At 44.3% G+C, this 71,251-nt stretch overlaps 2 protein-coding genes, 2 long non-coding RNA genes and 2 pseudogenes across 4 annotated transcripts; 2 read left to right on the top strand and 4 right to left on the bottom strand.

Moving 5' to 3' along the window:
• Window positions 1-824: 824 nt before the first annotated feature.
• On the bottom strand, window positions 825-4,187 carry LOC150040046 (uncharacterized). The gene is made up of 3 exons (XR_016534106.1): window positions 4,132-4,187; window positions 2,089-2,142; window positions 825-870 (listed from the first exon to the last, which is right to left on the bottom strand). It is a non-coding gene; the product is annotated as an uncharacterized LOC150040046 (long non-coding RNA).
• Window positions 4,188-18,221: 14,034 nt separating this feature from the next.
• LOC150040045 (ral guanine nucleotide dissociation stimulator-like) lies at window positions 18,222-23,804 on the bottom strand. The gene is made up of 6 exons (XM_090327432.1): window positions 23,128-23,804; window positions 22,835-22,930; window positions 22,327-22,531; window positions 21,992-22,222; window positions 20,865-20,979; window positions 18,222-18,859 (listed from the first exon to the last, which is right to left on the bottom strand). The coding sequence occupies exons 1-6, from the start codon at window positions 23,307-23,309 to the stop codon at window positions 18,699-18,701; spliced, it is 990 nt and encodes a 329-aa protein (XP_090183558.1). The 5' UTR covers window positions 23,310-23,804; the 3' UTR covers window positions 18,222-18,698.
• Window positions 23,805-41,311: 17,507 nt separating this feature from the next.
• Window positions 41,312-41,920, bottom strand: LOC150040044 (AP-1 complex subunit sigma-3 pseudogene; annotated as a pseudogene).
• A 1,849-nt stretch (window positions 41,921-43,769) lies between these two features.
• On the top strand, window positions 43,770-53,033 carry LOC150040043 (proteasomal ubiquitin receptor ADRM1 pseudogene; annotated as a pseudogene).
• A 6,493-nt stretch (window positions 53,034-59,526) lies between these two features.
• Window positions 59,527-67,507, top strand: LOC150040042 (uncharacterized). The gene is made up of 4 exons (XR_016534110.1): window positions 59,527-59,554; window positions 64,865-64,958; window positions 66,422-66,504; window positions 67,369-67,507. It is a non-coding gene; the product is annotated as an uncharacterized LOC150040042 (long non-coding RNA).
• LOC150040041 (ral guanine nucleotide dissociation stimulator-like) lies at window positions 66,498-67,766 on the bottom strand. The gene is made up of 3 exons (XM_090327442.1): window positions 67,605-67,766; window positions 67,226-67,419; window positions 66,498-66,660 (listed from the first exon to the last, which is right to left on the bottom strand). The coding sequence occupies exons 1-3, from the start codon at window positions 67,728-67,730 to the stop codon at window positions 66,597-66,599; spliced, it is 384 nt and encodes a 127-aa protein (XP_090183568.1). The 5' UTR covers window positions 67,731-67,766; the 3' UTR covers window positions 66,498-66,596.
• Between the last annotated feature and the right edge of the window lie 3,485 nt (window positions 67,767-71,251).

Here is a 71,251-nt window from a genome sequence, read left to right as displayed (position 1 = left end):
TTCTGGCAGAAGTCCATCTCCACTGAATGAGCAAAATGCATTGCATGTGTGAATGAGGAAGAAGAGATACAGTGATAAACAAGAAAGTAAAATATTCCTGGAGCCCTGACTTGAAGCCATAGTATCAGAGTATTGCCACTCTGCCACACACGTGTGGACATGATCGATCTATCTCTCTGTGTCTCCTACCTCTTTCATTGTAAACATAAATTTATTCACAAACCCTGTATTCACAGATGTGAGCAGTAAGGAGCTTGACATAATGCTGTGGAGCCATCTGTCTATCCAATCGAAATGGTGCCCATAAAGTACTCACACTGTCACAAACCTTACAACCACAGTTTTGAAAAGTTGGCATTAGTGCACAATGACAATAATATGTATAATTTAAGGTCTAGGCCTACAGAAAGTCTATAACCATCAAAGAACTGGACATAGCCAACAGAATATGGAAAGGACCGAACAAACATGTAGCCACTTCAATCTGACACTTGTATTTCTTCACCTGTGAAGAAATTGTTATGGCAGGAAATAAATGCATAGGATTCTGTGTCTGCCATCAGACCAAAGGAACACAACCAGTTGTAGTAGGATCTCATACACTGGCAATGTGGGGGGTTTTAGGCGTTTCCCTTCACTGCTCCCTACAATAGCAAAACACTTTTGTGCAACTCATTTCTCATTTACTCATCAAAATGGAAAAGGGGCAATCTGACAGACAGAAGGTACACTGACAATATTTGGAAACTACCCAGAAATGATCAATCTGTTTCATAACATTTATATTTATGTATGTTTATCTTCTTGTAGATATCTGACCTTTGCTTGAATTCTTCCGTCCCAAGATCTGGTGGGTCATTTTTATCCAAGCTAAAGAGAATTAAATTATAGATAATCAAATACCATGTGCAATCATAGTTTTACGTTTTCACTCAGTGTAGTAAGTTAATCTAAGACTAACAAATTTGTAGAAGTCAAAACTTTTACATATTTAGCTAAATGAACAAAGGAATTTAATTTGGTGTAGGGGAGTTGCATTTTATCATTTCAAAAGAAATCTTTTATGCATGGTCAAAGAATTTTTCTCTCTTAGTAAACCTAATACACTGCTCCCTACAATAGCAAAACACTTTTGTGCAACTCATTTCTCATTTATTCATCAAAATGAAAAAGGAATAATATGACAGACAGAAAATACACTGACAATACTTGGAAATTTCCCAGAAATGATCAATATGTTTCCTAACATATACTTATACACGTTGACCTATATGTCTATATCTGACCTTTGCTTGAATTCTTCTGTCCCAAATTCTGCTGGATCATTTTTATCCACGCTAAAGAGCATTAAATTATATACAGCCACTACCAAGTGCAATCATAGTTTTACTTTTTTACTTAAGGTAGTAAGTTAACCTAACACTAACAAATTTGTAGAAATGGAAACTTTTACATATTTATCACTTCAAAAGAAAGCTTTTATGCATGGTCAAAGAATTTTTCTCTCTTACTAAACCTAACACACTGATTATTGGTATCATGTAGTTTAATTGTACATGCAACTCACTTCAGAAGAACTCAATCCATTATACAATCTGATTTTCAGCTTTCTAAGTCTGCTCTTCTCTCTCCTTCCTGTCACTAACTTGGCTGATTTCTTAACTGCTTCTCACCAAAAGACAAGAAACTACAGCCTAAAAGCTGGACTCTCATCATACCTGAAAATGAGCCTGTCTACTAAGTACCAGATTTCTAGAGAAGGAAAGAGGCTCACCAACATTTTCACCTCACAAACACTGAGACCACCTCATTGTTCCTGACTGGGACTCTCTCCTCCATTGTCTCAGTACAAGTTGCATGTAGGAAATAGGTAAATAAGGTAGAGAATAAGTAAATAAGGATACGGTTACTATGTTTTACTTCACAGTATACCATGACCAAGTATCTGCTGCCTGACGCTATCATTTTCAATTTAGTTTCAATACAAGAGAAGGATACATGAGGACACTGATCAGCTGTCATACAGATTGGGTACTAACCTCACCCTAGAAGTGAATTTACACTCAGATGACAGAAAATTCAACTCACCAAATGTTAATGCTTGGGTCACAAACTGCAATGGCAGTTAATGCTGTGTCATCTCTAAAAAATAAAATAATATAAAATCAGCCACAGAAAATCAGTTGGAACATTTAGAAGAAACCAAACTGTTTCTCCAAGGCTGTGTACTAAAACCATAACTGTGTTCATCTGAGGAATATGCTCTGCCACTTGAGCTACATCGCCATCTCCAGCTCTTCTGTTCCCTCTAGCTATTTGCTCTGGTACTATGGTGTGAAGTAGGAGACCTGTACTTAAATGAAAAGCAGTATTTCCATTTTACAATAGAATGGTTTTGAATCTCTTCAGGAACTTAAACATGGAACTTAGAAAAGTAAAGTTTTCACACAAGATAGAAGAATTGTTCCCCCTACCACAGTACCTAATGCCATCTTGTATGACTTTCAATGCAATGCAATTCAAGGGAGCTCAACCCGGAGGTCACAGCCAATATTCTGCTTCCTCTGTTCCTTCTATTCCCTTCTTATTTTCAACAATCTTGGATGTTTTACTGACTTACTTGCAGAGAGTACCAATGGGTGGCAGGCCAGAAGCAGAGAACTCTCCACTGCTAACCAGGACAGAGAGAACTCCCTCTCCTCTGGAGTCTCAATCCTTCACCCAATTTGCAAAAAGAAAGAATGGCACAAAAAATTGCACTTCCCTGACCTTCCAAATGGTTCCCACAAACATGGTGCTTAGTCTCTGAACAGCTTTCTACACAAGTCTGTCGACATTTGGGTATCTGACCACTTAGGGCTGTCTTGTGTGCATCCATGTGCATCCGGCTAGTTATTATCAACATCAATAATTAAATTGCACACAGTCAAATACTGTGAGAATTCCAAAACCTACTTTTTCTCCCCAAATAGCTATAACTGCCTGAAAACTAACTCTACATATACTGTATATGCAAGGGGGTATTTCGTGTGCTTTCCTAAAAATATGGCCTCTCACGTCAATGAAATGTTCACCTGTGCTAAACAACCACTTATGCAAGACTGACAAATTCTTTTCCTAAACCACTGGTAGCACTGTTCTTATGGGTTTCCTTATCTTCCATTTCCCTTGCTATGGAATTAATCAAGCTGATCTACCACCTACATTTCTGCTTTCTCTCTTCCCTCCATGCTGGCACTATTGTTCTCTATCCATCCAGCCTCTCTGAGTGATAAAAAGGATTTGTATTTCATGAGTTATTCATATTAATATCCAGAATATATGTTGGAATGATAGCACAGACATGCTTTTACTATTTAGTATTATTTCACATTCACATAAAATTCTAACCCTCACTTGATGGTAAAAGCCTTCTCATCCCCTAAATAAATCACAAATGGTATGAGGGGGGTGTCTTCAGCTGTCACGTCTCCCATGAACATCTGATATCCTAGTCATTATATTTTAACCAGTCTCCTTCCCACAGCAATTGAAGGAGACACATCAGGGATGAATACGGCATGAAAAGATTCTCTGGTCTTTTCATCACCATCTCTTGAAATAGACATCCAGCACATAACTGTGTAAATTTTTGTTTAGGCCTGAACGTGAACTTAGATGTAAGGCATTTTTGGATAATACATATCAAATTAAAACCCAGTAATGACCAGCCTTTACTCATTCATTCTGGAGGAACGGAGGGAGGGAGAGAGGGAGGAAGTGAGAGAGGGAGAGAGAGATAACCATCCTCTAGCTAGAGAAAACAAATTCAATAGAAAGAAGTTTCTTAACCTGCTAAATCTTACAGCAAAACATTAAATTGTTTTTGGCCATTAAAATAGATTAGGAACAAGAAACATTCTTGATATTTCTTCTTAGAAATAGCTAACAATTTAGAAAGAAACTACTGATATTATGGCCAAAGTAAATTAGAAAAATATCAAAGACCTTCAATTGTCATCTACACTTACAGGTCCCTAATCTCAATTACTTTCTTTTCTGTGACTGTCCTTTCATGGATGACTGTACTTACATACATGTAAATATGCATCAATACACATGGGTGACATTGTATGTTTATTTGGACCTTACCCTTCATTGTTGGTTCCTTTGTCAAGTTCAGTTGAGGTATCAGATAAAATATCGCTAAAGAATGAAACCAAAATATATAGTCAGAGGCTCCAATGATTTTCTACATTTGATTACCTGTCCCTCCTTTCTTTCTTCCATAACCCATTAAACATTCAGATTTTTGTTCCATTTCTATGTATTTTAATTTTGTCTATTGTTTACTTCCATGTCTATTTCTAGTTGAATTCCACCATAGTATGATAGCACATGGTAATATTATCTTTTCTTATATGTCCTGTTAAGACTTCCTTTAGACTCTGCCAAGAAACCTCTTTGAAGAATTACTACGGAGGAGTATTAGAGAAAGGAAAAGGAAAAAAGAGAATAATGCTGCCTCTATGCTCTAAATATTATTTCCTTTGGGGAAAGCTTGGGGTTGCCTGGATGATACTTATTCTGGGACTGCTGGATGGAATATTCTGCAGATATGTGCTACCTTTGGCTCTGGGTCTTCAGTTAAATCTGGTTTCTTGCGGATTCTTTGGAAAGGATCTAACATGGTTGGGATCCATCAACTCAGTTATGTTCAGCGATGTCTGTTGTGTCAAATTGGGTGCATTGAGGATTAGTTGCCTTTTTGTTGTTAATATTTACAGTGTCTTTAGCAAAATGAAATGACTTTCATGTTGTAATACTTTCAAGTTTTCTTTGCCAGATAGGAGTACATTTACATTTGCTTCCTTTTGGGTGCCATATTGGAATATCTCTTTCCATCCATTCACATCAAGCATGTGACTGTCTCTGCTAGGGAGGTGGACTTCCTTCTTTCTCTTATTATGTTTCTCTGCAGGTACTATTGGGTTTCCTCTTAGGGCCTGGGTGTTCTACTATAGCTTTCTCTATTAAGATGAATACTCTACCACTTGAGCCATACTTCTGGCTTTCGGGAAGTAAACTGGATAAGAATCTCATAGGGTTTCCTGCCGATATTCCTGTTTAGAATGCCACTGCTTTGTTCCAGAAAGGATTCTATCCTTTGGTTGACTGCATTTGTAACATCTTGTGAAGTGTGGCTGACATAATGACTAGAAGAAATTCTCCTCATGACCTATTCCTCTCTTACCCTAGTTGTTATAAAGAAGGAAGAAACATGTGTATTTGTCTCTCAGTAGCTGGGCTGTCATGCCTGTGTCTTAGTTGCTTCCCATACTTCTTATTTCACATTTTGACATCTGTTGGTGTACGCACAAATATATTTCTTTCCTTCATGCTGCCTTTAGAAATATGTGTGGATACATATATGTATATGTATATACATATATATATATATATTCAGAGAGTCTTCCTAGATTTGAACTCACATTTCAATGCTAGATCCCACATAACATTCTACAGACACTTCTTCCAGGATAAGAAAGTCTCATCGTAATGCACATTTTCAGTCAAATAGCTACGTACTTTATACATGAAGTGATCAATTTTCTCTACTGCTATAGCGCTGATACTTCATACTTCAGTATACATATAAGTAATTAAAATCAGTAGATAAATGAAGCTAGGTCATCAGTTTGATTTGAATGAAAGTATGTTGTTAATGATTACTAATATTGGAACTGTCCCTCACTTAACAACAGTTTCTTAGTATTACCATATATGCACATGAAGGCACGTATCACTTGGAAAGTTAGAGTGTAAATTCTGCACCCACACAGATTTTACTGATTATTAAGGCTTTTAACCACATGCTTCCTCTTGCTCATTAAGTTAACTACTGCCAGTAGTAAAGAGTAAATTGATAGGCCAGATACACAAAGAAGAAGAGAATAAAACTTTCTCTACACTTTCTCCAAACAACAAAGGAGGAAAGAAACAAGGATACACTAAAGAAAAAGAAATGTGAGCAATATGTCCCTTATGATCAAGCAGAATTTGGGTGATATGGACTATTCTCTTTAATGAAAGATGCCAATGGTTTTAATGGTTTAAATATAATGAATTTAACCTTGACTCAATGATACACTGCCCACTAAACGCGCATTTCATGAGTGAGTATGGAATGGAGGAATTTATTTCTGGAAAACAATCAAATGTAAGCAATGACAGAAAATTCTTATTACACAGTTAAAAGAAAAGCGCAGTAAACAGTGGAAAAGTATCAAGACTGGCAGGAAATTTTGTGAACTATATCAAATAAACAACCATGGCAGCATAGATATCTCCTGATTTCTGCTTTTCTGAGCTGTTATTCCCAAAGAAGGAAATTAGTCATAAGTTCTTGTCTCTAGACTTTCTTTATGGAGAACTCAGGTTAAAATGTATAAAACTAACAAAAATAGAAACCCCATCTTGTTTTCCCCCTCCTCTTCTGTATTTCAAATAAGTGTATTAAAAGGGGGGGAAGGGAAGTTAGCCTACTGGTAGAGTGCTGGCCAAGCATGCAGGAAGACTCGGTTTCGATTCCTCTGTACCATGTACATAGAAAAAAGTCAGAAATGGTGTTATGGTTTAAGTGGAAGAGCTCTAGCCTTGAGAAAGTCCAAGCACATTGCCCAGGCCTTGAGTTCAAGCCCCAGGACCGTCAAAAAAACAACAACCATGAATAGTCATTGTAACAATATAGGTATATAGTGCAGGAAACTGCTCTTCTATAAAACCAACAGCATGAAATCTTCAAGGAGACATACACTTGAATGACATTAGATGCATTCTATCCATTGCTAGTAAGGAAAGATCAGTTAGACAAAAAATATCAATCAAAAAACATCAAAATTTACTACAGTGCAAATTTGTTTAGAAGACACTTGAAAACATTTCATCTTTTAGCTGAAGAATATATATTCTACCAGAAGATCAGATGCTGAGCTACTAACCAAGTCTGAAGAAATCGAAAAACAAAATTGAAATCAAAAGTGTATCTTACTTTTTTCAATTCATGTGGCTTCAACACTAGGCCTGGGCTCTTTCCGTGAGCTCTTCAGCTCAAGACTACTACTACCCCGTCCCTAGAGTCACAGCACCACTTATGGTTTTGCTAGTGGTTAATTGGAGGTAAGAGACTCACAGAGTCTCACAGGCCAGGGCTGGTTTTGAACTGTGATCCTCAGATCTCTGCCTGCTGAGTGGCCAGAATGACAGCAGCAGTGTATCTTATTTAAGGACATAGAGCTACAAAAATACTAAAGGTATTAGAGATTATATTATATATGAAAGTTAACTGATAAGTAATTGATCAATCAGAGGACTGATAAACCAAGAAAGAAAGTTTAACTTACTTAAAGGAAATGGGAAAAAATTGATACTATTGCAAAACACACTAACTTTGATATGGTAGTAAAGCTGATATTCCAGATGTGTAAGATGGAATAGTAGTCAGAGATAAGGCGTTGCCAGTGTGGGTAGAAGGATTGTGAAATGTCCCTTGCATTGTGCTGGTATTTTATCAGTGTCTTACCTCCTGGGAACTACAGACAAATGAGAGTACCTTTTTGTTTCAGAAAAGGATTCCCTGCGACCTTGGCTCATTGTGAGCAGCTGACAGGCACCTAGGGATTCTAGGTGCTAGTTCTTGACATCACAGCACTCCATGAACCACTCTCTTTTGATCTGCTCTTCATATCCTGCTTAGTTTCAAAACACATCTGGATTACATATGATATTCATAGGTAGTCCTCTGTATCCTGAAAAGTCACCACTGTCCAATTCTGATTTATCACTTGATGACAAAAAAATCAATTTACACTAAATGAAAGGAACTTTAAAAATGGAACCAAGAGCTTTATTTTGTGTGATTGTTGTTTTCAGGGTACTATGTTATTTCTCTTTTCCCTTTTCCTCTTTATGGTTAATTTCCTATTGGGACTGTATCTGACTTTATTATCTGGTATATTGTATATATTCTTATTTGGTTATTTGAAATAGGAAAGGAAATGAGGGAAGACAAGATGATTGGGAGGGGTGGGGAAAAGAAATGGGAAAAAATATGAAAAAGAGGAATCAGTTTGTGACAAGTAATCTTCCTATTACCTGACGAATGTAAGTGTAACCCCTCTATAACTTGTCACGACCAAAAAAAAAAAAATCAGCTCGCACACTACTTATGTCTTCATTTGAAGGAACAATAACAGTTGTTAAGTTACTGTCCTTGTTGTGGACATATCAAAACATAAAAAAATTAAGTGGGAAAATGTGGGAGGAAATGATACAATGTTCTAACACTACTTGGTTAGAAAACTGTGGCCTTGTTTTTCTACACAGGTGGTCTGTCAAATGTACTATGTGTCTAGGTCTTCTGTCTCTGTCAACCCTTCTTTTCCTGAGGTCAGAACTCAGAGCACTGTCCTTGCTACTCCCATGATCATGGCATGTTGATCCTTCATGCCTAGGCTTGCCTGATCAATGACCCTTCCCATTAGGCTTTCAACAGAATTTTACATAGATGTGCAGACCTTTGGTTTACAGATGGGAAAAATATGACAGGATAGCAATAGAAAGCCATCCAGGGTATTCCTTTCTGCAGAAGTACATCTCCACTGAATCAACAAACGGGTGCACTTCATGTGTGGATCAAGAAGCAGAGGCCCAATGATAAGCAAGAAAACAGATTAATCCTGGAAACCTGATTTGGAGCCCCTTTACCTAAAGCACACATGTGGACACACACTCTCTCTCTTAGTCTCCTAGCTCTTTCATTGCAAACATAAATTTATTCACAAACCCCGTATTCACAGGTGTGAGCAGTAAGGAGCTTGTCATAACGCCGTGGAGTCATCTGTCTATACAATATAGATGGTGTCCATAAAGTATTCACAGTGTCACCAACCTTAGAACCACAGTTTTGAAAAGTTGGCATGAAGTTCACAATGAAAAGAATAGATATAGAGAAAGAGTATACCCATCAAAGAACTTGACATAGCCAATACAATATGGAAAGGCCCGAACAAACTTGTAGTCACTTTGATCTGACACTTGTATTTCTTCACCTGTGAAGAAACTGTTATGGCACGAAATAAATGCAAAGGATTGTATGTCATTGCCACCAAACCAAAGGAACACAACCAGTTGTAGTAGGATCTTATACACTGGCAATGTGAGTGGGGGGTTTAGGAGTATTCCTTCACTGCTACCTAAAATAGCAAAACATTTTGTGCAACTCATTTCTCAATTACTCATCAAAATGAAAAGGAGTAATATGACAGACAGAAGGTACACTGACAATATTTGGAAACTACCCAGAAATGATCAGTCTGTTTCATAACATATATATTTATGTATGTTTTTCTATTTATAGATATCTGACCTTTGCTTGAATTCTTCTGTCCCAAATTCTGTTGGGTCATTCTTATCCAAGCTAAAGAGAATTCAATTATATACAGTCAAATACCATGTGCAATCATAGTTTTACTTTTTTACTCAAGGTAGTAAGTTAATCTAACACTGACAAATTTGTAGAAATTGAAACTTTTCATATTTAGCTAAAGGAACAAGGTATTTCCATTTTTTTCCCTAGAAAGGAAATTCGTTTTGCAGGAACTTATATTTTTACCTCTACAAAAGAAAGCTTTTATGCATGGTCAAATAATTTTTCTCTCTTAGTAAACCTAACACACTGTTTATTGGTATGCGTTACTTCATTTGTACATGTAACTCACTTCAGAAGAAATCAATCCACTATACAATCTGATTTTCAGCTTTCTAAGTCTGCTCTTCTCCCTCCTTCTTTTCACATACTTGGCTGTATTCTTAACTGCTTCTCACCAAAGGACAAGGAACAACAGCCTAGAAGCTGGACTCTCATCAAAACTCTCAGTGGGCCTGTCCAAGTATCAGATTTCTAGAGAATGAAAGAGGCCCACCAGCTCTTTCACCTCAGAAACACGGAGACCACCTCACTGTGCCTGACTGTGATTCTTACCTCCATTGGCTCAGTAAAAGTTGCATGTAGGCAGTAAGTAAATAAGGTAGAGAATAGGTAAAGAAAGATACGGTTGCTATGTTTGAATTCACAGTAGACCATGACCAAGTATCTGCTGCCAGATGCTGTCATTTTCTATTTAGTTTCAATACAGGAGGAGGAATAATGAAGACAACGATCAGCTGTCATATAGACTGTGTACTAAACTCACACCACAAATGAATTTACATTCAGATGACAGATAACTCACCAAATGTTAATGCTCGAGTCACAAACCGCAATGGCGGTTAAGGTTGTGTCATCCCTAAAATGTAAGTAAAAAAAAAGACACAGAAAATTGAGTTAGAAACTGTAGAGGAAATCAAACTTTTTCTGCAGGCTCAGTACTAAAACCATAACTGCATTCATCCTAGGAACAGGTTCTGCCACTTGAGCTACAGCTCCATCTCCAGCAACTCTGTTCCCTCTAGCCCTTTGCTCTGGTACTCCGGTGTGAACTAAGAGACCAGAACGAAATGAAAAGCAGTACTTTTATTTTACCACAGAAATACAGTTGAATCTGTTCAGAAAAATTTCACTTCCCTGACCTTCCAAAGGGTTCCCACAAACATGGTACTTAGTCTCTGTACAGCTTTCTACATTTGAGTATCTGACAACAAATGGCTCTCGTCTGTCAATGTATGTGTATTCTGCTCCTCATTATCAACATGAACCATTAAATTATGCACAGTCAAATACTATGGAAGTTCCTAAAGAGACTTTTTCTTCCCAAATTGCTATAATACCCAGAAAACGAACACTACATATACTATATATGTAAGGGGGTATTTCCTAGAAATGAGGCCTCTCCCTCCAATGAAATGATTACCTGTGCTAAATCAAAACTTATGTAAGATTCACAAGGAGTTCTTTTCCTATGACCCTAAAGCACTGTTTACACTGTTTTCGTGGGTTTCCTGATGTTCAGTTTCCCTTGCTATAAAGGAAATTGAGCTGATCATTCATCTACATTTCTGCTTCCTCTCTCCCTTCCTTGCTTCCTCTGTCTGTCCAGCCTCTCTGATTCATAATAGGATTGGTACTTCATGAGTTATTCACCTTAAACTACAGAATATATGTGGAAACTAACACACAGACATGCTTTGGCTATTTAGTAATATTTTCCTTTCACATAAAATTCCAACCCTGACTTGATGGTAAAAGACTTCTCATTCACTAAATAAATCACAAATGCTATGAGGGAGCTTTCTTCAGCTGTCACGTCTCCCATGAACATCTGAAAACCTAGGTAAGTCATTCTATTTTAGCCAGCCTCCTTCTCACAGCAATGAAATGAGACACATCAAGGATGAACATGGGCGTGAAGAGATTTGCTGGTCTTTTCATCATCATCATCATTGCTTGAGATAGACATCCAGCACATAATTAGGCAAATTTTTGATTGGGGCCAAAAACGCACCTTATCAGTAAAGCATTTTAGGAAAATACATAACAAATTAAAAAGCCCCTAATGATCAGCCTTTACTCATTCATTGAGAGAGAGAGAGAGAGAGAGAGAGAGAGAGAGAGAGAGAGAGAGAGAGAGAGAGACAGACAGACAGACAGACAGGCAGACAGACAGACAGACAGACAGACACAGACAGGCAGACAGACAGACAGACAGACAGACAGACAGACAGAAACAGAGACAGAGAGAGACAGTGTGGGAGAAAGAGAGAGAGAGGAGCGAGACAAGCAGACACACACACAGACAGACACACAGACAGACAAACAGACAGAGAGACCACCTTTAACTTGTCTTATCCTCTAACTAGAAACAACGGAGTCACCAGAATGTTTAACCTGCTGAATCTTACAACAAAACACTAAATTTCTTTTGGCCACCACACTAAATTAGGAAAAAAAGAATTCTTTTTTTTCATATATTTTATTGTAATTAATAGAAGGGTTACATTATATTCACCAGATAGAAGGTGTATTACTTCACATACATTGATACCCTTTCTCATGTCTTGGTCCCCATTTCCCTCCCCCTCCCCCCGCCTCTCATCTTGTTTTCCTCCCTTCCCTATCTGACTTCAAATAACCAAATATGCATATGTACAATATATCAGTTAACAATGTGAAATACTGTAATATGAGATAACCAAGGGACAGCAAAATAGATGAGAGATCACATAGTACATTAAGGACAACAATCACTCATTATATGGCTTTTGCTTCTATATCCTGGAGGTCCTTTCATTTAGCATCATTCTATATGGCCTTATGTATCTAGGTTTTGTTCTATTGTAAATCTCTGCTAGGAGAGCCCAAGGTTTCTACTGATTATGACAAATGAGGGAAACCATTGAGCCTATGTTCCTTTGAGTCTCACTTACTTCACTTAATATGATCTTTTCTAAGTCTTTCCATTTCCTAACAAATGGGATGATGTCATTCTTTCTGACAGCAGCATAGAATTCCATTGTGTATAAATATATTTTGGTTATTTTTGCAAAAACCTTTTTAATCTATATCCTTTCAATTCCTACATAAACTGTGAAATATGTTTGCTTATTTCTATGTAGAAGTATAGAAATTGCAACGTAAGTGTAGATAAACCTGATGAAAATTAACTGCTTGTCACGATTATATCATTGAACATTTGAACATGGGTTATTTCTCCTTATATTTCAGTTTCCCTTTAAGATTCTAAGGAATCTTTAACAGATTTTAACATGTGTATCATATTATATACTGCATATATTTTATTATTTATTCAACTACCATATTTCAGAATCTATAACTTGATTATTTCTTGTGAGTATAAAGAAGTAAATGTTATTTTTATTCTAATATTATATAATGAATCCCATGCAAATTCACTTAAATTTATTTGCTCTTCATAGACGTCTTAGATTGCTTTTAAAGACTGCTTATATCTTTAAAAACATATGTATACTTTGCCTCTTTCCTTATACTGTTGATGAGAATCTCCTGTACAAGACTGAATAGCTTAAGATTAGAAAATTGAGTGTTGCTAGATAATTATAGGTTGCTTTGTAATATTTTCTACTCTTTCATATGTAATTTATATATGCATATATAAATTTATTTAATTTAGAAATATTAATGTCTTAAGGATTTTGATGCATTTTGTCTTATTGTAAGAAAACACTGTGCTTTCAGGAGCTGATATTAAAAGTGTTGACTGAAATGTAAAGTAATGGAACCCTGATCCTCAGAACTCAGCCTCCTGTGTAGTTAGGATTACAGTTGTGAGGCACTCTGCCTAAATATTTTCTTTGTATGTGGTACCGAAAAATCGAACCCAGGTCTTTGTGCATGGTAGGCAAGCACTCTACCAGCAGGCCATACTCCTAGCCAGGATCTAATATTCTTTTCAGGCAATAATGCCTGGCATATAGTAAGTAAGGCCATAGTACAGTATTTAAATCAAAGCATACATTAATTACTAATGCCATGTGGAAGGACTTTGATATTTTGAGCCTATATTATTAAAGAAGATGAAACAAACAGTTCTAACAGGTGCACTTTATTTTCACCGATTTTCCAAGCTCAGGTGTGTCTTTGAGTTCTGCTCCTGTTGATCATGCTGCTGGATCACCAGGAACTTTAGCCTACCTGCAATCAAAATAATCATATGTCCTGCCCTGAACATTGTCTTGTATAAATTAGAAGAAAAAGCATTTTATCTCCATTACTTTTTAATACTCAGACTATGATTTTCACAGGCTATCTCAGTGTCTTTCTCTTTTTTTTAATTTTTTTATTGTAATTAGTAAAAGGGTTACATGATATTTGCCAGATAGAAGGTGCATTAATTCACATACATTGATACCCTTTCACATGTCTTGGTACCCATTTCCCTCCCCCCCACACCCCTCACGCGTCTTGGATTTCCCCCCTTCCCTATCAAATTTCAAATATCCAAATACAAATAAATTCAATATATCAGATGACAAAGTGAGATACTATACCAATATGAGATAACCAAGGGACAGCAAAGGAGATGAGAGACAACATAGTACATTAAGGACAACAATCATTCATTATATGGCTTTTGTTTCAATATCCTGGAGGTCCTTTCAATTAGCTTCACATTATAAGTCCTTATGTATCAAGATTTTGCTCTATTGCAAATCTCTGCTAGTAGAGCCCAAGGTTTCTACTGATTATGACGAATGAGGGAAACCATTGAGCCTAAGTTCCTTTGAGTCTGGCTTACTTCACTTAATATGATTTTTTCTAAGTCTTTCCATTTCCTAACAAATGGGGCGATGTCATTCTTTCTGACAGCAGCATAGAATTCCATTGTGTACAAATACCACAACTTGTTGATCCACTCATCAACTGAGGGACATCTAGGTTGGTTCCATATCTTTGCTATGGTGAATAGTGCTGCAATGAACATTGTTGTGCTAGTGGGTTTAGTATGTCCTTGTTTCTGGGTGGTTGGGTAAATGCCAAGTAGTGGAACTGCTGGGTCATAGGGGAGTTCTATGTTTAGCCTTTTGAGGCACTGCCACACTGCTTTCCATAGTGGTTGAACGAGTTTGCACTCCCACCAACAGTGTAGTAGTGATCTCTCCTGGCCACATCCCCTCCAGCATCTGTTGTCTTTCGTTTTCCTGATCCTGGCCATTCTAGCTGGAGTGAGGTGGAATCTTAGAGTTGTTTTGATTTGCATTTCTTTTATGACCAGAGATGTTGAGCATTTCTTCATGTGTCTATAGGCCATTTTTGTTTCTTCTTTAGAGAAGACTCTCTTTAAGTCTTTGGCCCATTTTTTAATGGGATGGTTGTTACTTTGGAGGTTAGTTTTGGAGTGATTCAATTTTTTGAGTTGTTGATATATTTTAGATATGAGGCCTTTGTCCGTTGTTTGGTTGGTGAAGATCTTCTCCCACTCTGTAGGCTTCCTGATTAGTTTACTAATCTGTAGGCTCACAGTTCAAAGCCAATTAGGGCAGAAAAGTCTATGCCACTCTTCTCTCCAATACAATATTCAAAAGAAGCCAGAAGTGGTGCTGTGGTTCAAATGGTAAAGTGTTAGCCTTCAGCAAAAGAAGCTCAGACACAGAGAGTGGGCCATGAGTTCAAGCCCCTGCACTAGCACAAAAACTAAAAAGTCTCATTTACTTGCTTGCAGAGACTAATTTCAAACTGCAATCCTCAGATCTCAGTTCAAGCCCCAGGCCTGGCAAAAAAAAAAAGAAAAAGTAAAAGAAAAAGTCTTCTAAATGATAGAAAAAAGAATTCAAGTCAGCTGCAGATTTTCAGGTTTCTAGTACAGTAGGCAATGTGACTAAGTTCAATTTCAGTACCATAAGCTTCAGTAAAAATCTACCAGAAAAGGCATACAGTTCAAGCAGAGTATTTGGCTCAAGGTTTAAGAAATTAAGGTTTTGGGTTCCCAAGTGAAAGCTTCATTTCACCAACCATCTATTTCTCATCATCCATGCTCCCACTTTGCTACTTGTCCAAATATGCCACCCAAATCATCCACAGACAGATGGCCCCCGCCACCTCAAGAAATGCCAGCACTATTACCTAGGGGTACCAGCACCTGGACTTGCATTCCTGTCACAATGCATCACAATCCAGCATGTAGAGAACAAGGAGCCTTTGCTGGATCTTAGCCCCACCTGCTTCATGCTTCCTGGTTAGCCCATCTGCAGTTTCTACATCCACACACCACAATATTTCTTCTCAACCAAAGATAGCAATCTAATGACGTGCAAAGACTCTTCAGTGACCTGGTAGAGGAAGATCTGTTTTGAAGAACAAAGTATCACTGGATAGCTTTAATGATTAGAACAGAAGTGTTGCATCTGTCTTTCTCCTCCCACCTCTCCAGACGAACAGAGCACAGTTAAGACAATTACTGAGCTTATACGACACCTAGTACCTTCCAAATGTGGTACAAGTATACAAGGAATTCGATTGGGGGGATTCAGGGAGGCTTTGAATCATTAAGGACAGGTCAGTGAGCCCTTCTCTGGGCAGAGCCCATGCTCCTTCAGCTGCATGTGCTATACAGTTTAGACCTCTATCTTACAGGAAGAGCCTCCCTCAACCTACCCTAGAAGCAAGTTTTTCTGTGTGCATGTGTGTGTGCATGCCTGCCTGCGTGTGTGTGTGTGTGTGTGTGTGTGTGTGTGTGTGTGTGTCTGTGTCTGTGTCTGTGTCTGTGTGTGTTTTGGGTCTCGTTGTTGGGCTTGAACTCAGGGTCTGGGCACTGTCCTGAGCTCTTTTGCTCAAGGCTTGTGCTCTATCACTTTGAACCACAGCTCTGATTCCAGTTTTCTGGTGGTAAATTGGAGATGAGTCTTATGGACTTTCTCATGTGGGTTGGCATTGAATCATGATCCTCAGATCTCAACCTCAGGAGAAATTGATGGCTGGTGACGCAATCCCTCAGGAAGGCTCTTCTCACATATACCGTGGCCTCACAGTAATGCCATCATATTCGAAAAATTAAAGAAGTGATCAGTCCATGGATTAGCCAAGTTCCTGGTGCTCTAATTGTCTTTGGAAACACTGTAGCAGACCTACCATGAGGTACTTTATTTGTGGATGTACCTGAAGCACCTGGAGTGATAAGGGGGGAAGGGGATACATACCTATCCAGCCAAATGTGCCAAATCAGACCTGCTGATCAAGGCAGTGACAGGTCACACTGAGGTTGCCCTCACATCCTTTCATGATTTATTTTTACACCAGTCTTCATCCAGAATCAATCCACCCAGTTAGGGTGGGGGCAGTGGCAATTCTAATTACTTGAGAGGTTGAGATAGAAGGATAGCAGTTTGAAGCTAGCCCAGGAAGGAAACTTCATGAGACCCTCATTTCCAATTAACCAGCAAAAATAGCCAGAAGTGAAGCTATGGCTCAAGAGGGAGAATAGTAACCTTGAGCCAAAAAGCTCACAGATATCTCCCAGGTCCTGAGTTCTAACCCCAGGATTAGGACAAAGAAGAGAAATCAGCGGGCCACAGGTTAATATGGAAAGAACTTCCCAAATTGGTGTTTGGTTCAATTACCTTCTATCTCATAGACTTCACTCTGTTGTACTTGAGGATACAGTTTGAAATTGATCTATTTTAATACTTTCTGCAGAAGGAGCTAATATAAAGATTAGCCTTCCAAGAAATGGAAATTCTTTCACTCCATGAAGCAGACAAGATGGTACTCATGACTTACTCTTAAACATCATTTCTGAGCTTAGGTCAAACATAAAAGTGAAATACAATTTTCCATTTGATCTATTTTAGAATCCCAACAGTGGGGACAACCTTGAATACTTTTGTTTTCTTTTAGAAAGTGGTCTGCAATGACAAATATTTGTGAAGATCAAAGTCACTTGCAATTCTGTGGGGAGTAATAGAGATACCCGGAGCTATTAGATTATAGCTCCTTGAATAGTTTATCTTTCTTTATTTGACCTTCTGTGAACTCTTTCTTAATGTCCACCAACTTTTCTCATCATCATCTTCCAATTAAAGCCATACAAAACCATACGATGGAGAGATAATGCTGAGGGAGAGAAAGGGAAAGACAAGAGAACACTCTCAAGGATAATGCCTGTTTTCCTTGTAAACACTCAGCCATGCAACTTCCCAGTCTGCTACTTTGACTTACAAATATTCTTTTCAAAGACAATCAGTTTTCAGAGTATATTCCACCATTTATGAGATCACCTGCAAACTCCAGTCCCACTAATTGGGAACCATGTTAAGGCAGCCCCCACTGTAGTGAAACAGAGTTGACCTCTTCCTTAGTGGAGGGGGTGGGGGGCAGGCCCTTCCCTTCACTCAAGTACTGAGGGTGGCAGCCTTCCCTATTCATATATAAAGTCATAGGCATCCTGTCAGATGGAAGACTGTCTCTGTAACATAGAGATAAAAGAAGAAAAGCACAAGGACCAGAGCAGAGAAAAACAAGAACTTTAATTAAATGTGAACATTCAAATCTAACTTATCTTTCTGAAAAACCCCTCCAGTCGCATTAGTATTTTACTTTCTGACATGTACACAAATATTCATTGTAAATAAATCATATACAGAGCAAGGGCCCATGCTTCCTGAAATTCCAATCTTCAGTGGTCTCCAATGTCTGTGGTACTGCTCTGTGAAATGGTGTTTGCATGACCTTGACGTGAATGATGGGCCAATGAGTCTGCATGTGTAGAATGAGTTCTGAGGCATTTTCCTCCACACCACAGCTCTGCAGTGTGTGGTTTCCATCCCTTGGTGAGTCTCAATCAAGCCTCATGGCAGAGGCTTGGATTTTGGTGTAGCCTAACAAAGATTAGAAAGGCTGAGGGTGGGGAATTGTCCTTTGGTGAATCTTTGAAGAACAGAACTACGATTTTGGGAGTGGAAGAGCCAAGTGCACAAGTGGTGGTGACCTGTAGTAGAGTCCAAAATGTCAGGTGATAGTGTGGTGGGTACAGTTGTCCTGTGATGGCACAGGGTGCCCTAGGCACTCAGGGAGTCCAAGGAGGGAAGGGGAGTTTGGCTAATGCAAGTAGCCTGGGCACAGCAGGGTGGTTTTGTAGGTGGAGTCTGGGTATCCTGGGCTGGAGTAAAAGAAGGTGCAGGGTGGCCAGGGCCACTCAAGTCATCATGGTCAGTAGGACCCAGGGAGGCATGTGCACGTGGAGCTCTCCTTAAGCCTTGCTTCCCCTCCTCTTCCTGTGGAAGAGGCTGAAGCTGGATCTCTGCTTGGCAGGTGTCCTCCAGGGGAAGGTGTACTTCCGCAGCACCACATGGTAGACGTCCATAGTCTTCAAGGCATAGAAAACGTTGGCATCATCAGGAATCCTCAGCTCTGGTGGAAGAGGGACACAAACCTTAGCTGTCCAACCTGGGGCTGAGACCACTGCCATTCCCATGCACTTAGAGATCAACTGTGGGTTAGGACCCCAAATGCCTCCAATCTCTGATTCCTGCATGGGAAAGAACTGCTGAAAACTCCTTTCTCAGAGGACAACTTTGGACTTCAGGTCCTGCCAGGTCAGGGTGAAGGAGGCACAAGCTAATCCCGTTCTGATCTCACTGCTGCCTTATCAGCATCACAGACACAACAGGCTTTGCAGTGTGCAAACCAGCTCTCCTAAGATTGTCCTACAAACATGGACCCTCAGGACCACAAAAAGCAAGGCCTAATTCAGGCTTCTTGCAGTGAGTTCCAGGGTCCTCTAAGACCATGTGCCCCAAGTGGACTGTAAGTCCTGCCTTTGGCCTTGAATTTCTCCCCAGTCTCCTCTGTCCTGCACTCTTTGTGAGAGGAAAACCCCATGCTGTGAGAGGGAAAACCCCATGCTGCCAGCATAGTGGGAATGGTCCCAGAGGTAGGAAGGAATTCAGAACACATCCTTCATGGAACTTGTAATCTGTAATCAATGCTGGTCAACCCCACAAAGAACTGGACAGATTCTGCACCTCATTGCAAAGACAAGACAGCAACACTACTGTGGCTCATTACCATTTGTGTTCCAGGTGTACATGAGTCTTACATGAGTCTGACTCCTCTTACCATCTGTGAGTCTGTCTCTGTCTCTTTTTTCTTGCCGGTCCGGGTCCTTGAACTCAGGGCCTGACCACTGTCCTTGGGCTTTCTCAAGGCTAGAGCTCTATCACTTGAGCCTCACCACCATTTCTGGCTTTTTTCTATGTATATGTGGTACTGAGGAATCAAACCCGGCTCTTAGTGCATGCTAGGCAAGGACTCTACCACTAAGCCAAATTCCCAGCCTGTCACTGTCTCTTTTGCTACTTCAGTCTCTGTCCCTATCCCTGTCTCTCTGTCTCTGTCTCATCTACCTAAACTTTTGGCTAGCTTTTCAACTTATATCTTTTATGAGTAAGTCAAATTTTGGTTCACTTATCTAACTCAGTGACTCGGTTCTCCCCCTGACCTGTTTGTTCAAGATAAGTGTTGTGCCACTGGCGCCATATGATTTTTCCTGCTTTTACTGTGGTTGATAGGAAGAAAGAGAATCACAGACTTCTAACCCAGGCTGGCCTCCAACCTAGAGCCTCAGTTGAGCCTCCTAATGAACTGGGTTTGTAGGCTGAGTCCTAGGCACCTGGCTTCTAACTCATTTGGAAGAAAAACACATAGGTAGGGAATATTGGGAAGTTGCCCATGAGTTCTCAATAGCTCTTTCAGGGCTTGTATTAGTCCATGATATAGGGTAAGTGGTGTTTGGAGGCATAGTTTTAATGGTGTGGGAAAAATGCAAGGGTCTCAGGAACTCTGGGCACACACGTTACAACTAAGTGACACTCAAGTGTCAGGTATTTTCTGAAGCCATGTGTTCACATTGGAGAATGACAAAGTCCGTTCTGGGAGCAAGCCAGCCATTCTGTCCTATGAGCTGTATTGTCTCCAGTCCTCACGGATGGTCTCTGCACTGGCTACTTCCTCCTTAGCCAGGGCAAGAACAAGCATGTCCATGAGGGCAATAGCTGTGCAGCAACCAGGGCTGGCTTGGGCCTGGTGTCTAAGGCTGCCCTTATGCTGCCATACCCTGATGGGAGGGGTTGGTGGGTGAGGACACTCTCTCCTGCCAAACTTCTTCTTTTTTTGCTAGACCTTGGGGCTGAAGTCAGGGCCTGAGTACTGCCTTGGGGCTTTCTGAAGGCTAGAGTTCTAACAGCACCACTTCTGGCTTTTTTACTTTTTTTTTTGTTTTGCCTATGCATATATTTCCAAGGAATCGAACTCTGGTGTTCTTGCATTCTAGATGAGCTCTCTACCACCAGTCCAAACTCCTGGGTCCCTGCCCACCTACTTATTTGCCTGTCCTAGCTATTGGTTTAGGACTCACTTTGATCCTGTGTGATGATCTGCACCAGCTCTAAGTCTTCTGGCTTGTATCCACGCACCTGGAATTTCTTGATAGCTTTCACGATGACGTCTCGGGTCTTCTCCTGGTTGGTCACCTGGGTTGGATCAGGAAACAGGCCTTGAGGACTGGGTCCCAGGGGTCCCTCCCTGAAGTCAGTATCCAGGGCTTCTGTGGAACCATGTTAGTGTTAAACATGAGAAATGCCATGGGGTGTCATGGGTGTGTTTTAACCCTTCCTTCCTGAAGAGGAGTCCATGCATTGAAGTTGGTTATTTAGTGTTCTTTGTAGAGTTTACCAGCTGTTCCTAGATCTGCTTTCCAGGTGTGGGCCCCTGAGATTTAGTGGAATACACAATAAACTCCAGAAACCCCAGGCAAGGGAGGAGCCAGCCAAGTGCCCAGTGCCTGCTCCTAGCCAGGTATGGGGTGAGTTGGAGGATGCAGTGATGAACGACACCCCGTGGAGCCTTGATCAACTCCACTAACACTGAGAGTCCAGGAGAGAGGAAGTCGTTGCCTCCCCAGATGACTGCCCATGACACCTGTTCTCCTTCCTGTTGGTGAGAGGACTGAACCAGATGCAGACACCAGACCCAGCATGAGGAAGGAGGGGCTCTGAATGTCATCTGCCAGTTGAGTAGCTAGAAGAGCAGACATCTCTCTCTCCTGTGAGGAGTTTACTTTTGAGCAGATCTTTTAGCTCCATCATCTGCAGCACCCTGCCTTAGACATTCCTCGTCTTCCCAGAACATAGGATCCCTATGTCTCGCTGTCCTCCAACCCAGATGTGATTGTCAGAAGAGCCTGCTAAGTAATGTGCGAGGATTGTCTGTGAGAAAGTAAACAGTCTCAACTGGCAATCGTGTTCATTCACTACTAATCTTGTGATCAAACACCAGCCTTCAGGTTGTTTCCTGGGGAAAGTGAAATATCTAAACTATGCCCTCCAGAGCCTAGGATTTCCCCAATCTTTGTCCGCATGCTTCCTCTCGGGACTCCTCACTGACCCTGCCTGAGGAGCTGTTCTTGCCTGGAGACTGGGCATAATTTTCCCTCCCTCTTTTTTAGGTCAGAAGAGCAGAAGGAAATGCAGCCGCCCAACTCACCTCAATGCTTCTGCATAGACGTCTGTTTTCCACAGGCAGCACCACCCTGATGACACACGAGTCTCCCAGCCTGAGATGGGGAGGCACAGATGAGCTGTCACTACTCTGCCCTGAGGTGCCGCTGTGAGTGTTGGCTGAATTGGTGACCATTGTGCTGGTGTCTGTGGGTGAGGATTGGCTGGCAGAGGCCAAGCTGGTCACCCCAGTGGACCGGGAGGAGGATCCCTGGACCTGTGGATGACAGCAACATCAGGAGAAGTCCAGGTTTCCATCCAGGTCTAAGGCTTTCCTCTCAGGCACTGGAAAGCAGGACTATGGGAAAGACAGGAAGTCACCTTTTTCGGGTCTCCTGAGGATGTTTGTGAGATGCTCGTGATGAGCTCTGGGTAGGAGCTGGAGGAGGGAGCTGACTGCACATTGCTGTCTGACTGCACTGCAGTGGTGTTTGTGCTGCTCATCTCAGGGCCAGCCTTGTCCTGCTCCATCCACTTCAACTGGGAGCTGCCACTGGTACTAGGTGCAGCACTCTGGTTCTGGTGGCTTTAGAGAGGGGTCAGCTTACTGAAGGAACTTCTCTCAGGACACACACAAGACCCTAGACCTCAAACACTGGGGACCCGAATCTCCACTCCATGATCTGGGTCAGTTAACATTTTCCCATTCCCTTATGTGATGGATGAATCACAGAGACAGAGCTCAGTGTAAGCAGAGGGGCAGACACCCCAGAGAACTGAGTGCCAGACCTGGCTTCTCAATGGAAATGTCTCATCCACAGCCTGTCTCATTCCCACACCCATCCCATCATCTTCCCTGGTTCTTGCCCATCAGTGGCCAGGTCCTTACTTCTTCCAGGCCTTCCAGATGCTGAAGCGCTTCTTGGTCGGAGGGCTTGCAGTGTCATTCTGTCCCGGAGGCTCCAGTGCACATGACAGGTCATAGCTAGGCAAGGGGTGTGAGGTGAGCTGACCAAATTGAAGCTTGTGACCTCCCAGATTCTGCTTCAATTCTGAGCCTGCCACCCACCTGGTCACTGGCCCTAGGGAGTGTAAGTCCTCAAGTCCAGACATGTGACACTCAGGCTGGCACCACATCCCAGTGACAGGCCACTCTCCCTGTGCTAGTGCCTCCCAGCTCACCTGGCCTCCTCGCTGAGCCGCTCCAGGTCTCTGAACCAGCCTAGAAACTTCTCCTCTGGGGTGATGTGTTCATAGCTGCAGCTTGCCTGTAGCTGCTTCAGTTGCTCCATGATTGCATATTCCTGGCCAGGGAGAGCATGAGTGAGTGGAGGGCTGTGCTGTGATGCCCAGGGGAAGAGCATTCACCAGGCTTTGCTCTGGGAAGCCTCAGTGCATCAGGGTGCTGTGGCTCTCATAACTGTCCACACTCATTCACAGGAAGCTCTCCTCTCCCACTTCACATTCCCACCCTGTCATCATGAAAGATCTGCACTCTGAACCAAATTTCCCTACCGGTCATGGTGACTGAAGCTGACTCTGCTGCTGGTCCCCATCCAGCCAGGAGGGCACCTGAAACTCACCTTTCTCAATTTCTCAAAATGGATGACTCCCTCCTAGAAGGCAGAGAACAATGTGAGGAGAACCCCACCCTTCCTCCCTTCAGTCCTCCCTGTCAGGGGCTGGTCCTCTTCCATGGGACAGAGGGCATCTACATGTGCCTGTGAACCAAGTCCTAGATGGGACCTGGACACATCTCCAAAGAGGTTCTGGAATCATCTTGTCCAAACCTTCTGAGGACATGGGGAGACTGAGGGCTCAGCTGAGCCGGACTCACAAGTGCCTGCTTGGCCTGTCCTTTGTTTTCCACTGATCCCAACTGCCCACTGTGCCCAGAGGGACTTGAGTCCCAGTTGTGCTATGTGCCCTAGCTCCCTATCCCAGCAGCTCTGGATGTCCCTTCTTAAGATGGATGCAGTGATATCTTAAGAAACCCTTCACTGTGCCAGAACTCAGCACACAGCAGGAGACTTTCTGTCCCAACCGCACCAGCTCAGTGATGCCCAGACTACTCACATCCAGGAAGTCCCTAAAGGCCGTGTCGATCATTTGGAAGTCTCCCAGGAAAGTTTTCAGGTAGGGCACAATGCCCTTGATGTGAACCTGTGGAATTGCATGGGTTGATGTGCCATGGCCTAGGACCCCATTGCAGGCCTCCCCAGACAGCCTCCATCCTCACAGGGCCTTTCCTATCAGAATCACCTGTTCTGGCCAATCTGTTAGAGCCCCTTCTCTGCACTTGGGATAATAAACAGTGTAAGGGTGGCATTGACACCTCCCCAAGTTAAGGAGCCTCTGAAGGCCACCTGCCACACCGGCTTTGCCATGCTCGGGCTTCTACTCCTCCTTTGTCTCTGGCAGCCACTCAGGACAAGGGATTATAAGAATCAAATCCCACGTGTATGGAGTTATTTCAGGCAGGGGAACAAGAGGTAAGATGAGCAAGCAGACCTCTCTTCTCTTCTCTTACAGGCACTCTTGGTGCGTTCAGGACACAGTCACTCACCATGTCCTCAGCCTGCCTCTGGCCTCTCTTGGCCTTCTTCTCCTTGGGGGCAAAGTCACCAGGCTCCTGTCACAATGGAGAGAACTCCTGAGACATGTGTCCACTCAACCTTTGTCCCTGACCTGAGCATAGATGATGCCAAAGCTAGTGCCACCTGCTGCTTTCTTCTGGTTAATTCTCTGCCTCAGCAGATCTGAGGGATGCCATGCTCTGAACTGGCCTCTCTCTGCCTGCTTCCTCATCTGCAAACTCTGCAAATAAATGACGTTCCTCTGAGCGCTATGGGATCCAGTGGTTTCTCCCACTGTTGGTGCTGCCCTGAGTCTCTGTGCCAATGCCTTCTCTGGACTCCTGGAAATTTCTTTCTCTTCATTGTCTCATCAATCATCCAAATTCCTCAGTCTTCATAGGTGACAGGAGGGGACCGAGGAATAAGAAGGGATGGTGGCCTGTCCACTTCACTGTAGGCAATCATAGAAGAGACACTCTAACTCTGTGAGCAGGGTGCAGTCAGTGAGTGCTCCCATAATTGTCATGGGCCGGAGGGTAGAATAGTCCAGGAGGGAGAGGATTATGGACTTTCAGCTAACTTCCTAAAAAAAAAATTCTGGATTTCCTCACCTAGGGGAGGGGCTCTGAATCATGAGAAAGTTTCTTTCCCACAAAGCTCTTCCCTATGTGTCTGTGTCCTGGCAGAAATCTTTCTCTATGCATCTGGGTGGGGAGTTCCCCAGATATACTCTAGTGGATAAGCGGGTCAAGGCATTGAGGAGTGCAATCTGTAGCCCTTCCCACTGAGGCTTCTGGAATCGTGTGTGAAGGAGCTCAGTATGTTGGAATGTAGAGGTAGATACATCTTTTCCTTTCTTGATTTGTGTGGGTGTCTCTATCGGAGCGACTAGTTCACTTGGAGGGTTTCATGGTTGAGTGTCAAGGTTAGGGCTCGCAGTCATGTCCAGCTGAGATTTCAGGACTTAGTGAGCAGTGCCTGGCCTCCCTTGTCAAGAAAACCCCCAGCCACCTTCAGTTCCCCTGTCTAGTCCTTCTCTGTGTTTGTATGGTGGTGAGCAACATCTGCTCTAGGGAGAACAGAGAGACCCAGTTCCTTCAGGTAGACATCCTGGCTCTGAATGTTAAGATCCAAACCAAGTGTGTGCTATGTCTGTTTGGCTAAAGGACAGCTGTGAAATATCCCATGGCAGAGCAACTCACTCCTGAGCAGTGCATCTGACTTATATACCAGGTACTCAAGAGCCTGAGATCGGAGGATCCCAGTTCAATCCACAGTCACTGAGTCTGTGAATTACAATCAACTCCAAGCGTGGAGTGGGCTTGGGACTGAAAATGAAGGGCACTGAGTATTAAAAACGGTGGACAACAGCCATGCCCTGAGTTCAAGATCCAGAATGGAGAGAAAAAAAAACGAGAAAGCATTTCTTTTTGGAACTGGATCCCACTTTTGCCTTCTTAGCCCTGTTCTTTCTGACCCCTTTCTCTCTACCTGAAAGAGTAGCACTTTGGTCCGGAAGTAAGAGCATGAAGGAGAAACGATCTCTGAGAGTTTCTCGTAAATCTGCATGCTGTCTCTGTAGGAGGGACAGAGAGAAGTGACAAATGGGAAAGTGAGAGAGAAGGGAGAAAGGCTTGGTTTTGTTTTAGAGCCAGGCCTGCAAGTTGCCTGAACAGGAGGTTTTCAAATGATTGTATGAAGCTCCCAAGGACCCAGGAGCTGGAAGCAATTTCTTCTTCATGTCCCAGTGGAGTCCAGCCCAGTTGTATTAGACAACTGTGCTTGGATTTCCTTTGGACAGAAATGTAGAATTACCACAGAAATCCTGGACAGCTCCTCTGGGTCTCTGTCCAGCTTCAGTGAGACATTGCACTGAACATTTGCCGGTGCCTGAACAGGCATAATGCAGGCACTGTCCCTGTTTTCCTGGGTAGCAGCCCAGGTCATACAGGCTTGGCTCTGGGGCTGATGGTGAAGCTGGCTAGTCCCTGTGTGTGCCCAGCTTCTGTGGAGAGAAGGACCCACCTGGAGACCTCTTGCCATGTGCTGTCCAGGCGCTGGATGGCGCAGCTCTGCAGAGCAGAGAGGATGGCATGGAGGGAGGAGAAGTTCCTGAGGACTCTGCATTCCTGCATGGGAAGGGTGTGTGAGCCTTGCATGCTACTGCTGCCACCTGATGCCTTGCTGGCTGGGCTAAGCCAGGGTCAGTACAAGGATTCTGGGGAGCTGCTTACAGGGCTTCAGAGGGGAGAGAGGTCTGACCAGGCCTGGGTGAAGTTGCCCCTGAGTCCTGAGTGTGAGGAAGGAGTGAGCACCATTGCATGTGTGGTATGTGGGAGTCCAGACAAGATGGCCTTGGGCAGGAGGCCCTGAAGTCCACACAGGGCTCTGAGCACATTGGAACACCTCAGAATATAAGACCCTGAAGGGAGAGTCTCTAGGCAGCAGTTGTGTCTTACCATGGCCACCGAGATCCAATGCTCTAGCACCCTAGCCCTGGAGCAGGGCTGCATGCTGTGGTCCCCTACGCAGGTGGTGAGCACGCAGGAGAACACCTGGTCAAACTGTGTGAAGGTGGCCCGGATGGTGGGAGCCAAGTTCTCCATGTCGTGTCTGTCCTTCTGGGAAATGGCAGAATGCAGGCAGTGGTGGGGCACCACCTTCAGGAACAGCTCCTGCCAAAGGAAGGAGTGTCTCATTGCCTGGCACACAGCACAGTGCCCAGCCCCAGATTGGGTCCCATAGTTGGGCTGAGAACTCTGGCTGTGTAGGGGTCTCTGAGGCTTAGGAATGGGTTTGTAGGGATGTCATGCCGTTTCGCAACCATGGAGGGCACCTGAGTGTCCCTACCTCATGTCAGGGTCTGCTGTGCAATGTGACTCTTCCTCCTTGGCCTAGGCCGAATTTCTGCCCTCCCCAAGTCCCCCCATGCCTGTCCTATGGTGCATATCCACAGATGCTGCTTCTGTAGCACTTTCTGTTTTCTGCACTAGGCTCTGGCACACACACCAGAATCCTCATAATTGCTTGAGCTCATGTGGTCCCTGCCAAGTGCCGAGGAGCTGCAATTCTGGCTGCACCTCTCCACGCATAGCTCCTGGGACACAGAGGTGTCATATACACTTTAGTGTCTGCATTTAAAGAGTGTTGCTAGGAAGCTTGAGCCAAGGTGAAGCTCAGGCTGGATGAAAGCTTGGGCTCTAGGGGAAGGAGAAGGATGAGAAGGCAGCCATGCAGAGAAGGAAGCCCGGTCCACCCCGTGCTGCCCAGGGCCTCACCGAGTCCATCCTGGTCAGCTGCTCAGCCACCAACAGGGGAGGGAAATCTAAGACCTCATTCTTCTCCTTGTTCAATCCCTCCCCTGTGCTCCCTGAAGAAGGACAGGAAGATCCTGTGAGGAAAGCATGCCGGGTCCTATTTCGATTGTCCATAAATTAAGGGATCCCACCCAAGCTGTGGACCAGGGGCCAGGTTGGTGGTTCCCAGGATATGGATTCCAGGGTCCCTTGGGAGTCTACCATGAGGCCAAGTTTCAAACTGGCTCCCAGTCAGCAGAGCAAAGGAGGCTGGTACTGCAGGTGACATAGCCTCAGAGTCCCGGGAAGACATGGCTGCCACCCACACCTGATGCTGCTGCTCCCATCTCGTGGTACAGTAGAGTCAAGGCTGACTTTGGGTGTTGGTCTAACCCTGGTAATGTTCCTGCAATTAGGCTGCACACCAGAGCTTGGAGCTCAATGCTGCCCTCTTAGACAAACACTGGGCTAATGCTAGACCTGCAGAAGACAAGGCCCTCTCCATGGAGGATTTGTCCTGAGTCTTTGAAAAGAGAATAAAGACCCTCTTCCCTTTGACTTCCCAACCTGGATCCCTCTACCCATCCTCATTTTCAACTTCTCTGCAGAGTCTCTATGTTCCAGCGTGTTTCTTCTTCCTGGCACAAGGCCTATATTAGAGCCTTCTCCACCCTCTGATGGCCCACATTCATCCCGCCTCTTTCCTCTGCCTTCCCACCCAGTTTCCACACCATCAGGCTGTGTCTGGCTGGGCTCTTGGGCCTCCATCTGATCCAGGAGCCGTTGTGCACGGCTCTCCACGTGTGTTCCAGTCATGTGCCTCTTCAGGTGAGCCAGCAACTGCTTGAGGCAGGCAACGTGTGCAGGCTGGCAGAAGTCCTCCCAGTACTCGTCCAGCCACATGTCCAGGATAGAAGAGAGGGCACTAGGGGCAGATGGGGGGCAGCAGAGTCAGAAACCTGGCCAGCGGCTACCCCAGACACTCTCAGCACTCATTTGAAACATGGACATCAGTATCTCCCCAAGCCAAGCTTCTTTGGTGGTGGAGGTAGTTACAGTGCTCAGGAACCAAGGAAGGATTGAAGGGAATTCCAGGGAGCCAGCACCCAATCATGGGATGAGCAACCTCCCCTCTCCAGGGAGCTCCCCATACTCCTGCAGCTCTCAAGTCCCTCCCCACTGCATGGAGTCTCCATGGGGTCTGTTGTATGCCTGGCATGAACTGGCTGCTGGTGCACATCCACTGGTGACTCTGCTGCCTCCGTTCCAAGAGCCACACGTGGGCTATCTCCCCACCTCACTGTTCTCTTGGTGACCCAGCCAGGCCTTCTACTCCTCCAGCCTTCCTAGGGTCAGCAGAAGTCCTAAAACATGACATCTATGCTCTAATCCTGTTTGCGAGGCCATGGTGAGGACAGGCAAGGCTGGGCATCAGGGGCTGTGGAGAGGATGGGTTGGCACAGGGCTCAGCTCTCCCAACAGCATTCCCGGTCATGGGTCAGCATCCTCCTGCATACATATGCCACACTTCAACCCTGTGGTGAGGACGTCAAGATCTCTGGGATCCTGAGCTTGCCCACCATGCTACACTCAAACCTGGCTCCACTGTGCACACAGATGCCCTCCTTTGAGAGCAAAGTCCACTCACTTTCTGAGTTTGTCCTGTGGCATGCCATCCTGGCTGGAGAAAGGCAGGATTTCATCCTGTGTAGAGGAGTCCTTGAAGGCCTCACCTCTACTGAACCTGTGGAGGAATTGCACAGTTACTGGCTGTCTCTTCCTGTGTTTTATCCGGCTTGCAACAGTGCGGCTTATTTGTGCTTTCTCCCTACAAACATGTCCAGACCCGGAGGGGCTTCAACCTATGTGCAATGGAAAGGGACAAGCCTTTTCTCCCTTGAGAATCCTGTGGGCCGAGGGTCTCTCACTCTGCCTTCAGCTATCCCTGCTCTATGTGTAGTTGAGGAACCATTCTCCAAACAGGGAAAGTCTGCTTTGTCTGAGGGCTCAGAGCTTGGAGGCAGAAAGCTGTGTCCTGAGGAAGAAGGTCACAGGTCTGAGCCTACACTACTAGGGAGCACACAAGGCATTTCCCATGGCCCTGGCATAACCTAAGATGCTTCTCTGCCCACCCCCACTCCACAGGATCACAGTAGCCCTGAGAGTTGTGCAGGTCATTCCCAGGGTCCCGTGGAGAAAAAGAGTCCACTGCCCTTGCAGTTGGTACTCACGTGTGGAAGAGCAGGTCCAGGACGTGTTCGGTGCTGGTGAATTTTCGGTAAGTGGAGAGGAAGGTGGGGATGAAGAAGTGTTCCCCGGTCAGCTGGGCAGGCATCAAGTGTTCCACCAGCTGCTCCAGGGTGCCTGCCCTGCAGCCCTCGTCCTAGCTTGGAGCTTCATCCTGGAGTGGGACCAGGGGAATAGTTTAAGCTGAAACTAGGGAACCAAAGAGGACTGTGACATACAGTCCAGGGAATTACATTAAAATAAGTTCCTATTCTCTCCATGCATGTCTTGCTGTCTTTGTCTCTATCTCTCTCCCTGACTCTCTCGGTCTCTTTGTCTTACTCTCTTGTAACTCTCTGTCAGTCCTTCTGGCTCCATGTCTTTCTGTCTGTCTGTATGCCTCTCTCTGTGTCTGTGTCTGTCTTTCTGTCTGCCTCGCCCCCCCATCTCTCACATACACACACACACACACACACACACAGACACACACACACACACACACACACACACATACAAATGAGCTGGTAATGACTGGAGACTTAGATGTGGTGGGCTTTCCAGCCACTTACTGGCCTGGGCCTCCATGTCACCTGTGGGGTCCAATGACCCAGAAGTTTTCACTGCCAGGACTGGCCTTGTTTGCACACACGTGTGCCAGGCACCCTCTGCGCTCTTCCATGGGGCCTGAGACTCTCCCATTTGAGGAAAAACTGGCAAACATCTCCTGAACGTCTGCTAGCCACACAAGTGAGTTGTGGGGGGTTTGTGTTGACTGTGGGTGCTGGGATACCAAGGTTCTAAGTTCCATTGTGAAGGCAGTGAGGTCATCTGTGGAGGTCCCTTCAATTGACCCCTTCCTTCTGACACACCCTCTCCAAAGGTCCCCTTCTCTATCCTTGTGCTGGCTCCGAGCAGGACATAGCTGTCCAGTGTTACCCCAGCACCTCAATTCTATGGTCCCGGGGTAGACCTGAGTGGAGTTGACACCACCCTGGAGGAGACACAATTGGGTTCTTAGCCTCACGGGACCCAACCTTAAACCCCTTTTCTCTCAAGTCCCACTCTGCTCCTCACTTGTCTTCTAAGACACGAAAGGGAAACCTTAAGATGAAGATTCCTGAGAGATGCTATGGATTCCCCAGTGGTCAGGCTTCAGGGTGAAGTCTCACCAGTTGCCATGCTGCAAGTAGAAAATCATGGAGGCTCAGGCCAAGGTGCTCTGTCCCTGATACACAGTTGTTGTCTAGACAGGGCACAACCCCTTCCTTACTGGGACCGGAGGATTGACACCTGGGTAGAGCTTGGCTGAGTGTGGTCTCAAGGGAAGTGTGACTTCCTCATTTTGTGGCAGTCAGCAGTGGGTTTGGGGAACACTATTTCAGTATGGACCTGTGCGGCCATTTCTTGGTCTGGGAAGTGTGTTGTGTCATGTCTCTCCAGCCACAGGGACCTCTTTTCTAACCTGCTCCTGGACACACGTGTGCTTCTGCTGTCTTCCTGGTGTCTTCATCGCTCCCCCCACATTCTCCCACTTATTCCTAGAGAGTTTGGCAGGGGCCAGAGAGACTGAATGCACATCTGCCCTCAGGAGTGAGGTGGAGGACTGGACCCCTCCTTCCTCCAGCTTGCAGAGGACCCCATGCAGCCCGCAGGCTCTCCCAGCTGCGGTCACATAGCTTGCATCACATGAGCACCTGGGTATTGTCAAGGTCTCCAACCTTGCCCTTCCTGTCTTTAGGAATTTGTACTCAGGACCTGGATCTTGTTCTAGAGCTCTTTTTGCCTAAAGCTAGAGTACTACAGCTTTAAGCCCCAGTGGCTATGTGTGAGGAACATTTCATGGGTACTTTTCTGCACAGGCACCGTGATCCTCTGATCTCAGCCTCCCACCAGCACCAACCAGGCTCTCACTGTAATTTTTATCCCTATGTAAAGAAGTTACATTATTTTCACAGATGTGTAGAATGGTTACAGTTACATAGGATATGTATTGAGTTCTTTTCCTTTGGTCCAGTGTCATTCCTTCCGCAAACTATCAGTTTCCTTCTTCTGCTTCTACATGTGACTTGTCTAGATTTCTTTCAGTACAATGTCTATTGAACATCAGTGATGAACATTTTCACACTTTTGTCCTGAGTTCTATGTTCCTACCCAAGATAGACATCAAAACAAGTGCACAGAAAGAAATAAGAAAACAGAATCAGCAAAACCCCACAAGAAAAAAATGTTTTTCTATACAGTGTCGTTCATAGAGATATGTTTCTGAGTACCTATATATACCTGTCTATTTATATTTATATATATGGCAAACAGATTAGTATATGGGGTAATTGTTTTGTCAGATGTTTCAGCCTGGTCTTCACAGATGATTTAGTTGGGTTAACATTTACTTTGCTGAGAGTAGATTGTTAACATCTATTGTTGAACAGATCCATCATCTTTGGGTAGCCTCAGGACACTGTTTTAAAGTACAATAGTTGATTCATTGGTTTGTGCATCAATATTTACCTCTTCTTGAGTGTTTTCCCCTTAGATCATTCCCTTCATTAATATGCAGTGTCCTTCATTATCTCTTTCTACTGATTTGAATCAGAAGTCTATTTTATGGTGTAACCTCATAGAAACCCCACATTCAGCCAGATATGAGGAATGATGTGCATGTTTGGTATTCTTTTAGGCTATTTGTGTATCCTAACAGTGGATCATTGTTGGAGAATGTTCTGTGTGCAGCTTCTTGAATGTGAGTTTCATGGTCATCTGGTGACATACTCCTTTGAGGCCTATTAGCCCCATTGGCATTATTTGAATTCAGAAATATGTTTGTCCATTTTCTGCAGTGAAATCACTTTTCTAGCAATTATTGGACTGCATAGAAGTCAGCATTACAGGACATCATCAGACATAGAACATCTGTCCAAGAATGAAGCTTCTTTAACAGTGGAAGACCTACACACTGAGGAGAGTCATTAGATCTAGGGATGCTGGAACTCTTGACTACATAGAGCAGCTGCTTTCTATCTCCACTATGTTACATCATACCCTTGAGTTTCTTGAGAACACTCACACACACACACACACACACACACACACACTTATATATACTTACATATTTGTGCATCTCTCTCTTCTATGGCTATATGTAAGTAATTGTCAGAAGCCTAGACTGAATTGCCAAATATAATTTTGCTTTTCTTTTACCAGTCTGGATATCTTTAAATACATGCTTGGGAGCTGTCCTTAAACTTTACTTTTTCCTATGGCTAGAGCTCTAGCATTTGAGCCACAGGGTCACTGCCTGCTTTTTTGGAGTAGTTATTTGGGGTTTAGTGTTTCCTAGAGATTCTGGCCAAGGCTCTACCTCTTGTTTCTCAGCACCTCTTTGCAGGTTTTCCTGTTTCTGTTGTACTGTGGAGTTGAACCTAGGGATTTGTGCATGCCTGGCAAGCATTCTACCCCTAGGCCACATTCCCGGCCCTGTGCATTTAAATGGAATACCATGTGTTGTAAGTCCAGTGTATGTTCTCTGCAATTCCAGTGACATTTTCTGAGAGGCTGCAGTCCTGTGTAGGTGGGTGACCACGGGTCTCTTGAACCTCATGCCTATGGGATGACCACCATTCATAAGGAGGATTGGAGCAAGGTACTCCTATCCCATTGAGTGTCCTCCATACTCAATCATGTACTAAGGAGAAGTCCACTTATTGAAAAAAGAACAGTGATTAAGGTTTACAGGCTCATGGGGTTGTCTATCTTAAGAATAAGGTCTCGAGTTCAATGCATAACAAAAACAAGCAAACTAACAATCCAAAAATCATCTGTCCTGCCTTGCTTTGATTCATTCCTTTTCTAAGATGAAAGAAACACGCTCATATAATGAATGATTGTTGTCCTTAATGTACTCTGTTATCTCTCATCTCCTTTGCTGTCCCTTGGGTATCTCATATTGTTACAGTATCTCACTTTGTTTTCTGATATATTGAATTTATTTGTATTTGGTTATTTGAAATTTGATAGGGAAAGGGAGAAAACCAAGACGGGGGGGGGGGGGTAGTGGGTACCTAGACATGTGAAAGGGTATCAATGTATGTGAATTAATGCACCTTCTATCTGGCAAATATCATGTAACCCTTTTATTAATTACAATAAAAATATAAAAATACGTACTTCGGGTGTCAGGATAAGTAAGTAAATGAATGAATGTATAATAAATAAATTAATTTAAAAAAAAGAAAGTAACAGGCTCAGTGATAGCGGCTTATGCCTGCACTCTAGCTACTCTGGAGTCTGAGATGTCAAGGAGATTCAAAGGCAGCCTATGGAGGAAATTCTGTGAGAGTTAAAGGTCCAAGTATCCACGTGGTACCATAGGAACGTGTGTCTCATGCGGTATAGTACTAACCTGAGACAGGAAAGCTGAGGGACTCTAGCCAAAAGAACTTAGCCCCTGGCAATGTTTGTGTTCCCTTAGGATGACTTTCACCTGGCCTTCCCTTTTGAGACCAAGCATACTCCTTATGTTTCATCCTGAGTAGTGTGTCATCACATGTTTACACGAGTGTGGATTAGCCAGTCAACGAATATGAGTACACATCTCTGATTTTTGTTTGTCATTCATTTAGTACGCATGCACATGACTATTGACAAAGCATACTTAACAGCTCTATGCTAAAAGAAAAAGGCACGTGGAATATGCGAACATAGGGTCAGGTGAATTACTTAAACAATTATTAACCACACATACACACAAGCACAGACACACACACACACATAGGGAGAGGAGAGCCGTTAATGACCAGGAAATTTACATATGTTCAGCTACCCAGACTCTCACTGCCCTGAACCTCCCCATGTCACCTGTTGGGTCCAGTAACAGCATCTCCAGAAGTGTCCACGGCCAGGCCTGGCCTTGTTTGGACAGACGTGGGCCAGGCACCCTCTGTGCTCTTCCATGAGGCCCGAGCCTCTCCCATTTGAGAAAAATCTGGCAAACATCTCCTGAATGTCTGTTAGCCACACAAGTGAGCAGTTGGGGGCTTGTGTTGACTGTGGCTGCCGGGATACCAAGGTTCTAAGTTCCACTGTTAAGGAAGTGAGGTCATCTGTGCAGGGCCCTTCAGTTGAGCCCTTCCTTCTGACACACCCTCCCCAGATGACCCCTTTTCTCACCACTTGCTAGTCCTGAGCATGACCTCATCCATTCAGAGTTTCAGCCACTGTTCAATACTACTCTCCCAGGTAGCCCTGGGTGCAGCAGCCACACCACTTTAGAGGAGATACAGATGGGCTCTGTGCCTCCTGGTGCCCAGTCCTGTATCCCTTTAACCACAATTTCCAATGTCCTAAGCTGGTGACTTCAAAGAGATAGAACAGGGCAATGGTAAGGAGAAGAGTCATGTAAGATTCTATGGGATGCCCAGTGGACAGGCCTCAGGGCTAAACTCCACCACGTCCCAAGCTGCAAACAGAAAAGCACTGAGGCTCAGCCCAGTATGTTCTGGCCACTGACAGAGTCTCTCAGTGTACAACCACAAGACCGTCCTCACAGGGCCCTGAGATTGAGGCCTGGCTGAATCCTGTCTGTCTGATGGAGTTAGGAAAATTTGATTTCGTCCAAGTGTGTGGCTATCAGCAGTGGGTTAGGGGACACTGTATTTCAGCTTGGAAAGGTGATGTCATTTGTAGGCCCTATGATATTCCTTGACACCTGTCCCTTCATGTCCCCTCATCCACACTTACCTCTGGACTGGGATGTTCCTATTTATGCCTCCAGTGGAGCTTGGAAGACAGATATGAAGTGGTTAATGTTTGTGTTCTTTCCTGGTGCCAGTTGTGAGGCTTACATTCTGGTTCTGGGTACTGTCCTTGAGCTTCTTGGCTCCAGGCTGGTACTCTGTCACTTCAGCCACTCTTCCACTTTTGACCTTTGAGTGTCAGGAACTTTTCTTCTGGAGACGGCTTGGAACCTCAGTCTCCACATCTTAGCCCCTGAGAAGCTATTAGTACAGTGGTTCCTCATTGGCGCCTGGTTTCTATCATGAATTTTCACTGTTGCGTATCACATCTCCTTTTCCTTTCAACTGCTGGACCCACTGTTGTTGTCGTGACCTTCCTGACAGGCCAATATCTGAAGGTCCTTTCGTGGACTCTATGTCATAGACCTTCGCGTGGCCTGCCGAGGAAAATGCAAGCAGTGATGATGCCATTCCATTCCCTAGGATTCTCCTCTCTGCTGCTTGTCATGAGCCTGGTCAGGTCTGGAATACTTTTCCTCTCTACGTCCATGACGGACCTGATATAGCCCATGAACACATGGCATCAAGTTTTTCCAGTGCTTTCTTGGATGTTTGAACTCAGGTCTATGTTCTTCCACTGGTCCTCAGTGCTGGGGTAATTGAGGAGTGAGGGAAGAAATTAGGTCACTGTGAGTGTGTCCTTAAATGGGATATTGGGATGAGGGGGTCTTGTGTCTCTGTTTCTGTCTTTCTCTGTCTCTCTCTCTCTCTCTCTCTCTGCCTCTCTCTCTGTCTCTCTCTCTGTCTCTCTCTCTTTGTCTGTCTGTCTGTCTGTCTCTCTCTCTCTCTGTCTCTCTCTCTCTGTCTTTGTCTGCTGTCTGTCTGTCTGTCTGTCTGTCTGTCTGTCTGTCTGTCTCTCTCTCTCTCTCTCTCTCTCCCTCTCTCTATCTCTCTTTCTCCCCCTCTCTCTCTCTCTGTCTCCCTCTCTCCGTATCTCTTCCAGACCCTGTGAGGTACTTAGGCCTCCCCTTTTAATTGTATTCTAATGTCAGGGAGATGGATGGGGGATTACAGTTACATTCTTCACACATTGGTACATAACTTCTTGAACACTGATTCCCCTTCCTATGTTGTTTTCTCATTTTTCTTCCCGCAACCTCTACTCAATCATTTGTGTTTCCCCATTCCTTCTCTATTTCAATTAAACAAGTAAAGTATATAAAATATACCATAGGCCTCCTCTTCAACTACATGGTGTTATCTTGATATACTGTGCACAAAGCAATATAGCCAACAGATACATTGACCTGAGCCATGAGGCAATATAAACCGTTTTTCCTTTTCAGTGGGTGTTCTCAATTGTTTGGGGACAGGTATCTGACTCTCCAGGTGAAGTGAGTTTTCCATTGAGATGCCTACAGGAGGCCTTCAGGATCCCAATCAGACAAGATCAGAAAAAACAAAGACTAGATACTCTATATTTCAAGCACTGAACGTACACAACAAGGAATATGAAAATTACAAGAGACAAACTGAAAGAAACATGGGAACATCATTTCAGAATAATAAAGAAAATGATCTCTTAAGAAGTGTTAACAATTTTTACACATGTAGCTCTCATGTTGGTGCATCTAAACTAATGAAGCAAACAGCACTGCATTTGCTAGTGCAGATGGAGTCCAACCTAGTGTTAGTTGGGTGTGGTGATGCCTCAGTCTCCAACAGGCAGGATACCCAGACCACTCCTGGACTCAAAACATGAACCAAGAAACATCAGAATTGAATGGCACTATGAACCAAATGGACTTAATCGACAGATACAGGCTATTTTTTATTTTTTATTGTGATTAATGGAAGGGTTACATTATATTCACCAGATAGAAGGTACATAACTTCACAAACATGGATACCCTTCCTTATGACATGGTCCCCATTTCCCTCCCACTCTCCCCCCGCTTCTCTTGACTTCCCTCCTTCCCTATCCAATTTCAAATAACCAATTAAGCACATATAAAATATATCACATAAGAAGGTGAAATATTGTAACAATATGAGATAACCAAGGGATGGCAAAAGAGATGAGAGATAACATAGTACATTAAGGATAACAGTCACTCATTTTATGGCTTATCCTGGAGGTCCTTACCTTTAGTGTCATACTATTTGGTCTAATGTCTCTAGATTTTATTCTATGGTAAATCTCTGCTAGGAGAGCCCAAGGTTTCTACTGATTATTACAAATGATGGAGACTTGGTGTTCGATTGATATAGACTGACTGACTTCAGTGTTGTCCCACCATACCTTATATGATGTAGATTGTTATGCTTTGTTCTTTAGGAAAACGTATTTTTTATTTTATATTTATTTTTATTTCATTGTATAGAGGGGTTACAGTGATATTCGCCAGATGGAAGGTGCTTTACTTCTCACACACTGATATCCTTTCTTATGTTTTTGTCCCCATTTCCCTCCCACACCTCCTCACCTCATTTTTCCCCTCCTATTTCAAAGAAACGAGTAAACATCTTTATAATTCACCAGGTACCAAAGTGGGATAATGTAACAATAAGAGATTAACCAAAGGGCAATAGCGAGGCCCCGCTGCGTGCCTCCAGCTCCTCCTGCAGCCACTTGGTGCTCTTGCAGGGCATGGCTCCAGGGATGCCAGCTGCAGGCACTGCGCCTGGCTCCATGCCCGTTCGGCTGTCCCCGACCCCCATGCTCCCCGGAGCCGACATGGGCGCCGCCCTCCACGGGGGGACGCGCAGCTGGGTTTTCATGGGGAGCGGGGGGGGGGGAGGCGGGGCTGCGGAGGACGGGGGATGACCCCGGTCCCTGGGTGCCCATCTCTGGTCCCCGGGTGCCCAGGCTGCGGCGGACGCCCCACCCTGCCCCGCCCCGCCCCACCCTGAGCCCTCCACTCAGCCCTGAGTGGAAAAGCCCTGTTAAGAAAAGAAATAAGGCTACATAGTAGGAAGCTAATTGAAAAGACCTCCAGGATATTGAAACAAAAGCCATACAATGAATGACTGTTGTCCTTAATGTACTATGTTATCTCTCATCTCCTTTGCTGTCCCTTGGGTATCTCATATTGTTACAGTATCTCACTTTGTTATCTGATATATTGGATTTATTTGTATTGGGTTATTTGAAATTGGATAGGGAAGGGGGGAAAACCAAGACGGGGGGTGGGCGGTGGAGGGGAGGGTCATGGTGACCAAGACATGTGAAAGGGTATCAATATATGTGAATTAATCCAACTTCTATCTGGCAAACATCATGTAACCCTTTTATTAATTACAATAAAAAATAAATATAAAATAGGGAACGGGGGAAAACAAGATGAGGGGTGGGAGAGGGGGAGGGGGGAAGGGAAATGGGGACCACGACATGTGAAAGGGTATCAATGTGTGGGAAATAAGGCACCATTTATCTGGCAAATACCATGTAACCCTTCTATTAATTACAATAAAAAATACAAATAAATAAATAAATATAATAAAAGAAAAGAAAAGAAAAAAGCAAATAGTAAGATGGTTGACATTTGTGAGGAACTTGAATCTGTAGGTAAATTTGTGGATGCTCTGCAGTTGTGAGAATACATATATGGCTTATGCCAATAGAAGATCTTGGGAGGGTCTTATACCACATTCGAATATTTCAGGAAAAAAACAGAGTCATTTCATTATGTTTACAAATTTCTTTTTCTGAAGACACCTGTCTTTGTCAAGGGGCAAAGTGGGATGGGCAATGAGGGGCACAGGAGAGCCTTCCATACCCAACAGAGACAAGAAAGGAGGAGGGTGCCTCCATGCTGGGAGGTCAGGGAAGTCCAGAAGAGGGAGAATCGTCCAGGAGATTAGGTAAGGATGAAGTGAGAAACTGAGGAGCAGGCAGAAAAAAACATCAGAAATAAACAGACTTGAGGTGGAATTATGACCCCAATGATCACAGTGTTCCAGGAACTAAAGTGCCATATCTGTAATGCTTTTTACCAAAAAGCCCTCCAAGTCCATCTAGAGCAACACGCAGCATAGAGTGATACACATCTCCTGACTGGTGAACTCAGGGAGATAGTAGGAATGTCAGCATTTGGTAAGTTCCTGTTGGGGAGAGGTCCCTGAGAAGCCCACTTGGGACTGGTGACACACTGAGACCAGATTGTGCTGTCATAAGATGTGGGACCCTATGGAAACACTGGGTGAGGGCAGGCAACCAGCTGCTGGCTCTGGGTGGAAAGACCTGCTCCAACACAATCACTCAGGACTTCTTTAAACACATAGCCCAGAAGGATAAGGGTTCAATGGATGAGTGCATAGGTTGAGGGTAGGCCAAGAAGTTTTTTATGGAAATGGAGACTTAAGTACAGGGAGACAAGGAGTCTAAGAGAGAGCTAAAGGAGGGAGCAGGACACAGAACCAGCCCTGATGCACAGAGCACCAGTGCACACACAAGAGGCATTGTGGTCATTGTTGTTCATTGGCAGCATTCCAGCACTACAGCAAGTAGCTGAGAGAAGCCAGGCCTATGGAAGAAAGGCTTGCAGGGCCTCATTGTTGTGGGACTTCTCCCCCAGGGTCAGTTGGGCCTTGTTTCCTGAGCCACCCTCAGCTCTGGAAGGTTCTTTCAGGATTAGCTGTCATGGAAAAGTCTGAATCCACATGAAGCTGAATGGACCCAGAGGGTCCTCATTCTTCCTCCACTGCTCAGAGACATTGTACACCGGTAGATGACCCACGTTTGGACCTTGTTCTGCAGGGGGAAGGGAATCCCCGACCTTAGGTAGAGAATTGATTGGCCTGGACCCTGGAGGACCCACCCCGGAAGTCCACTCTGCTCCTCCCGGATCTCCCCGCCCCTTCCGCTGAGGACCCAGAAATAACGGCTCCGCAGGTCCAGTGACTCAATGGCTGACAGCGCGGGTCCTCACCGCCCTGGACTCCCCTTCCTCCCTCTGGAGCCGTCCACGCGGGTCCTCCTGGGCTAGGATGGGGAACAGACTGGAGGGGAGGTGAGCCCTGTCCCGTTCTCCCCAACCCTCCTGCCTGTCCCCTCCATCCTCCTCCGCCGACCTAGTCACCTAACCTCCCACTGGGTTTCCCCTCTGAACAGTCCACGACCTCTTCGTGGCACCAGGACCGGCCCCGAACCTCCACTTTGCACGTGGATGTGTGGAACATTAACTGAAACCACACCCTTGATAACTATGTCCATGGTTGAATAGGATGTAAAGCTCAGAAACATGTTGGCCTCCCACATCTAAGACATTGTGCTCTTTTACCACGTGTATTTATTTTTCTTTAAGAGATGAATACTTACAATGTATTCATAAGCAGGAGCTATTACAGTATGTATGGTTTTTCATCCCTCAGAAAATCAAATTCCAAAAATATATATTGCAATTATTTCTTACAAATAATCTCATGGAGTTTTAAAATTTTACACACTATTCAGTCTGCCAAGTTATACAGCAGTTATCTCCAACACAGAGACAGATTAAGTCATCATATACAGTATACTATAGACATAGACATTTCAAATATACTATATTAGCCAACGTGAACATTTGCTAGTTAAGTAAGAATCCCTTTCTTTAAGTTACTTGTGGCATGGCTCTGCACTGGATACAAAACAATGAGGATTTAAAATTCAGCACTTGCAGCACTCGGAGTCTTCAAGTCGGTTAAACTGTAGGTTTGTTCATGGATTCTTCCGTTGTCATTTGAGCTTCTCTTCTCAACCAGCTGCTGTCCCTAGTGGAGACACTAGGAATTGCATCCTCTACACTGTCTTCCCTCTCTCTCCTCTTTCTCTCTCTCCTCCTGTAACAGGTCAGACTCTTCAATGGCTTTGACAGCTATTTTCTTGGATGTTTCCTGAATTTCTCCACCTATTATAAACTCATCAAGGATAAAATATGCCTTTTCAAAATTAAAGATGATACCCAGCTCGCAGACCTTTTATAAACAAGTTTGAGCTCCTTCCAGTCAATGAAACTGCTTGTTCGATGACCTCGAGAGAGAATAATCTGAACAATTTCCCGGGTTATTTTTTTCCTCTCTTTGTCAGGGAGAGTGGTGTACCACTTCTGTAGCCGTAATTTCCCTTGTCGACTGAACAGCAAGATGAAATGTATCATGGTGACCCGGACCCACCGCCACCTGCACCCCGAGATCCGCGAGCGCCCAAGCCCGCTCGGGTACCAGGTAAGGCGCCCGCCTCACCTGTAATATCTCCTGTTTGAGTATAAAGTAAACCTGATGCCTTTAATGCCTTTCCTAAATGTTTGGTTTGTAAAACTTGAAATATTATTAGCAGTTAAGAGTTCCTGTATATTGCTGAACTTTTAAAAATATTTACAGAGATCAGAGACAATGTATCTCGTATGAATGTCCTAAATTCATTTGTATGTTTGGAATTGGAAGAAAGAAGAATAACCAAAGATGGTAGAGGAGATAGATATTCAGTAGTTTTGATGTCTTAAAAGCTGCTAGCTAGGCTGGGATGGAAAAATTTTAAACCTTTGAATATAAAGACATTCTTATGGGGTTATATTTTCTATAAATTATTTACCCAGGTTTTCAGACATCAGAAATGATGTCTGTGACATCTCTTACTATAATACAATTCAGTGGTAGGGATTCATAACAATGGCAGCGATTATTATTGCTACCACTATTTAAAGACAATCTCTTCTATTCCAAGCAATCTTAGTTATAGTTACTTGAGAAAGTTTCACATGCTTTTGAATGTAAATCTAATATGTTTTGTTTCTTACTTTGGGCATTGATTACTTTGGCAGGAAGTACATGTTTCTTTTCTCTTCCTGCCCTTCCTACCCCCAAAGACATTATTATTGCTGCTAGACATTATCATTGTGAATCTGTGTCACCTTTATACTGCAGATTATGCATTACCAGGTATTAATGTAATCAGAGATATTATGAGGAATTAGTCATGGTAGTTGTCCTGGTGCTTCATCATGTCTTTCCATGATTCTTGCACATGAGTTTCGAGGTATTGTGTCACTCGAGTGGCCTGGTCAGGGACGGGACCTTCTAGGGTTTCCTAGGACAAGTGCATGCGTGGCTTGGGGGCTCTGGGGAGAACTCATGTGGCAGACTCTTAGAGGATACAATGGAAAATGATAGCGTTGCTCCTACTCAGAAGATATTTAGGAGGAAAATGCTAAGCCAAGAGGAGAAATTGACCAATTCCAATTGATTTGAAGGAAATAATTCAGATAGTATATGAAGTAATCACTAGGCTTTGAATTTCTAATAGTTTCTCAAATGAATGATTTAGAAGTATAATTATGGCCCCGGATAGAAATTTAATCAAATTTGTTTAGATGTTCTTCAGTTGTATATTTAACTTGTGTGGGTGTGTATGTGTGAGTGAGTGTATGAGAGTGAGTGTGTGTGTGTGTGTGTGTGTGTGTGTGTGTGTGTGTGTGTGTGTGTGTGATCTGAGGTTCGAACTTGAGGCCTCATACTTCCCAGGCATGGCCCCAGTTCCTTTAACTTAAAAGACTTGGTAAAACTTACTTTTCATAACAATTCATGTTGTGTAAGTTTTATGATTCTATTTTTGGATAAAAGTATTTTCATACCTCATTAAATGCTTTACAAATATTCTTGATAATTCCTATTTGACACTTGGCTATGCACAGGGGTTCTCAGATGTGCTGGGAGTCACCTACAGAAGATGATCATCTTCACGTGGCACACTGGGGTAAATTCTGAGGGGCTTAGGGATACACTTTATATGGGCTGTGGTGAAAGTAATCATCATGTTTCTTTATATTATATAATTATAAGAAGATTGCCAAGTGAAAAGATAATATTCAATTTGCATAAAATTTTCAAATAAAATATTTTTAAAATTCCAAAAAAAAGAGATGAATACTTTCTTGAAACAAAATTTCTAAGGACAGTTTCATTTTCTTCATGTGTGTGTTTATTTGATTTACATTTCTCTTTCACAGCATAATGAAATGCTACTCTTGTACCCATTTGGAGAGGATGGTGGGGGATGAAATTAAGCAACTATTGGTAAGTATCTACGACGACGACTAGAGTTTACTTCACTGCAGTGTTTATTATAATTGAATGATGATAATTAATATCAATTTCATACAGACTAGTGAAGGAATGATTTCCTAACTCCTCATCATTGGGAATGCATTCGGTGTAACTTATCTTTAGGTGATAGGTGGGTGATGTAAAAGGGCTGCCCTGAGTATTGAGAATGACATAGATGCACGCACTCTCTATGATTTGGAAGGCAGGTGGCTTGCAGGTTTGCAAGTGTTGTGGTTAAAAATGTCCTGTGCTCTTCCCCTTCCACCGTCGGGTTTCTTGGGAGCATCGAGGGATACCCCTGGGTGGCTGGGTGGGTGAGGGCACTGACAGATACTATTTGTATTTCTAAAAGAGACTCAGACTTCTTGCTTATTCTGATTATAGGCTTCACCTTGTTCTTCTTAGCCCTACAAAAAAAGGAAATCAAATTAGGTTAAAAATAATGAAGCAGACTTTAAGGGACACATTTTGTACTTGCTTTTCCTAGGCTTGATAGGTATATTTATAATTTTATTTCTCATTAAATGAAAAATTTTGCTCTTGAGATAAAGAATTAATGTGTACAATCTGAATTTGACTTCAAATTGTGATAACTATAACTCGAATTACAAAAAAATGAAACATTTCTCTACTTTGTTTAATTGTTTGATCTTTATAAAATAAGTAGTGGCATGAACAAGTATACTTTTCATCCTTTATCATCTTGCTTTGATAAAACTTTGGAATAACATGATTTTATATAATCATTTATGTTTACATTTTACATTAGAGGTGAGTTTTTTAAAAAACCATATTTTCCTTCATGTTGCCCTAGATTTTCTGTACATGGTTAGAGAATATGTTCAAAATACAGTTGCAATATCTACCTATTATCTACTATGTATACAATATATGTGTGTATATGGATTCGAGTATGTAATTGTCGTGTGTGTGTGTAGTTCAAATTTAGGATCTTGGGAGCTATCCCTAAGCTTTTTGCTCAAAGCTAGCCCTCTCCCACAGCTCTATTTCTGGATTTTTGGTGGTTAATTGGAGATAAGAGACTCAAGGGCTTTCTTGTCCAGGCTAGCTTTGAATGGTGATACTCAGATCTCAGCCTCCTGGATAGCTAGATTAGGCTTGAGACACCAGTGCCCAGCTGAAATTGTCTTTTTCTGTTCATCAGCTGGTTAGAACTGACCCTCCCCCCTCTACTTTCTAAAAAGGCATAATTGTGCCAACGGATTTTGAAAATAAACTGCCCGGTACATTATGTGATTCATGTAAGTATACCACCAGATGGATCCAAAAGATTGAGTCATATTGCCTAGCCTTCTGAATAGGCATATTGATCACATTATCTGCCAGCATTTTTGTATCCTTGCAAATGTTCTGCATTGAATTACCTGGTTATGCTTCATGAGATTTAAAAGTGTGTTTACTAATTTTCATGCTTCTTAAAAGCTGTTCAAATTCTTGCCTCTCATCTCCAGTTGAATAGTCAGATCAACCAAAAAGGTGACCTTTTAATTACAATATACCTTTTAAATAAAGGTATATTTACCTTTGTTAAAAAGTAAATTGTTATTGTAAAGGTGGTATCCAGCTATATAAGCCAGGTAAAGAGTACATTTCTTCCTGGACAGAGTCACCCTGTCTCTTACAGTTTTTCCTTCCCATTCCCATCCATAACGTGTATATTTTGCTTTCAACATAGTTGTAAAGTATTTTTTCCAGTTCTGGGCTTTGAACTCAGGGCTGTAATGTATTTTTTGCCAGTTCTGGGCCTTGAACTCAGGGCCTGAGCACTGTCCTTGGGTTTTCTCAAGGATAACGCTCTACCACTTGAGCCATAGCACCACTTCTGGCTTTTTTCTATGTATGTGATACTGAAGAATCAAACATTAGTCTTTGTCCATGCTAGGCAAGCACTCTACCACTAGGTCAAACTCCCAGCTGCAATATATATATATATATATATATATATATTTTTTTTTCTTTTATTTTAATCAAAGAAAGAATTCAAGTTGGGTGCCAGTGGCTCATGCCTGTAATCCTGGCTACTCATAAGGCTGAGATCAGAGAATAACCATTGAAATCCAGCCTGGGAATGAAAGTCCATAACACTATTATCTCTAACCCAAAAAAAAGCTGGAAATGGCTCGAATAATAGAATGCCAACCTTGAGCCTAAACCTCAAACTCCCAGCTGTAATATATATATGTATATATATGCATAATTTAACACTATAATAGAATGCCAACCTTGAGCCTAAAACTCAGGGATAGCATCCAGGCTCCCCTGAGTTCAAGACCCAGGACTGGCAAAAGAGTAATAATAATAATAATTCAGATCCTATGTAGAGGAGAAACACTTCATATAGGGGAATTTCTAATAGGAGGTATTTCTGGCGTCAATGCCTTTAGCTTTACCACAAAGTAGAATTTGAATACTTCCCATTTGATTGACTTCTGTTGATCCACAGGTTACTGTAGTTAGTAGAGTTCCATTTCCATTTAAAACCAAAACCCAAATGTGTCTTATATTGTCTGTGAACTACAATTAAATAGGACAACCCAGGAAATGATATTGAATTTCCTGGCTTGAGATCTGTGGAAGTTGTTGATGAAAGCGACAGATAAGACTCATAATTTTGAAAATAATGGCTTCAACCTTCTATAAAAATGAATTATTGATAAGCAATTCCTCAGTCCAGATTTGACAGTTCGTTGACTGTGTGAACACACAAAAAATCAACCTTGAGCTTTGTGACTTTGGAATCACTGGCTTGATTTCATCCAGGGGTGACATTTTTTCAGCTATAGTCTTTTCATAAATGTTTTTGTTCAATGGCAACTACTCTGTAAAACTACTTAAAGATAATGATGATGATGATGATGATGATGATGATGATAATAATAATAATAAAACAAAAGCATCCTGTACTTTCCAGCAGCATCTTCATGACCACAACCTGTGGCTGGGGCAGGCCTCACATGCGGCCTGGCCTGCGGTGGATGCTGGGTAAATGCTCCAGTAACTCTGTGAAGTCTTTCCTCAGCAGTAGCTGAGGTTCAGTATTGCAGGGCAAAGACAGAGAGAAAGAATGACCCGCCGCCTACAATTCTTACACTAGGAGAGTCAGATTCATGATTCTTAGCTCTGGATTCCTGATTTTGATAGTTTCTTCCCAAGAGAAGAGATTAACAAGTAGCCAGCTGGCCTAGTGTGACCAAAAACTATTCCATGTGCTATTTTCACTAACCTTGATATGAGTGCCTGTGGTTTCCTTCAGATACATTGTCTTTCCTGCCTTCTAATACATAGCTCCTCTATCAGTTATAGCTTCATTTTAAAAGTCTGTATAAAAACCTTCTGCTCTCCCTCTGTAGACCTGGCAAACTCCTGTGTTCTGTCCTTAGTCCCTTTGTTTGTGTGTGAATACCCTGTTTGTCTGCTCCTCACTAGGCAGTGGAGTTCTGTAGCCAGGGCAACAAATGTTGGGTCATTGTGGTTAAGAGAGGAGTGCTGTGGTCCAGTGTTTTGTGAGATTCTTGTTGGGTTTTTGCCTGTGATCTGTCTCGTAGGTAAACAATATTCACTGGTTAACAGGTTCTACTGGAGTTTTTGTTTCTCTGTCCAAGAAGTCTGGCTCCTTTTTCAAGTTACACTTGAACTGCAGAGTCTGGTTTTAAGTTTATTGAGGATGCTTTCTTTTACCCTTCTTCCTATCACCCTGATCTGATTAGTGTGTCCACTGTGACACTCCGAGTTGCTTCCTAGTAACTTTTTTTTCGATAATTAACTGACATGTTAATTTTTATTTTAGAAAGCTAGTATTTCCTGAAAGATCTAAATGCAGCTGTATTTCTTTGATTACTAGAGTTGACTTTGGTCCAACATTAGGAAGGATTATCCTGAATATAGAAACAAGACTGGACAGGAAAGACTGTTTCTGAGCCTGGGCCCTGTCCCTCTTGCTTGCCACTTAGTGCTCAAAAGTGAACAGATGTGCAAGATTGCCTCAGCTCCTGGCCTTTCCTCCCTCCTGTTAGAAACTCTGGGCAGGAGGGCAGCATGGTCTAGTGCTAGAGTGCTTGCCTAGCACGCACAAAGTTTGATTCCTTAGTACCACATACAAAGCCAAGAAGGTGGTGCTGTGTCTCAAATGGTAGAGTGCTAGCCTTGAGATAGTCCAAGTTCAGTGCCCAAACCCGGGAGTTCAAGCCCCAGGACTGGCAAAAACAACAACAAAAAAAGCACAAATCTCCAGTGTCAGCAATGAATAGACACACAAGAGATACAAATTTTGTCAAGCAATTTACTTTTGCTCAAAAGGGTGCAATGCGTCACTCTACCCAGAGCTAAGCAGGCACACTGGGCAGAGCAGTTTAGTAGGTTTTTATCCCAGTCCAAACTGTCCCTTGTCAAGGAGTTAGGCTCACATTCTAAATATAACTGATTACCAACGTTAGATTGTTTTTTTAAAAGGTTTACAATTTTTTTTTTCATCACAGCTGGCTGAAAGCAGAACTGGGAACCGAGTGGCTGACAGACACAGTGAGAGAGGTTGATGAAGTCAGCAGAAAGCTCCCATTTAAAAGGGGGAGGTCTGGGGCACATGGCTGACACCTGTAATCCTAGCTACTCTGGAGGCTGAGATCTGAGAATCAAGGTTCAAAGCCACCCCAGGCACAAAAGGACCTGAGACTCTTATTTCCAACTAACCTCTAGAAAACAAGTGGTGCTTGGTGCAAGGGTAGGATGGTAGCCTTGAGCTGAAGAGCTCAGGGACACCTCCCACCCAGACCCAGGGGGAGGGTGGAAGCCTTGAGCTGAAAAGAGCTCAGGGACAGTTCCCAGGCACAGTTCAAGCCACGTGACCCACAGAAAAAAAGGGGAGGGTCACGTGTGTTTGGCCTAGTGATAGAGTGCTTGCCTAGCATGCACAAAGACCAGGGTTCAATTCCTCGGTACCACATACATAGAAAAAAGCTAGACGTGGTGCTGTGGCTCAAGTGGTAGAACTCTAGCCTTGAGAAAGTCCAAAAACAGGTTCAGGCCCTGAGCTCAAGCCCAGGACTGGCCAAAAAAAAAGTGGGGGGGAGGGGACTTAATTCCATTGATAAAGATTTCTCTAACAAGCACTTGGCAGTTGCAGTTTTATTCTTTGAATTCCTTCGATAAATATTTATCTCCCTAATTTGGCCAGTGGGTCACAGCAGCACAGCTGATAATTGCAATTTCACTCTTTCAACTCCTTCGGCACAAGATTTGCATTCCTCACATGGCTGCTGGTCATACACAGCACAGAAATAAGTCTTTAAAAAGCAAATAATAGAGGGGGGAAGGGAAATGGGGACCATGACATGTGAAAGGGTTTCAATGTGTGGGAATTAATGCACCATTTATCTGGCAAATATCATGTAACCCTTCTATTAATTACAATAAAAATATTTTTTAAAAGCAAATAATACCAAAAATATCAATATACAATACAAAAGCATTTCAGTTTGACAGAAAAGACTACTTTTTCCTCACACTCCTCTCCCTCACCCTCAGAAAAGGCTGGTGTAGGTGAGGTGGCTCATGCCTGTAATCCTAGCTACTCAGGAGGCTGAGATCTGAGGATTAAGGTTCAAAGCCAGCCTGGGCACAAAAGAACCTGAGACACTTATCTCCAATTAACATCTAGAAAAATGGAAGTGAGGCTTGGCTCAAGGGTAGGGTGGTAGCTTTGAGCTGAAGAGCTCGGGGACAGTGCCCAGGCCAGATCAAGCCACAAAAAAAAAGGGGGGGGGCTGGAATCTTATCTCTCACCACCAGGTGGCAGTGCTGATCTCACCTCAGCTCCTGCAGCCCCTAAATAACCTGACCTATGGAAATCAGCTCTGAAAACAGGGATGCGGGCTCTGCCTTCATAAAAGTAGACAGTCAGTAGACTTCCTAGAGAGAAACAAGCAGACGTTTGGAAGGGAAGAAAACCCTGAATCATGGTTATGCAGTTGGGGAGTGGCAGGGGGAGACAGCAACACTTAACTACCTTGTGAAAATACAGTGGAGCATATGAAAAGTGAGGGTGAATTTTTTTCTCTATTTAATAAAAATGAGGAGAAAAGGCATGTAGCTGAAGGTAGATGGTGGTCAGGTATCTTTTTTGGTCCAAGAAGACAACTTAGCCAGGGTTATTAGAAAGGTAAGAGAGCAAATAAAACTATGGGAAATAGACATGGGCTCTACAGCTCACCTTCCCCTCCTCCTCCTTGCTCTCAATTCTACATCTCTAGTACAGAAGAATCTTCTGTATCCAGACACCAATTCAAGGAGATACTTTTCCTCCACAGCCAGGCAACAAAAAAAGGACTAATTTCTGAGAAGCCAAGGAATTGAACCTGTGTCTTTCTGCATGCTAGGCAAGCACTCTACCACTAGGCCACACTCTGGCCCCTTCCTAGTAACTTTTTTTTTCATATCCTTTTATCCTGGTTTATTTTCTTAATTTGAGAATGGGCATCTAATTTTTAATCATCAAGGTACATGAAAAAATTTATTGCTGTGGTAATGTATAGAGGGGTTACAGTTACATTCGTCAGGTAGTGGGTGCAAGTAGCCAGCTGTCCTAGTGTGACCAAAACCATTCCATGTGTTATTTTCACTAACCTTGATATGAGTGCCTGTGGTTTCCTTCAGATACATTGTCTTTCCTGCCTTCTAATACATAGCTCCTCTATCAGTTATAGCTTCATTTTTAAAGTCTGTATAAAAACCTTCTGCTCTGCCTCTGTAGACCTGGCAAACTCCTGTGTTCTGTCCTTCATCCCTTTGTTTCTGTGTGAATACCCTGTTTGTCTGCTCCTCACTAGGCAGTGGAGTTCTGTAGCCAGGGCAACAAATGTTGGGTCATTGTGGTTAAGAGAGGAGTGCTGTGGTCCAGTGTTTTGTGAGATTCTTATTGGGGTTTTGCCTGTGATCTGTCTCGTAGGTAAACAATATTCACTGGTTAACAGGTTCTACTGGAGTTTTTGTTTCTCTGTCCAAGAAGTCTGGCTCCTTTTTCAAGTTACACTTGAACTGCAGAGTCTGGCTTTAAGTTTATTGGGGATGCTTTCTTTTACCCTTCTTCCTATCACCCTGATCTGATTAGTGTGTCCACTGTGACACTCGAGTATGCTTCCTAGTAACTTTTTTATTTTTGTTTTTTTTGGCCAGTGCTCTGGGTCTAAGCACTGTCCTTGGACTTTCTCAAGGCTCGAGCCACTTGAGCCTCAGCACCACTTCTGGCTTTATTCTATGTATGTGGTAGCAAGGAATTGAACCTGTGTCTTCCTGCATGCTAGGCAAGCACTCTACCACTAGGCCACACTCCGGCCCCTTCCTAGTAACTTTTTTTTTCATATTCTCTTATCCTGGTTTATTTTCTTGAGAATGGGCATCTAATTTTTAATCATCAAGGTACATTTTAAAAACATTTATTGTTGGGGTAATGTATACAGGGGTTACAGTTACATTCGTCAGGTCGTGGGTGCATTTCTTCTCCTTCTTATGTTTTTGTCCCTGTTTCCCACTCCCCTCTCATCAAGGTACATATTAAAAGAGAAAAACTTTAGATCATTGGTGAAGATAATTCTCTAGCAAAGGATTTTTTTTCCTTCTCATATGAGACAATGGACTTGTCAGAGTGGTTTGGTTTCTTGTAACATTTTTCAACTTCATTCCCTTTTGCTCAAAGTTTTATGCAATGGCAGTCTGGTAATTTTATATTTCATTGTGTATTATTGGATTTACTTTTAGCCTCCCTCAACATATACAATAACTTGAGAGTAAACTTCTGGGCTGAGTTGCATGTTGGGATGAATGTCAATCAATAGGCCATTCTGGAATGAGCATGTGGATTTAATCATGTAATTCTGAAAATTAGGACGGGGAAGAGCGAGCCCGGACCGTGCCTCTCGGCTGAGCGTAGGCACAACCAGGATGACGACGTCGGGCGCCCTGTACCCGAGCCTGGTGCCAGGCTCGCGCGGGTCCTCCAGCAAGTACCTCGTGGAGTTCTGGGCAGGGAAGATGACCCTGAAGGGGACCACGGTGACCCCGGACAAGCGGACAGGGCTCCTGTCCATCCAGCAGACAGACGACTCGCTCCTCCACTTCTGCTGGAAGGACAGGACATCGGGGACCGTGGAGGACGACCTGATCATCTTCCCTGACGACTGCGAGTTCAAGCGGGTGGCCCAGTGCCCCAGTGGGAGGGTCTACGTGCTCAGGAACAAAGCTGGGTCCAAAAGGCTCTTCTTCTGGATGCAGGAGCCCAAGACTGACCAGGACGAGGAGCACTGCCGGAAAGTCAATGAGTATCTGAATAACCCCCGATCCTGGGGCACTGGGGGCCAGCGGGAGCGGTGGCCACGAGCTCTCGGCCCTGGGTGGTGAGGGTGGCCTGCAGAGCCTGCTGGAAACATGAGTCACCGCCAACTCCTGCAGCGCATCCGACCGGCTAGCCTTGGAGGACTGGGTGGGCTCAGGGCCCTCACAGGGCCGGGCCTGGCCAGTCTTGTAGGTAGCGGCGGGCCTCCAGCGAGCAGTTCTTCCTCCAGCTCTGGAGCCAGTCGGCAGCTGTCACCCCATCCTCCACCACCTCCTCTGCCCGTGCCCCCCCAGTCCCTTCTGCCCCAGCCGCCGCCTCGGCAACCCGCACAAGCCCCGCGCCCAGTTCAAGTAATGGAACGGGTACGGCAGTCAATCCGACCCAGCCCATCCAGCTGAGCGACCTGCAGAGCATTTTGGCTACCATGAACGTGCTGGCTGGGCCAGCTGGCGGCCAGCAAGTGGACCTGGCCCACGTGCTGACCCCAGAAATCATGGCCCCCATTCTGGCCAACGCCGATGTCCAGGAGCGCCTCCTGCCCTACTTACCCTCGGGTGAGTCGCTGCCCCAGACCGCGGACGAGATCCAGAACAAGCTGACCTTGCCCCAGTTCCAGCAGGCCCTGGGAACGTTCAGTGCAGCCTTGGCCTCGGGGCAGCTGGGCCCCCTCATGGGCCAGTTTGGCCTGCCCGCGGAGGCCGTGAAGGCCGCCAACAAGGGCTATGTGGAAGCATTTGCCAAAGCTGTGCAGAACAATGCCAAATCTGAGCAGAAGGAGGGCGACGCAAAAGACAAGAAAGATGAAGAGGAAGACATGAGTCTAGATTAAGTTATTTACTGTCTTTTAAGAAATTTGAATTCTTAGTCACGTGACTCTTGTAGTGGCATTTGTGATTTATTGCATACCTTTTCCTGTTCCAACTCACCAATAAAAGTCCTTTCTTTTACCTGAAAAAAAAAGAAAGAAAATTAGGACAAATACAAGAATGTAAATTGTTATATCTTAACTGAATAGAAATAGAACTAACAAAAATCAGGATGTGGACAAGAGAAATGATATAATGCTAATAACCTCCTATGTTAAAGTAAAAGAGAGACTTTATATGATACCAAGTTGAATGATCTAGTTAATAAACTCCAAGAGTACCAACTTTTATTAGATTTTAGAATTCCTTTCATTAACCTTATAGGAATGTATTAAAAATCCTACCTTGTAAAATGCTTTAGGTAATGATTAGCAATCTCTTTCATTTCTGCTTGATGTTTTAATGAAAACTAAACACAGAATCACGTGTATTTGTTTTTTTTTACTGTGTCATTTATTTATTTATTGCTTATTTTCTCATCAGTCATGGGGCTTGAATTCAAGGTCTGGGTACCGTCCCTGGGCTTCCTTTGCTCAAGGCTCCTAGTCTACCACTTGAGCCACAGTGCCATTTTTGGCCTTTTCTGAGTATTTGATTGGAGGTCAAAGTCCCCTGAACTTTCCTGCCTGGGATGGCTGTAAACCGAATCCTCAGACTGGACTAGCTGGTGTTACAGGCATGAGACACCAGCACCAGGCTGTGTCTTTTTTTTTTCTTTTTTTGGCCAGTCCAGGGATTGAACTCATGACCTGATCATTGTCCTTGGACTTTCTCAAGGCTAGGGCTCTACCACATGAGCCTCAGCACCAATTCTGGCTTTTTTCTACGTATGTGGTACTGAGGTCTTCGTGCATGCTAGGCAAGCACTCTACCACTAGGCCAAACTCTTGGCCCCTTTACTGTGTCTTTTAATCTGTGATCATCAGGCATACCACATTCTTCTTTCATTTTTTGTTCACTGAACATGACCAGGAAGATGCTTAATGAATGTGAAGAACCAATGCAATATTTCCACTGAGAAAAAGAAGTCTTTTCATCATTAACTTGGCCATAAGTGGTTCATAGATACGTAGTAAACAATGTAAAAAAGGATTTAAGGCTATAGTGCTTTGTGAAGTCATTTATTGATTTATCTTTGTGTGAGTGTTGGGGCTTAAATTCAGGGCCTGGGTGCTGTCCTTGGGCTTTCTCAAGGCCAGCACTCTACCACTTGAATCATAGTACCACTTTGGTCTTTTCTATGCATGTGGTAGTGAGGGATCAATTGTGGAGCCTGTAGATGCAAGGTGAATGCTCTCATGCTGAGTTATCCATAATTTAAAGCTCCCATATTTTTTTGTCTATTTTTTGGCAGTCCTGGAGGTTAGGACTTGAGCCCTGACCTTGGACTTTTCTCAAGGCTAGAGCTCTACCACTTGAGCCTCAGCACCTCTTCCAGCTTTTTCCTATGTGTGTGGTATTGAGGAATCAAACACCGGTCTTCCTTCATGCTAGGCAAGCACTCTACCACTAGGCCCAATTCCCAGCCCTCCCACAAATTTTTAGTTACTCACTACTCTGAGTAGGATGAGGATGAAATCTAACACCTGCCTTTCACCTTGCCTATGTCCAGCTGTGGGCCTCACCAACCACTGACTGCCTCTTAGAGATAAATTCCATACTTGTTCATTTTCAAGACCAACCGTTGGATTCTGAGTGAAAATTTCCTAGCAGCTTGCTTACATTCGGACTTTTGGATGTGAAAAAATTCATGCATTGGAAAACCCATAGATAAACAGGAGTGTGATTAGCATAGGGAAGAACAGATTTCAATAAAATGAGGAAATAGATGAAATGGGATGTGTCAGAAGGCAAAGGATCCTTCCTGCTACAAAGGAAAAGGGGGAGGGGCTGTGGAGGCTGCCCAAAGCCCATGGCTGACATTCAACTTCAAGAGGGGCATGCATTTGAATTGCTCAATAAAACTGAATGTAAGGGACCTGGAGCATGGCCTAATGGTAGAGTGCTTGCCTCCCATGCACAAACTCATGTGTTCTATTCCTTAGCACCACATACACAGAAAAAGCTGGAAGTGGTATTGTGGCTCAAGGGTAGGCCTTGAGAAAGCCCAAGGATAGTGCCCAGGCCCTGAGTTCAAGCCCAGGACTGGCAAAAAAAAGGAATGTAAATTAGGCAGCATCCAAGAGAGAATGGGAACTCTATATGTCTTGGCTCAGTGATGGAGTAGGGAGAGATGTCCATGTGTGAAGTGCCCCTGTGGCTCAAGTGGCAGATCACTAGCCTTGAGCAAAATGTGTCCAAGGAGGCACCCAGGCTAGAGCTCTACCACTCTCTAGCTCTACTCCTGGGTCTTCGTGCATGCTAGGCAAGCACTCCACCACTAGGCCACAATTCTAACTCACCAAATAATGGATTTTATTATGATATTTCCACCCGTGCACAAGAGAACTGTGTGCTTATTCACATTCTCATCCTGGTTCCTATACACCTTCCTATCCTTCCCTCTGCTTAGGCCTTTTTTATTTGGATGTTTACTTGTACATATGGGTCTAGACTCCAAATGTAAGAGAAAACATGTGGTGGTCACAAGTCTGACACATTTTCCTTGGCTTTTCTGATGTCCACTTCCTCTCATTTTCTTGGAACTAACACACTTTTATTCTCATAGATGACTGAACAATACTCCATTGTGTGTGTGTGTGTGTGTGTGTGTGTGTGTGTGTGTGTGTGTGTGTGTGTGTATTTTTTCCTCCCTCCGTGCATCTGTTGACAGAAACTTGAGTGGCCACATAAATCTTTACTGTTATAATAGTGCCACAGTAAACATGAGTGTCCAGTTCTCAACAATACTGAATTTATACTGTCTGTGATGTGTTTCACTGATTAGGTAGGAAATTTGAACAGGTGCACCATACCTCTCTCATTTGGGAAGCTCCAACCTTACGTTGTTGGAAGAGACATGTTGATTTCTCAGGAACCGTTCCGAATCCCAAACTGCTCCTCATAGGAGGAAATGGAATGAATCTCCTGCCCTCCAGTTTTGGCTTTTAAATATTAATTTTTTCCACTTTTTAAAACTTACAAAATAGTTCCTGTTGCTTCCTCCATTCCTCCCTCTCTCCCTTCCTCCCTTCCTTCCTTCCTTCCCTCCTTCCTTCCTTCTTTCCTTCCTTCCTTCTGCCCTACTTCCCTCCCTCCCTCTCTCTTCTCTCCCTCCTCTCTTTTTCTCGCTCTTACTCTCTGACTCCTCCCTTTCTCTTTTGCTGTCAGTACTGGGACTTGAACTCACCGCTACTGGCTCTTACTTATCTCAGAGTTGGCCCTTCTCACTTGAGTTGTGTCTCTACTTCCGACTTGTTGGTGGTTACATTTAGACTTTCCTGCCTGGGCTGTCTTGAGCCATGATCCTGAGGTATCAGCCTCCTCAGTAGCTAGGATTTCCCTTGTAAGCCTCCAGCGATTGTTGATACCAGTGTGAGGGCCTGACAGTGGTATGTACTTTCACCAGCCCTCCTCACCTCCAATTTCACTTTGTGCTTTCTCTGCCTTCCTGTGAGCTCACTTGGACCATGTGAGAAAGTCCAATTCTCCTCTTAGGTTGGGTTACTGTGGCTGAGATTGACGGTGTGGCAAGCTGGCCTAGAGGTGTCCTGTGCTGTTCTTCATCATTGCACTGAATGGTTGTCGGGTCATCTGCTTGAGCATTAATTTCTGTAGTTTCCCAAACCCCAATCCCACCGAGGTATGATATTGCTCTCCTATTAAAAGGAATCATTCATAACCCTAGCCACTGATGATGGTGTGAACGGAACCTGAATGTCAATTTAGACAGGAAAGTTTGAGGGTCCATCTCCAATTCATCAGCAAAATGCTGGACTGGAGTCATAACTTAAGTGGGAGAGTACCTGCTGTGAGCACAGAACTCTCTCTTCTCTCTCTCTCTCTCTCTCTCTCTCTCTCTCTCTCTCTCTCTCTCTCACACACACACACACACACACACACACACACACTCACTCACTCACTCACTCACTCACTCACTCACGCAAACAAAAGAGGGAAGAAGGAAAGGTCTGGTGTGGTGGACTCCTCTGTGAGAGGCCTGTAGACATTCTGGTCAGCTTTCTCTGGGGATGAAGCACTGGAGATGACTGGTATCCCATGATGCCATCTTGCCTTCTCCATGCTGGGATCACCTGCTTAGCCCTCTCAGAAAGCACCATGTGATCTCCAAGTACACTGCTCATCTGTCTCTGACCACAACTCCTGGAGCTCACAGCATAGGTTTGATTTTCCTGAAAGGCCAGATCCATGATCCTTCCCCTGGGACTCAGAGAAGACATTTAATTATTTGCGAACCTCAAGTTTCCTCTATAAAACGAAGCTAATCATATCTCATACATTATAGAGATGATCTGAGAGATGAGATGAAATCAAACATTCTAAACATGTAGCTAGGTCCTAGATCTTGTATGCTCTGCCTCCCAAGTGCTGGTATAACAGACCTGTACAATCACACTTGCAACTAAGTTTTTCCTTTGCTTTCTTCACCTTCCAGGTACTGAACTCAGGACCTTGGGCATGTTCCTCTACCAATCCTCAGTACTGGGGTATTTTAGGAGAAAGGGAGGAAATTAGGTCACTGTGAGCATGCCCTTAAATGGCATAGTGGGGATGATAGTCTCTGTGTGCCCTCTCTCCCTCTCCCCCCCCTCTCTCTCTGTCTCTCTCTGTCTCTCTCCCCACCCCCCAGCCACTGAGTTACACAGGCCTCCTCTTCTATCACATGTTCCAGTTGATATACATTGCTCAAAACAATATAGCCAAGAGACATGTTTGGATGAGGCAATGTAAACCTTTTCTTCTTTTCAGTGGATTGTCTCAACTATTTTGTAACAGACAGCTGACTCCGTTCAGGGAGGGCTGCGCACAGAACTGCGCGTCAGCTCCCCTCCCGGCGAGGCTGGTGCGACCCACAGTCCATGGGAAGCTCCAGGGCAGGGACAGGATCCCGGCCTCGGAAGGAGGCCCGACTCCAGCGCTTCTGGACGGAGACCAGGGCATGAGGAGGGCGTGGGCACCGCCTCCCCGGGCGCCCGCGGGGGCCTGGAGCTCACATTCACCCCGCGGCCAAGGGGCGCGGGAGCCGGGCGCCCCGAGAGCCCCTGTGCTTCACACGAGCCCTCGATTGCGGAGGGGCGGCGGAGTCCGCGCGGCCCGCTCCATCGCCACGGCAGCCCGGCCGGCAGGGCCCTCGCAGGCGCGCCCGGGCTCCGCGGGCCGAGAGGCGCCTCCCCCACCACACCCGCTCCCATGCCCCCTCAGTGACACCGCCTCGGGAGTCCGCCCCGGACCCTGCCGCCATGTTGGGTCGGCGAGTGACACCGCCTCGCAGTCGACGCCCGCGCTCAGTGGAGCAGGAGGCAGAAGGAAGAGCTGGAAGCGCGAGGGGGCCGAGGCCTGAAGGTGCTGGAGGCGGGCGGCACCCCAGGAGTCCTGGTGAGCAGACGTCTGGCGCAGGTAGCCGCAGACCCCGCCCCGTCCCCGCGGAGGACGAAAGGGGCGTGGCCCGGGAAGGGGCGTGGTCTGGGAGTCGCGGGGTGGGGGAGCCCGGGAATTCCCTCCTCCTGAAGTCAGGCGTCCCGGGCCGGCTCCGCAGTCCTCGCTGCAGCCTGCCGCCCCGCGCCCCACGCCTCGCGCCCCACGCCTAGGAGGTGGTCCGGGTGGAGGAGGGAGAGCGGGAGGGCTTCGGCGGGCATCTGCTCCGCCCGCTGCCCCCTCTCCATCCGGACCGGAGCCGCGGCCACAGCGACCCGTGCGAGCGCGGCCAGAGGGCAGGTAAGGACCCCGGCGCGGCCCGAGAGCCCCTGTGCTCCACACACGAGCCCTCGATTGTGGGGGGGCGGCGGAGTCCCCGCGGCCCGCTCCATCGCCATGGAGGCCGGGCCGGCGGGGCCTTCGCGGGCGCGCCCGGGCTCCTTGGCCGAGAGGCGCCTCCCCCACCACACCCACTCCCACGCCCCCTCAGTGACACCGCCTCGCAGTCCACGCCCCGCGCTCAGCGGAGGGGGAGGCCCAAGGAAGAGCTGGAAGCCCAGGGGGCCAAGGCCGGAAGGCGCTGGAGGCTTGCGGCACCGCAGGAGTCCTGAAGAGCCGGCTCCCTGTGCAGGTAGCCGCAGACCCCGCCCCGTCCCCGCGGAGGACGCAAGGGGCGTGGCCCGGGAAGGGGCGTGGTTTGGGAGTCCGGGGTGGGGGAGCCCGGAAATTCCCTCCTCCTGAAGTCAGGCGTCCTGGGCCGGCTCCGCAGTCCTCGCTGCAGTCTGCCGCCCCGCGCCCCACGCCTCGCGCCCCCACGCCTAGGAGGCGGTCCGGGTGGAGGAGGGAGAGCGGGAGGGCCTCGGCGGGCGTCTGCTCCGCCCGCTGCCCCCTCTCCATCCGGACCGGAGCCGCGGCCACAGCGACCCCTGCGAGCGCGGCCAGAGGGCAGGTAAGGACCCCGGCGCGGCCCCGCGGGCGGGGACGGCCGACCCCGCTCCCGGCGGCGCTGGGCCCGGGCGCCCTGCTCCGGGAAGGCGACTCTGCGATCGCCGCTCTCCACCGGCCCGGAGTCCGGAAGTTGGGGAGAGACTTCTCCCCTCCCCGGCCCGGCGGGCGCGTGTCTTCTGCCCGCGCTCCCAGCTCGCCGCGGCCGCGGTCCCGCCCCACCCCGGGCTTCCAGGTCCCTGCCTGCGTCCTCCGGGGCATCGTGTGCCCACCCCGCCCCCGACGAGGTGTGGGTGTTGGTGGGGGAGGGAGGTTGGGTGGGCAATGTGTGGTGTGAGTGGGGGGCGTTGAGCCTTCATTCGGATCCCCGAGCCCGATCAGGGGTCGCGGGGAGCGGCTCGTTTCTGCCCTGGAGAGTGGACGGAGGTCCGCAGGCCGCCGGGCTCAGGGGGCCGCGGAGCCGGGCTGGGAGGACCTGGGCGCGGGGACGAGCGGGGGTGGGGGGAGCTCCGGGCAGCCCGGGTTGGATAGAAAACCGCCACCTGTGTCAAGTGTTCCTTTGTTTTGCCTGGGGGTGGGGAGATCCACCCTTCCGTGGCCACTGGAGCGGCACCGGGCCGCTCTGCCGCCTCCCCTTGCGTTCGGTGTCGGTCCACATGGGCTCCAGGAAATTTTGTGTTAAAAGTGTGTGTGCGTGTGTTTTCTTCTTGGTAATCGCTTCCAGCTTTTGCTTTATTGGGCAGAGGTGTTGTAAGGAGCTCCTGGAAAATCGTGTCTGGTGTGGAGGGATTGCTTTAGTGTGTGTGTTGTGAGTGGAGTGGACGCGGCAGTTCAGCCTGGGTTATTGTCTCAAAATCCATGGAACCAGTCATGGAATGACGTGCAGGCTGGTCACCTTGTAAGTGGCTCAGTGAAAAGTCTTCTGGTAGCACTGAAGCTAGCACATGCATGCCGTTTAGTTCGTCTGCCGATGGGGAGGTTGTCATAGGTAATTTCAAGAACATATGCCGTGGTCCTATAGATGTGCATGGTGGTGCTCCAAGTGTTTATACCATTCACTTCCTAAGAGTTAAATTACACACTTAGGAAAATACTGTTCAATGTGGGCATGTGACTGCATTTGCGAGAAAATACGTATTAAATCTAGGATACCCACCAACACAGTGCCTTGGCACACAGCAGACAGGAACCATTTTGATTGGAATAGATAATAAAGGAATGTCTTGAACTAGAAGCCAGGGTTCCTCTGTTCTTCACATACATTCGTACATTATACTTTGAGACAAAGTTACATTTCACCAAGGCCAAGTTTTTTTAAAAAAAATTATGTGCGAACCCTGCCATATCAACATTTAGTTTTATCAGAATTTTTAGACACTAGATGAACCTCAGTGAACAATTGATATGCTTGTTGAGGACACAGAGGGTCCTAAATTTAGAAAAAAATAAAACCCCAACCAATTGGTTTTGGTCGCAATCTTAAACACAGGACTGTTCATATACATGTTTCAAGGATAAAAGATGAAAGGGCTCCTAAAATATGTACTTAGTTATAACTACCGTAATAGCTTTAATTTTCCAGTTAGTTTTGCTGCCTTCATAAACCACAAAATGGACTCCTTTCTGTTTGCCCGAAAGTGAAATTACAGCTTTTATCTGTCTTCCTGGGATAGGTGGAATTTGTCTTATGGATAGAGTATATATAATATTAATACATTGTTGGGGGAAAATGTCTAGTTCAGGAATCCTGAAACTGAAAAAAAATCAGTGTTTATATAAATGAATTTGTATCTTATTATATGTAGTAGTAAAAGAATAAATATACTAAAAGACAAGCAGTGACTGAATAAGAAACTTATTACCAATCCAACTTGTTTATTCATGGTTCATTTTCGTGGATCTTAAGTTATACATACTTTTTATATGAGTAATTTTTTTCCTTAAAAATATAATTAGCTCTTATGTTGGGCACTGGTGGTGTAAGCCTTTGGTCCTAGCTAGTCAGAAGGATGAGACCTGAGGATCAGAGTTCAAAGCCAGCCAAGGCAGGAAATTCTGAGCAGACTCTTAACTCCAGTTAACCAGTAAAAGCAAGAAGTGGAGGCATGGTTCAAAAGGTAGAACACTAGTCTTGAGTGAAAAAGCCAAGTGAGACCTTGCCCTGAATTCAAGCCGTAGCAAAAAAAAAAAAAACCCACACAAATATATTTAGGTCTTAATCTAGTCAATCAGTTCCGTGGTCATCCCTTATTAGTCCAGTTAAGAAAGAAGCCGGGGCCGGGAGTTTGGCCTAGTGGTTAAAGTGCTTACCTAGCACGCATGAAGACCCAGGTTCAATTCCTTGGTACCACATACATAGAAAAAAGCCGGAAGTGGTGCTGAGGCTCAAGGGGTAGAGCTCTAGCCTTGAGGAAGTCCAAGGACAGTGCTCAGGCCTTGAGCTCAAGCCCAGGACTGGCAAAAAAAAGAAGCCTAGTAAAACATTTTGAAAAGCATTGTTAAGATTTGCTGTCTAGGAATATACATCTGTCTGTTAAGAGATACAATTTCAATGAAATTATGCCTTTATAAGTTAAATATTTGCTGTCTTGGAATGCAAACTTGGGTGGCAAGACTACATTAAGAAAAAATATCTGCAGGAAACTTATTTCATTAAAAGATAGGTTAGGAAGGAGAAGGCTGTGATTGCTATCTTGTTTCTGAAGTGGCAGGGTGTTTTTGTTTTTCCACCGTTTGTTTTTTAACCTAGTTGTGGTGCAGTGGAGTTGGCCTTTGTGTAATGCATTAAGCCGAATACCTCTTATGTGTGCTTTTGTGTATCTGGGCTTTATTTTAGGTGGAAGTTTTCTTTAAAGAATGTGTGTAATGTATATAAGATACTTGGATTAAGAACTAAGTGTTTGGTGATTGGATTTAGAACTTTGGTGGGGCTTTACTTTGCCTTAGGGGTAGACTTAAAAAAAATGGTTGGGGTGGGGTAATGTATTGAGGGGTTACAGTTACGCCCGGCAGGTAGTGGGTATATTACTTTTTGAATTTTGATACCTCTTCTCATGCTTTTCTCCCTCTTTTGCTCCCCAACCCCCTCCAAGTCATCTTCTTTTTCCCCCTTTCTTCCCTATTTCAAATAAATGCATACAGTAACAACAGGTAGGGTTAGGTTTATTTAATCTTAATTTTTATATACCATTTAGTGTGTATAATTGCCTTGAAAATGCTATGTACTCACTTCCAAATGTATAATAATTAGAGAATTTCAGACAAGATATTTGCAATAATGTTCTGGGTTCTTTTAGGATGATAATTCTTTGACTATTTTGAGAGTAGACACTAGGTTTACTTACTTTAAATGTAAGTGAAAAATAAAATAAATACTGTTGTGTTGTCAAATACCCTGTTTTTCAGAAAACTGGTCAATATATCAACACGGCATTTTGGCATCACGGGAGTAATTTTTTTTTACTTTTGTCCATTTTTATTTTTCTAGAGCAGAATGCTTTTAGACCAATAAATCCAGCCTTACATTTGACATTTGACATTGATTGTTAGGAAATTCTGTGAAAAAATAAGTTGTCATTACTTAAATTTTATGAAAGTGTATATCAGCGCAAGGAAGATATACATCTTCCTTCAAGGGATATGTTTCAGAAGAAAGCAAATGACTGTATGGTGTTAGAGTTTCAGAAATGCAGATGGAAAGACTTAGAAAAAATCATATTAAGTGAAGTAAGCTAGACTCAAAGGAACTTAGGCTCAATGGTTTCCCTTATTTGTCATAATCAGTAGAAACCTTGGGCTCTACTAGCAATAGAGCAAAATCTTCATACATAAGGCCATATAATGTGAAGCTAATTGAAAGGACCTCCAGGATATTGAAACAAAAGCCATATAATGAATGATTGTTGTCTTTTTCTTTCTTTTTTTTATATTTTTATTACAATTAATAGAAGGGTTACATCCTAATTAGCTAGGATTATAGGTGTGAGCCTCTGTGCCCAGCAAGTCCAGTTTTATTTTTTTTAATATTGATCTTTTACTCAGTGGCAAGGCATATGCATATACATATATTCCTTTTTTGTGGGTCATGGGATCCTCAGCTTTTCAGCTCTGTCACTTTGAGCCACAGAACCACTCCTAGTTTTCTGGTAGTTAATTGGAGATAAGAATCTCATGGACTTTTTTGCTGGGCTGGCTTTGAACCACAATCCTAGCTCTCAGCTAGTACCCAGCAACATAAAGATTTTGAGCCAGGCACCAGAAACTCATGCCTGTGATCCTAGCTACTCCAGAGTCTGAGATCTGAGGATCACAGTTTGAAGCCAGTAGTGGCAACAAAGGGTCAGAAGTGGAGCTAATAGTCAAGTAGTAGGATGTTAGCCTAGACTGGAAAAAGGGAATGCATAACATTTAGACTCTACATTCAAGCCCCAGTACTGTGAAAAATAAACAATCTTGTATTTCAAGTTATCTGCTTTTTGGACTTTAGTTAACTAAGCTGATTTAAACATCTAGAAAAGTTCTATTAGTGAAGAAACTAATTCTCGGCAATAATACTAATTGCATCCAAAGGAAAAATCATGAGAAAATATATGTTTATTTATTATGAATTAGATACTTTCATTCTTTACCTATAGTCATTGGAATGTCTTAAGTTAAAAGACTGAGATTAGCCAAAGACACCTAAGGCTAGTGTTGTAGACTCTGGGTTAGAAATGCCAAGTACTTATTTTTCCTTTTAATTATTACACAAGCATTTTATTAAAATCTTAGAAGAGATTAATAGAAATGAATATAAAGGAAAAAATCTAAAGTCATACAAATTGTCACCATCCAAACAATTAGGCACTAACTCATATCCTTCTTTAACCATATGGTTTCCTGATGCCTTTGAATTTTAATATGTTCAGCTGATTCCTTCCTATATATAAATACATATGATTTATACTCATTATCTATCTATCTATCTATCTATCTATCTATCTATCATCTATCTATTATCTGGACTCTTTCTTTGCTTTTTTTCCTCAATGACTCACTTTTTTATCAATGAAATAAGCATCCTAAGTATGATTCTGTACACAGGAAAATATGTCTGGACATGTTTGGATTACTGGTCAGTGCCCTCCACATCCTAAAAAGATATTCTGGATATAGAGGGCATATATGAGCCCCTGTATTCATGTGCTTTTGTTTCACATATATACTTCTCACATTTTCCTGTTCCACTCCTTCTAAAAGAGGAAGTTCAAGCATCTCGTCAGAATGTGATTCCCACATCTTCCCACAGCTTATTGTTCATCCCATTATTCTGCAGACTCCTTGCCTTGTTCTTTTAAAGAAGGGTGCTGCTCAATCCTCTGAGGCTGCAGATCTAACAACACGAAGTCCAGTAAAGGCACAAGTTCTAGGTAAGAAGTCCAATTTAATTCTAAAAATTTATTTGACAAATTTTCTTTGTAACATATTGGCTGCCATGTTTCATAATCAATAAAAATGATAGCTAACAAAGGTAAATTTAAAGGTGGATCCAAGGAACAATTACAATGGCATACTTCATTTTTTTTTTTTTTTTGCCCGTACTGGGACTTGAGCTCAGGGGCTGAGCGCTGTCATTGGGCTTTGTCAAGGCTAGAGCTCTACTATTTGAGCCACAGCACCACTTCTGGATTTTCCCATGTATGTGGCAACAAGGAATCAAACCTGGGTCTTTGTGCATGCTAGGCAAGCACTCTACCACTAGGTCAAACTCCTGGTCCCCCTTTTTCCTTATAGGCCAAAAGTCACTTTGTAAATTGACCAATTTTTTATCATCAAGTTCTTTGAATAGGTTCATTAGAGTATGCCACAGAATTGGATTTCATAATGAGGTTCAATTTAATGTGTTCTGATACAATAGGAATGTCATGGGATCACTTACAGGGGAGAAGAAGTGATAAGCTCACTTAGACAAGAGACTAGATTTAGGAAAATAAGGTATGGATATAGAAATGGCAATGAGCAGATGAAGAACTTTGTTGGAAAAGGAAGGTCACAGTGGACAATTATGAGAAAATATCAATTCACTTTCTAGAACAGCATCTTTTTTAAGAAATATAATAAATCACTCTCTCAGAAATGATGCTTAAAGTTGCGAGAGCTATTATTAATGGAGAGTCTGATCTGAAACACAATCCTAAAGGTGCATGGTCACAAGGCCGTTCCTCACTGGTCTTGTCAGAGAAAGTGACACAGTAGGAACCACCTTGCCACTAGGGAAGTGAAAACCATCTAAGGAAATACTGTTCATTCTGAAAGTTTTAGATGCAGTGCAAATTTGATAAAGAAGTAAACTTCACTTCAAAGAATGCCCGATCTGGGCAAGTAGGGAAAAAAGGCATCTTTAATGAATGTTGCAAATAGTAGATTAAGTCACAAAAGAGGAAAACTGATTGCCAAATAAGAGAAGAAATAGTTCTTGAAAACACTTGCTGTTGAGGTGAAAACAATTGGAATGAGCTGCTGATAGGTTACTTAAATGAGGCAGATAAGAATAGGGTGATTGTGGTTCTTAATGTACAGTTATTTCTTTTTTCTTTTTTCCCCTTCTGGTTAATCTCATGTAGTTACTGTATCTGGCTTTGTTACCTGGTATTTTATATATACATTTATTTGTATATTTGGGAGGGGTGTGTGGTGAGAAACGGGACAAACATGAGAAGGGTTATCAATGTGCAAGAAGTAATGTACCCATTCAGTGGGTTTCCTCAGGAAACCCACTGAATGTCCATGATGGGGAGGTGTGGCCGTCCTAGTCTCCCTAGTCCTGATTTTCCCAGGGTAGGCAAAGGTGACTGGGCTGGCATGGTCCCAGAGCTTCTCTCACCCTCCTCAGGAATAGAGGAACTCACCCCAGCTCCCCATGTGGACACAGTCTCCTGGCAGGTCTCAAGCTCTCCTTCAGAACTCTCAAGCCAGGTGGGTACCATTTCACTTTTCCCAGGCCTCCCGCAAAGCAGCTCCCTAATGCCCCGCTCTGAAAACAGATTCCCTCCTCTTCCCCAACACACTCACTGCTGTAGTTGTCCTTTTGCTCCTGCCTTCTCCCCCTCAAGTTGTTGGAATGAGCTGTACCTAGGGAATAACATGAGGAAGTCACCTGCACTGTCCCTGAGTGTGACGTGTGCAGTTCTTGGTGGCTTCTGAGCACAGGATGGAGCTTGGGATGACAAGAATCACCCCATTCTTTACACTGAGTGGAGCCTGACATACCTCCCGACATAAGGTGAAGAGGCCTCTACCTGCCTCCTACATATCTGAGTGGGCATGGGTTCTCTGTGTCCTTCTAGTGCTTCCTAGTGAGGTTCAGTTAGTTCAGGACCCCAGAGAGAAGGTCACTCACCTTTAGAATTTGGAAAAGGCTTTGCTTAAGGTCTCAGTGAGGGCACCATGGAGAGCAGGGGGTGTTGAGGAGAGGGGAGCTTCTCCACGCACCACCCATAATTCTGCCCACCCAGCTGTTGGAGGCATGGGCCAGGACAGGCATTTTCACAGCTCAGGCCTCTGCTCCAGCCTCAGGCAGTGTGGGTGTTGTCCCTAGCATGCTACTTCCCAGGCTTCAAGCAGATTCATGTTGGGGCACCAACTTGGGCCAGAGCCTAGCCATTCGGTCTAGCCTAGGTTCCCAGGAGCTGCTTACCTGTTGAACAGCAGGGTCAGTATGTGCTGTGTGGTAGTGAAGGTGCGGTAGGTTCCCAGGAAGACTGGGACGAAGGAGGCATCTCCGAAGAGCAGGGCAGGTACCAGGTGCTCTACCAGCTGCTTTACTTTGCCTCCCCGCAGGTATCCTGCCTTGCAGGGATCAGCAAGGCTTGGAGCTAAAATATCCCCATACTGGGGTGAAGAAGAAGCAGCAATGGGAAAAGGCTCCTGGCCATCCAACAGCTTGGGGCTCCACTTCCTTCCCTCCCTCACACACACTCATGTACCCACATCCCACCCAGAATGCAGACACCTACGCCACACAGTACTAGATGTGATGACTCCCCCCGTTCCTGGCCCATGCTTCCTCCATTCACCTGTGGGATGTAGCGTGGGTTTCTGCGCAGGCAACCAGGCCAAGGGATGAGCCATTGTCTGCGAATGAGATCAAACTCTCCATTTTGATTCTTTCTGTGGAATAGAGGACAGCAGCAGGAAAACATCCTGCTGTCTTCAAAGTTTCCACACAAATGAGCTGGCTCAGCTGCAGCGCAATGTATGAGCTGCTAAGCAGTGCCCCCATTGTTGCCTAGCCCTCTGTCATGTCATCTCTTTAGGTGATGTCATCACACCCCGCCCCCCAGAGCCTGAGCCTCACACCTGACCCCTGCACATGTCCACTGGCTGCTCCCTCGGACCTCCTGCAGGTCAGGAGGAAAACTAGACCCATTCCCCTCCACATACCTTCCCACTGTCCTCTGTCCAGCAAATGTCCTGGTATTGAGGACATACTTACTGGCTTCACACCTGGCACAGCCAATCATCTCAAATGTGTTCTACACTACTAGTGTTAGTGCTTGTTGGCTTTAGTCCCCCAGTCAATCCACGTTGCAGTGATTCCACTTAGGGTCTGCTTGTGAGGGGGAGGCTGTCTTCCACTGAATAGTAGTTCCCTGTGTCCATCGTAGGCTGTGAACCTTGACAGCTGCTGTCAGCCATTTTACTGCCCTCATGTAGAGATGAGGTCCCTGCGCATTCTGTCTTGACAGAGAATAAATTTCGTTCGTACATGTTGTGACAAAAAGGAGATAGAGAAGCTACTCACATCCATGTCCTGAGACAGGACATGCCACAGGAATCACACACATTGTCCTTTGCCAGATGCCAATGGCTCACACAATCCTAACTGCTCAGGAAGCTGACCTCTGAAGAACATGTTTCAAAGTCAACCTAGGCAGGAAAGCCTATGAGAGTCTCATCTTCAATTAATCAGCAAGAAGTAGGAAATTTGGTTCACGGCCAATGTGTTGGATTCACAGGCTTGAGCATAAAGATTCAAGGCCCAGTCTCCTATTCAAGTGGCAGAACCGGCACAGCAAGAACTACTACCGTGGGCATGTGTCTGTGATGTCTGCATCACTTCTTGTCATAAGGCAGATGAAGGTGACCCTAGGTCGAAGTGTCAAATAGAAATGGAACTCTAAGACAGATATTAGGTACCCACATGAATCCATTCAGTGGTACATTTGGTAAGGGTAGAAGAATATTGAAAATGATGAGAGGGCAATGTTCTCTCCAAAGGGTGACCCCTTGGCAATCCCTTCACCCAGAAGTCACGGCTGGACAACTGGATGGACACAATTAGCTGGATCTAGAATGAAAGCAATGCCATCCTCCCTCTCTGTACCTTAGCATCTCCTCCTGTTCCTTATAGCAATTTATCTAAAAACCAATTCCGTATGCCACAAAACACAGATGACAACAGCATCCTGGTAACCCCTTATAGATGGTCGCAAATACAAACAAAATTTGGTGGATTGCATAGTGTTTCACTGTATCCATTACCTTGGGATTCAGCCCTGAATGGGAAAGTGATTCAAAGTGACACAGTAATGTTAAGAAAAGAAAACACTATCAACTAAAAGCAAATAGTAAGATGGTTGACATTTGGGAGGAACTTGAAACTGTGGGTAAATTTGTGGGTGCTCTGCAGTTGTGAGAATACATATATGGCTTGTTCCAATAGAAGATCTTGGGAGAATCTTATGCCATATTAGAATATTTCAGGAAAAAACGGAGTAATTTCATTATGTGTACAATTTTCTTTTTCTGAAGGCACCTGTGTTTGTCAAGGGGCGAAGTGGGATGGGCAACGAGGGGCACCAATAGAAACTCATGAGAGCCCTCCATACACAAGATGGACAAGAAAGGAGGAGGGCACCTCTGTGCTTGGGAGGTCAGGGGAGGCCAGAGGAGGGAGAATCCTCCAGGAGATTAGGTAAGGAGGAAGTGAGAAACTGAGGAGCAGGCAGAATAAAACATCAGAAGTAAACAGATTGAGGTGGAATTATGACTGCAATGATCAACAGTGTTCCAGGCACTAAAGTGCCATATCTGTAATGCTTTTTACCAGAAAGCCCTCCAAGTCCATCTAGAACAACACAGAGCTTAGAGTGATTTAAATTTCCCGACTGGTGAACTCAGGGAGATAGTAGGAATGTCAGCATCTGGTAAGTTCCTGTTGGGGAGAGGTCCCTGAGCAGCCCACTTGGGACTGCTGACACACTGAGACCAGATTGTGCTGTCATGAGGTGTGGGACCCTATGGAAACAGTGGCTGAGGATGGGCAACCAGCTGCTGGCTCTGGGTGGAAAGACCTGCTCAACACCATCACTCAGGTCTTCTTTAAACACATAGCCCAGAATGATAAGGGTTCAATGGATGAGTGCATAAGTTGTGGGTAGGCCAAAAAGTTTTTATGGAAATAGAGACTTAAGTAAAGGGAGACAAGGAACCTAGGAGAGAGCTAAAGGAGGGAGCAGGACACAGACCCAGCCCTGATGCACAGAGCACCAGTGCACTTCACTAACCATACAAAGGACAAAGGCCTCATATCTAAAATATATCAACAGCTCAAAAAATTGAATTACTCCAAAACTAATCTCCAAAGTAACAACCATCCCATTAAAAAATATTAAACACAGTCTTTTCTGAAGAAGAAATAAAAATGGCCTATAGACACATGAAGAAATGTTCAACATCGCTGGTCATAAAAGAAATGAAAATCAAAACAACTCTAAGATTCCACCTCACTCCAGTTAGAATGGCCAGGATTAAGTAAACTAATAACAGCAGATGCTGGACGGGATGTGGCCAGGAGGGATCACTACTACACTATTGGTGGGAGTGCAAACTCATTCAACCACTGTGGAAAGCAGTATGGCAGTTCCTCCCCTATGACCCAGCAATTCCACTACTTGGCATTTACACAATAGTCCAGAAACAAGAGCATACTAAATCCACCAGCAAAACGATGTTCATTGGAGCACTATTTACCATACCAAAGATATGGAACCAACCCAGATGTCCCTCAATTGATGAGTGGACCAACAAGATGTGGTATTTGCACACAATGGAATTCTATGCTGCTCTCAGAAAGAATGACATCACCCCATTTGTAAGGAAATGGAAAGACTAAGGAAAAAATCATCTTAAGAGAAGTAAGCCAGACTCAAAGGAACGTAGGCCCAATAATCTCCCTCATTTGTCAAAATCAGTAGAAATCTTGCACTCTCCTAGCAGAGATTTACAGAGACATTAGGCCAAATAGTATGACACCAAATGGAAGGAACACCAGGATAAGGAAATAAAACACATATAATGAATGACTGTTGTTCTTAATATACTATATTATCTCTCATCTCTTTTGCCATCCCTTGGTTATCTCATACTGTTACAATAGTTCACATTGTTATCTGAAATATTTTATATGGGCTTAATTGGTTATTTGAAATGGGATAGGGAAGAAGGAAATCAAGATAAGTGCAGGGAGGGTGGGAGGCAAAGGGGACCATGTCATAAGAAAGGGTATCAATGTATTAATGTTTGTGAAGTTATGCACCTTCTATCTGGTGAATATAATGTAACCCTTCTATTAATCACAATAAAAAAGAAAAAGAAATATGCACCTTAGTATCAGCCACTTCTGCTACTTCCTTTTTACATTAGAATTAAGGTAATCTAA

Source organism: Megascapheus bottae, unplaced genomic scaffold (assembly GCF_031878675.1).
Source record: "Megascapheus bottae isolate mThoBot1 unplaced genomic scaffold, mThoBot2.hap1 HAP1_SCAFFOLD_87, whole genome shotgun sequence".
Taxonomy (NCBI): Eukaryota; Metazoa; Chordata; class Mammalia; order Rodentia; family Geomyidae; genus Megascapheus; species Megascapheus bottae.
The sequence above is the reverse complement of the archived record's forward strand: the minus strand, read 5'-3'. Positions and strand labels throughout refer to the sequence as shown.

Excerpts from the sequence above, each read along its gene's own strand:
- LOC150040045 (XM_090327432.1), bottom strand. The coding sequence starts at position 23,309 with ATGCTCTTCCCCTGGGCATCACAGCACAGCCCTCCACTCACTCATGCT. Across the intron at positions 22,931-23,127 it reads CGGCTCAGCGAGGAGGCCAG|CTATGACCTGTCATGTGCAC; the intron begins GTGAGCTGGGAG and ends CCCCTTGCCTAG. Across the intron at positions 22,532-22,834 it reads ATCTGGAAGGCCTGGAAGAA|CCACCAGAACCAGAGTGCTG; the intron begins GTAAGGACCTGG and ends CCCTCTCTAAAG.
- LOC150040041 (XM_090327442.1), bottom strand. The coding sequence starts at position 67,730 with ATGTTTTCCTGCTGCTGTCCTCTATTCCACAGAAAGAATCAAAATGGA. Across the intron at positions 67,420-67,604 it reads ACCCACGCTACATCCCACAG|TATGGGGATATTTTAGCTCC; the intron begins GTGAATGGAGGA and ends TCTTCACCCCAG. Across the intron at positions 66,661-67,225 it reads CTGACCCTGCTGTTCAACAG|GTACAGCTCATTCCAACAAC; the intron begins GTAAGCAGCTCC and ends GTTATTCCCTAG.